Here is a 72,089-nt window from a genome sequence, read left to right on the forward strand (position 1 = left end):
GCCAGTTTTATTTTTCTTGGTGACGACATCCTCCTGAATAATCCATGCCGGGAGATCCAAATGGGGGACCATTTTATCTCAGGAATATTTTACCCAGGAGGATGCCATCATCATTTAATCGTACAGTAGAGCTACATGACCTAGGGAAAGTTATAGCTGTAGTTCCCCTTATCCTTCAGCCGTTCGCAGCACCAGCACAGCAAGGCCGTTTTAGTTGATGTTTCAAGACCAGATCAGTCAATCATCCAGACTGTTGCCCTGCAGCACTGCCCCTCCTCAGGAACCACACGTTTGTCTGGCATATCAACAGATAGCCCACCTACGGTATGGCTGTTCGTATCGCTGAGGCACGCAAGCCACCCCACCAACGGCAAGATCTATGCTTCATCCCTCTAAAACATATTATCGCCTTATCTGCAACTACAACTTAAAGGATAGCCAATTTCACGATAAGCTCCACGACAGACTGTTTCGCTTTCGGTTGAGTGCCAGCCATCACATTCTATCAGTTCTCATCAAACCGCTATACCAATATGATTCTCTATGTATTATTTGAGCGTGGATGCCTAGCTGAATGTCCTGTACAGTCTGTAACTCCCAAGAAGTTCACCTTCAATCTCGATGGTGCACGCCTTTGTAACATTGTGGCGCACCGTTTTTCATTCGGTATTCATGGTGCAAGTTAATGCTGTGTCTTGAACATTTCTTGAATGTCGACGATGTCCATTTTGTGAAGTGTCATAGATACATCCCATAGAAGATTTATTTTTGCACCTCCCGAACACATTTTCTCTCACCTGTCCTGAAGCACAAGATGAGTCATTAGCAGCTAATATTTTTCCTCTAATAACTGTTAACACTTTAAAATGAGCCTGACTAAAGATTGAACTTGCGACCTCTCCCTGGGCTTCCTTATTAGTGGAAGCAGTCACTTCCTTCACATATCTGGTGGCCTGCCTACGGAATGATTTGAACTGGAATGACCCAGTAAAGTTAGTCGTAGGAAAAGCGGAAGTCAGACTGAGATTCGAAGAATTCGTTCAGCACCAAGAATGCATCACACAAAACCTCGTTCGAGCATTACTTGAGTACTGTTCGTCAATGTGGGACGTATACCAGATAGTATTGATAGAGGAAACAGAGAAGATGCAAAGAAGAGCAGCGCGTTTCATTGAAAGTTTGTGGAAGTCTCAAGGGGATTCCCAGCCAACTCTAGTGGAAGATAGCGCGTTGTTTTGCAGTTAACATTTAGAGAGCGTGTGTTTGTAGAAGAGTCGACCAAAGTAGTCCTTTCTCCAAAGTACATCTCGCGAGAAGACTGAGGATAAAATTAGATTACACCTCACATGGACGCTTTCCAACATCGATCTTCCAGTACTGGAATAGAGTAGGTGGCTTGCGGAGTCTAGATGTAGGCACGGTTACTGGAACACATGCCAGTGGTCACGCGTGAGCACCAGTGTTCAAGAAGGGTAGTAGGAGTAATCCATTTAACTACAGACCTATATCATTGACGTCGGTTTGCAGTAGGGTTTTGGAGCATATACTGTATTCAAACATTATGAATCACCTCGAAGGGAACGATCTATTGACACGTAATCAGCATGGCTTCAGAAAACATCGCTCTTGTGCAACGCAGCTAGCTCTTTATTCGCACGAGGTAATGGCCGCTATCGACAGGGGATCTCAAGTTGATTCCGTATTTCTAGATTTCCGGAAAGCTTTTGACACCGTTCCTCACAAGCGACTTCTAATCAAGCTGCGGAGCTATGGGGTATCGTCTCAGTTGTGCGACTGGATTCGTGATTTCCTGTCAGGAAGGTCGCAGTTCGTAGTACTAGACGGCAAATCATCGAGTAAAACTGAAGTGATATCAGATGTTCCCCAGGGAAGCGTCCTCGGACCTCTACTGTTCCTGATCTATATAAATGACCTGGGTGACAATCTGAGCAGTTCTCTTAGATTGTACGCAGATGATGCTGTAATTTACCGTCTAGTAAGGTCATCCGAAGACCAGTATCAGTTGCAAAGCGATTTAGAAAAGATTTCTGTATGGTGTGTCAGGTGGCAGTTGACGCTAAATAACGAAAAGTGTGAGATGATCCACATGAGTTCCAAAAGAAATCCGTTGGAATTCGATTACTCGATAAATAGTACAATTCTCAACGCTGTCAATTCAACTAAGTACCTGGGTGTTAAAATTACGAACAACTTCAGTTGGAAGGACCACATAGATAATATTGTCGGGAAGGCGATCCAAAGGTTGCGTTTCATTGGCAGGACACTTAGAAGATGCAACAAGTCCACTAAAGAGACAGCTTACACTACACTCGTTCGTCCTCTGTTAGAATATTGCTGCGCGGTGTGGGATCCTTACCAGGTGGGATTGACGGAGGACATCGAAAGGGTGCAAAAAAGGGCAGCTCGTTTTGTATTATCACGTTATAGGGGAGAGAGTGTGGCAGATATGATACACGAGTTGGGATGGAAGTCATTACAGCATAGACGTTTTTCGTCGCGGCGAGACCTTTTTACGAAATTTCAGTCACCAACTTTCTCTTCCGAAAGCGATAATATTTTGTTGAGCCCAACCTACATAGGTAGGAATGATCATCAAAATAAAATAAGAGAAATCAGAGCTCGAACAGAAAGGTTTAGGTGTTCGTTTTTCCCGCTCGCTGTTCGCGAGTGGAATAGTAGAGAGATAGTATGATTGTGGTTCGATGAACCCTCTGCCAAGCACTTAAATGTGAATTGCAGAGTAGTCATGTAGATGTAGATTATTATTATTATTATTATTATTATTATTATTATTAAGCTTTATATTACTTAGACTACTTTTTTTCTGTGATGGGTGAAATTCTAGACTGAAGCCTCTGATGGACTTCAAGCTCTTTCAGCATCTCAGAGGGCATGGTTTATTTTCTGGGAAAAGAAGCGCACACAGTCTTAAACCACAAAGACCTGTAGTAATGAGAAACCGTTACAATGTCCTTTTAAATTCTTCAACTGCATTAATCTTTTCTACCTTGAACGGCTAGAGACAGGACGTTCATTTTCACAGGACATGTACATTACTATGTTCTGCAGAAATGTTTAGCATTTAAACCATGTCGGCCCTCGGGTTCAGGGTCAACATACATATCGCGACAAAACACATCATAACGGTAAGGTGTGCCTGCGGCTCTCGTTTTCGCTATAAACCGGAGGTGATGGACGAGTAGCACATTTGCAGGATACCCATAGACGTATGGGCGAACCTTACCGTCACATCAGGAAGTTTGAAAGAGGGCGCATTATTGGCACGAAATAACGTGATGCATCCATCAGGGAAACTGATGCTCGTGTGGGACGAAGTGTTTTGGCAGTGCAACGGGTGCGTCCAGAATGGTTCACGGAAGAACACAACGAGAAGAGTCAGATAGCACCAACCAGAATACCACCTGAAAAGATCCTCCTCGGCTCTGGCGCAGCACTGGAACTGTGTAACACATAGTACACTATCAGGGGTGACAGTCCATCGCCGTTTATTACGGCATGGGTTAAGTGCGCGTCGTTCACTCGTCCGTCTGCTTTACACGAACGTGCAGGAACTTGCTAGACAGCGTTGGTGCTTGGGACGACATGACTGGAGGCAGGAATGCCATCAAATAGTGTTTTCGGACGAATCCAGTTCCTGCTTGTTTGAAAATGACGCCAGGATTTTGGTTCGCCGCAGACAGGGCGAGTGGCATCACAGTGACTGCATTCGCACAAGACATACAGCGCCAACTCAAGGCCTTTTGGTGTGGAGTACTATTGGCTACGACCATAAATCACAGTTGGTGCGTCTCCAGGGCACAGTGACCAGTGTGACCTATGTGAATGACATCCTGCGACCCGTAACCATGCCATTTCTCCCCAACATCGCAGATCCCATTTTTCAGCAAGAAAATGTACAGCAACATGTTGCTGCACGAACACGTTCCTTCTTAGTTCACAGTATGTCAGCCTTCTGCCCTGGACCGCCAGATCACCAGACCTGTCCGAATCGAAAATCTGTGGGATATGGTGAAACGACGGGTGCAGTGATATGGTTCAAATGGCTCTGAGCACTATGGGACTTAACATCTGTGGTCATCAGTCCCCTAGAACTTAGAACTACTTAAACCTAACTAACCTAAGGACACCACACACACCCATGCCCGAGGCAGGATCCGAACCTGCGACCGTAGCTGTCACGCGGTTCCAGACTGAAGCGCCTTAAACCGCACGGCCACACGGGCCGTCTTGCAGTGCTATGATTCAATGCCAATCACAACAGATGAACTTTGGAACCAAGTGAACGCAGCGTCGCTGAATATACCACAGGATGCCATTCGCGATTTATACGCATCGATACCATCACACATGAAACAACTCGTCAGGGTCCATAGTGGACCTATGTTTAGTAGGCAACAGAGGCAACTGAAATGCTAATCGTTTCTGCAGAACATACTAATGTACATTTCCTGTGGATATGAACGTCCTATCTCTCGTCATTCAAGGTGTTTCACTTTTCTGAACATTTGTGTATTTTGGAAAATTATGTTACAACTTCTTTCGTTTTTTTCAGTTTTTGCCTTTCTCCCTCTCTCAGTTCGCCTACTACCTTCCTTGTTGATAGCGTTCATTTTGATGAAAGAGCACGTCCTTACGAAACTCATTACACCAAAGTTCTGGCAAAATAACGCTTTATAGCACAACGCAGAACCCTTGCAATATTTTCATATCACCAGTTAGTACCCGTACTTTTATACCATTTGTTGACAGAAAAAGAGCCCTGACTCACTTTTTGAACATCTTTAGCTTCAGTAACTTCCTCTATCAGTTTGCTTACTACCTTCGCATTTTTTTCCCTGCTGACCGTGTTCATTTTGATGAAAGAACGTGTCCTTACGAAACACATTACACGGAAGTTCTGAAAAAACAGCGCTTTATAGCTCGATGTAGAAGCCTGCCAATACTTTCAGATGACCAGTTAGTACCCGTACTTTCATAACAATTTGTTGTTGACAGAAAAAGAGTCCTGACTCACTTTTTGAACATGTTTAGCTTCAGTAACTCAACTCTGTGTCGGGAGATACGATCCTGTAAATATGCATTCTTTTCCCTAAGATCTTATATTTCTTTTTCCATAATTTCTAATCGTTCGCGTAAACACACTTTGTCACATTCACAGCTGTGTTTGTTTTCACGATTAACGCTTTGTCTAGTAGCAATTTATTCATTAGTCGGAGATGTATTTACCTGTAAAATTTCTACTTCTTTACGGTAGCTTTGTTATTGTGCCCGAATATTTTTCTCGTTATTAGGCTCATAACTACCCCCTAAATCAGCTCAGCACCGAACGATGGTAGATTTAGAACTGAAACACCATGAGTCGTCATCTTGATTTGGAAGGAATATTCAACAGTTCACTTTTCAAGCTCCTTTCATAAACCGATACGGTAAAATTTATTGAGCAGACAGGAGAATTTTCAATGAAAAAACTATACTTCTACAAGCATTCATCCATTTTCGTTTCGTCTCACTGTTTTTATAAAATTTATGAAACTTAATTCCTAACTTACTTATTTGTCGGCTGTGATTAGTGCAACTAGCGATCGGGCAGGAAACTATTTTATTCCACTTAAAAGCTTACTCTAACAAATTCCTCAGTTCACAGATAATTGCGGCATAGCTCTGCAGTCAATCGCCAGTATATAATAAAAATTCACACTGCCGTAAAAAACTTTGTTTTTTTTCTCGTGAAAACATAACAACACAATACGTTATGGAAAATGAGGGCCGCTGAGCGCTGGGTTGGTCACTTTAACGTCAGCGTCGCAGCTTGCTACTGAACATACACCTCGCGACGCCTTCTCTGTGATTTAGTATCCGTGCATGTAAGTGTAGAAGATATTTTAAGGTGGAGAGCTGCTTGCTAACTGATGACTACAACAACAATAACGACTGAGCACTACCGCAGGTGCAAGTGCAGCGGCAGTAGCGGGCACCTGCCGGGACAGAGGGCGTTTCCTGATGCGTGGGAGCCGCGGCGACCTCTGGTGGCAGCGGGTAGCGGAATGCCGCCGTCCGCGGATCAAGGTCCTGTGTGGACACGCCACGCCCTGAAGGCTACGCTGACTGCCGCCCTATATAAGAGCCTGCCGGCCGCTGGGAGTCATCAGTTGGCACCCTCCGCCCAACAGCGACAACAGACTCTCTCCTCACCTGCCCAACATGAAGTTTCTGGTGAGTATCCCATGTCCAGACCGAGTCCGTCTCTTGCACTTTGTGGTCTAGCTTCCTGTTTGGGTATAACGATAGACTCTCGGTTCTACCACAGCGAATTGCTGGTCAACCAGATAGGGTTTTCAGATAGTTATTAATTGAACACTAAAAGTACAAAACGAAGAGTTATAAGAAAAAATGGGCTTGAAAAGACCGCTGTGCAAACCTTTCCCTGAAGAATGGATAGCTCTGGGACTTACTCAGAAGCCTTAAGGAATAGGCAACTTGTCGATTCCCTGAGCGATAGATGGGGATTTTTTTTTTTTAGTCATCAGTCTTATGCGGCCCACCATCCCTTTTTCATCTTTTCATCTCAAAGCAGCAATTGCAACCTGTGCCATCAATTATTTACTGAGTGGGTTCCAACCTCTGTCTTCATCTACAGTTTTTACCCTCTACTGCTCCTTCTATCACATGGAAGATATTCTCTGACGTCTTAAGACATGTCCCATCAGCCTGTCCCTTCTTCTTGTCAGTGTTTTCCATATATTCCTTTCCTCCCCTATTCTGCAGAGAACCTCATCATTCCTTACGGTATCAGTCCACCCCAGTTTCAGCATTCTTCTGTAACACCACATCTCAGAATCTTCGATTCTCTTCTTTTCTGATTTTCCCACAGACCATGTTTCACTACCATGCAATGACGTCCTCCAAACGCGCATTCTCAGAGATTTAAACCTCAATTTAAGACCTATGTTTGATACTAGTGGAGTTGCCTTGTCTGAGAATGCCCTTTTTCCGGTGCTGGTCTGCTTTTTACGTCCTCCTTGCTCCATTCATTATGGGTTATTTTGCTCCCTAGGTAGCAGAATTCCGTAACTTCGTCTACTCCGTGATCACCAATTTTAATTGAGTTTCTCACTATTGTCATTTCTACTGCTTCTCATTCCCGTCTTTTATTTTCTGGTTTACTCACAGTCCTTATTCTATAGGCTACTCATTACACTGTTCATCCCATTGGAGAAGCCGGCCGGTGTGGCCGAGCGGTTCTAGGCCCTTCAGTTTGGAGCCGCGCGACCGCAACGGTCGCAGGTTCTATTCCTACCTCGGGTATAGATGTGTGTGATGTCCTTAGGTTAGTTAGGTTTAAGTAGTTCTAAGTTCTAGGGGACTGATGGCCTCAGATGTGAAGTCCCATAGTGCTCAGAGCCATTTGAACCATGTGAACCATTGGAGAAATCCCGTAAATCTTCTTCACTTTTACCGAGGACAACAATGTCATCAGCGATTCTAATTATTGATAGCCTTTCGCTCTGAACTTTAATCACATTTTCGAACCTTTCTTTTATTTCCGCCATTGCTTCTTCGACGTACGGATTGAACAGTAGGGGCGAAAGACTGCACCTTTTCAATACGAGCTCTTCGTTCTTGGTCTTTCAGGCTTATTAATCCCTCTTGTTTCTTATTCATATTGTATATGACCCTGTAAAATTATAGAGCATCAAAGTTTATTGAAGACTTTGGAAGTAGTGGGTTCAGAGAGGTGAAAAGTTGAGGACATTACATTGGTTCAAACAGTTCAAGTTAGCCTGTCACGCCCAGTCCAACACTACAGTCTTCGTGGATTACTCTCTTGGATTATGCAGGCTGTCTGTGACATAGAGTCCAGCTCATGACTCTTAACAGCGCCTGCTCTTGTAGCTGCTCACCGAGATGAGACTTTCAAAGTGTTAGGAATTAAGTGGATTCACAAAGAGCAGAACAAAATGTTATCAGAAAAAACTGGCTAGGAAAGAAATCAGTGAAACCTTCTCTTGAGGAATGGATTCTCGGGAAAACTGCCGAAGCATTCAGGAAAAGACAATCTGGCGTTCTGCCGCACAGTGGACGGGGAAATTGTAATGCTGAAAGGCATCGTAGGTTACTGACGGCTTTGGAGGTACGTAATGGAATACTCGATGAAGTTGAACGTAGCTTCAATATAATTGAAACATTTGTGGTGAGTATTCCATGTACTGTGCAACAAAAGTAGCCTATATTCGTTGGTTCCGTGGACCTGTGCTCTAAACTTGGGATCAAGCGAGGTTGCGCATTACACTCACATTCTAGGGACCGACTGTTCAAAACCCATCTGGCCATCAAGATTTAGGTTTTCCGTGATTTCCCTAAATCACTTAAGGCAAATACAAAGATGGTTCCTTTGCAAAGGGCTAGGTCGATTTCCTTCCCTATTCTTGTTAATCAGAGTTTGTCTTCCATCTCTGATGATCTTGTTGTCAATGGGACGTTAAAAACCAATCCTTCGTTACTCTTTCTGGACCAGTTGATCTTAGATGTGCCTTCTCTGCTGGTAAATAGGTGATTAAGCATTAAATACGAAACGAAGGGAAATTAGAATGGGTGAAAATTTTTCCTTGGAAAGTGGACAAGTTGTTAGATACTAGCTGCGACAGTAGAAAATAGGTAACCTGAAGATGCTCTGAGCAGTCGGGTAGAAAAATCATAGGGTAAACTGCAACTGGAATGTGGGTCATACGCTTTTGACGGCTTTAGGGGTTGCAGGTTCACAGTAGTGAAGAAGATGAAGTCAACAACAAACTGACTTATACATTTCAGGTGGTTATCTCAGGCCTAGACCAACAATAGAGCCTGTTAGGTTCTATCTGACTGTGCAGCTCTGTTCCAATTTTGTGTCCAGGCTGTGAAACTTAGCTGCGCCTTCTCCAACAGCTGGTCAGTCAAGTGGACACTCAAATTACTGACGAGGAAATATTAGCAAAATGGGCTGGAAAAAAAGTCAGCACTTACCGTCGCTCAAACATGAACAAGTGATGGGATAAGTGTTGAGGCATTAAGAAAGAGTTAACTTGGGGAGGCATTGAGAAGTAGAACGGGTGGCATTATTGAGCAGATAGAAACTTCGGGAATAGCAGTTCCACGGATGTGAAGAACTTATCACAGTACATGAAGACAACATCAAAATGGATGACACATTTACTTGATACACCGTGACGAGTCCAACAACAAAGCCTACATAGGTTAGTCTCTTGGACTTACAGGTGTATTCCGATTTCAGACACAGTAATGACGTCCTGGATTAACCTTTTCATATAGCTGGTTACTCAGTTGGGGTCGTCATATTGTCAGACTTTAAGTGGACGGTTAAAGTGCAAAACGAAAAGACGGGGAAAACGTAGGCTAGTATAGAAGTCTGTGTAAACTCTTCATTGAATTGTGGACCTTTAGTTATTTAGTTATATAATCCATTGGTCACGTATCGTAAGGAAGTGGAATGAATCTAATTTTAGGTCATTAATTTGTATTTATATACGTTTGTATACTGACCATTTAGAGATGACTTCACGAGAGAAAAAGTATCTTCAGCTTAACAGTGGAAATAAAGAGATAGATAGGAAAATATGGCTTTATCTAAAAGACTGATTTGGAGAATGTAGTGCTTTATGATGTGCGGTCCTATTAGATATGGTTCACTGTTGCCTTTAATTCGGGATAATTTGCGTTTGTAGCAGTTTCGGGCTACAAAGGGGTCCTCCTGTTTGAATGAGGTTATTGCATACTCCAGTCGCATAGATAACAAGGATTTGTGGCCAAAAGATGAAATATATTGAAAATTAACAGTAATATTACAGAGGAGAATGCTGGATAATTGCGAGAGAGACAGGTGCATGTTACGAAAGAGACAGAGGCAGACGAAAAATACAAAGATGCAGCAATAGGCGGCATCTACATCTACATGACTACTCTGCAATTCACATTTAAGTGCTTGGCAGAGGGTTCATCGAACCACAATCATACTATCTCTCTACTATTCCACTCCCGAACAGCGAGAGGGAAAAACGAACCCCTAAACCTTTCTGTTCGAGCTCTGATTTCTCTTATTTTATTTTGATGATCATTCCTACCTATGTAGGTTGGGCTCAACAAAATATTTTCGCATTCGGAAGAGAAAGTTGGTGACTGAAATTTCGTAAGAAGGTCTCGCCGCGACGAAAAACGTCTTTGCTGTAATGACTTCCATCCCAACTCGTGTATCATATCTGCCACACTCTCTCCCCTATAACGCGATAATACAAAACGAGCTGCCCTTTTTTGCACCCTTTCGATGTCCTCCGTCAATCCCACCTGGTAAGGATCCCACACCGCGCAGCAATATTCTAACAGAGGACGAACGAGTGTAGTGTAAGCTGTCTCTTTAGTGGACTTGTTGCATCTGCTAAGTGTCCTGCCAATGAAACGCAACCTTTGGCTCGCCTTCCCGACAATATTATCTATGTGGTCCTTCCAACTGAAGATGTTCGTAATTTTAACACCCAGGTACTTAGTTGAATTGACAGCCTTGAGAATTGTACTATTTATCGAGTAATCGAATTCCAACGGATTTCTTTTGGAACTCATGTGGATCATCTCACACTTTTCGTTATTTAGCGTCAACTGCCACCTGACACACCATACAGCAATCTTTTCTAAATCGCTTTGCAGCTGATACTGGTCTTCGGATGACCTTACTAGACGGTAAATTACAGCATCATCTGCGAACAGTCTAAGAGAACTGCTCAGATTGTCACCCAGGTCATTTATATAGATCAGGAACAGTAGAGGTCCCAGGACGCTTCCCTGGGGAACACCTGATATCACTTCAGTTTTACTCGATGATTTGCCGTCTATTACTACGAACTGCGACCTTCCTGACAGGAAATCACGAATCCAGTCGCACAACTGAGACGATACCTCATAGCTCCGCAGCTTGATTAGAAGTCGCTTGTGAGGAACGGTGTCAAAAGCTTTCCGGAAATCTAGAAATACGGAATCAACTTGAGATCCCCTGTCGATAGCGGCCATTACTTCGTGCGAATAAAGCTGTGTGCCCTGGAGCAGGTCTAATATATGAGGGAGCGTAATTCAGAAGCGTGTTTCGGTAAGCAGAAGCAGGAGGCAGTGACAGGGGCTCTCTCCCGCGCCTCGTGTTGGTTGTTAAAGGTAATCTGCGTTATGACGTATCTTAGTACGGTCAGTGTACTGTCCTTGGGCTATCGTCCATCGATACAGCATTCATGTAGTGACACGTATAATTGGCTGGAATGACTGCGCAATGAATATAAAATCTTAATGAGGTGAAAAGGCAATAAAATTATTTAATTATGAACGAGTAATCTTTGAACTAACTCACCTACGCATTCATTGAAGGCCCTACAGTTAAACATGAACTCAAAACCAGGCTGCAACTTCGATTTCTTTCGCAAATATAAATCATTGCCAGAGATGGACAACGAGAAATCTTCATCTCTTTTTCCGGCACTAAAGCCCACGAAAGGCCCGGGCATTATCGACCACCTGTCTCTGCCAATCCTCTCCTGACTTCGCCAGTTTTTTCTAGTTCCACACTCCTAAACTTCTCATATCCGTCTCTATATCATCCAGCCATCACAACCACGGTCTCCCCATTGAGCGGCTACCCTCTTGCTTTGCAGTTAGCACTTTCTTTGGCACTCTTTTTTCTTCTATTGTCTTCATATGCCCCAACCACTGACGATGTACGGTATTTGGTGGACTTTTATAGCATTCATACAATTTTTCATTGGTCCTAAATCTCCAAGCACCATTTTCACATACTGCCCAATATATCTTGCGCAGTACTTGCGTTCCTATCCATCCAAGGCATATCTAACCTGCTGTGTTATCGTCCACGTTTCGGAACCATCCATAACAACTGGTTTTGTAATCGTTTTGTAAACTGTCGCCTTCAGCTGTCTTGAAATGTTGTAGGATTGCAGCATGTTAAGAAAGCTGTAATAGCATCTGTTACCTGCAGCTGTACTTTCCTTTTTCTCTATAATACCTGGTTATCTTCCTTGACCATTCCTCCCAAATACTTAAACCGAATTCCTCTTTCAAACCATTCAAGCTACCTAACGTCTTTCCATCTTGTTTTGTTTCTTGTGTTCTGTCCTTGGGCTATTGCGTATCGATTCAGCGCTCATGTAGTAATTGGCTACAGTGACAGTGTAAAACCTTAACGAGATGGAACTAATTTCTCGGGGTCCACATTGTGAATGACAACTTCGAACTGTGTTACCCAGACATTTAGAGTAGGGGGCCAAAATTTGTTCACCTTAACATAAGCCCTGAAAGGCTATGGAAAAGGTCAAAAATTTGTATATACGTTCCTGAATTTCTTCTCCATCTCTATGCAAGTTACAATTAAATTCTTTAAACATACTACAGTCAATATTTGACGTAAACATTAAAGTTTGTCGGTAGAACTCTGGTTCATCTTGTGTACATACTGAGGTGAAAAAAGTCATGGAGTACCTCCTAATATTGCTTCGGACCTCCGCTTGTCCGGCGTAGAGCAGCAACTCGATTTGGCACGGACTCAACATGTCGTTGGAAATCCTCTGCACAAATACTGAGCTATGCTGCCTCAATAGCCGTCCATAGTTGCGGGAGTGTTACCCATGCAGGATTTTGTGCACGAAATGACCTCTCGATTATGTCCCACAACAGTTCGACGGGATACATGCCGGGTCATCTGGGTGGCCACATCATTCACTTGAATTGTCTAGAATGTTCTTCAAACAAGTCACCAACAACTGTGGTCCTGTGAAATGTTTGGGAACATGAATTCCATGAATGTTTGCAAATGAACTGGTAGAACATAAACATTACCAGTCAGTGATCTGTTCAGTTGGGCCAGAGGATCCAGCCCAAACCATTACAACCCAAACTATTATGAAAATAGCCCAAACCATTATGGAGTCACCAACAACTTGCACAGTATGTTATCAGCTCGGGTCCATGGCTTCGTGGGATCTGCGCCATACTCGAGCCCTACCATCAGCTCTTACCATTTCAAATCGGGACTCATCTATCCAGGCCACGGTTTTCCAGTCATATAGGTTCCAACCGATATGGTCAAGAGCTCAGGAGAAGTGCTGGAGACAATGTGCTGTTAGCTCGCGTCGGTCGTCTGCAGTCATAGCCCATTAACGCCAAATTCGCAGCACTGCCCTAACGGATACGTTCGTCGTACGAGCTCCATTGATTTCTGCGGTTATTTCAAGCAGTGTTCCTTGTCTGTTAGCACTGACAAATCAGTGCAAACGCCGCTGCTCTCGGTCGTTAAGTGAAGGCCGTCCGCCATTGCGTTGTCCATAGTGAAAGTTAATGTCAGACATTTGTTGTTCTCGGCACACTCCTGACACTGAGCATCTCGTAATAGTCATCATCTAATCGATTCCTAAATGGGATGTCGCATGCTTCCAGCTCCCGTCGCGCGGCTATAATATACCTTGTGTACGCGACACTACCGCCCTCTGTATATGTGCTCATCCCTATCCCCTGACTTTTGAGACCAGAGTAGTTCGTCTTCGCTTCTGTAAGGCACATCTCTTCCACTGAAGCACCACTGAAAGTTTGTCAGCGTAGTTGTGGTTCATCCTGCATGTAAGTGTGAAATATGTGTGATATATCGCCACGCAGGCGAAGTTGAGGGCAAAAAACTCGTAAACAATAAGGAAAACAGAAGCTCAGAATGTACAGTGTGGCGTGTCCACAGGTGGTGCTCTGCGTGGTGCTGGCCGCGGCGGCGGCGACCCCGCTGCCTGAGCCTGGCTACCTGGGTGCCGGCCTCGTCGCCCCCGCTATCGCCCCCGCCATCGCCGCCCCCGCCATCGCCGCCCCCGTGCTCGCCCCCCGCGTCGTCGGCATCGGTGGCGTCCTCGCCGCCCCGCAGCCGCTGGCTGTCGCCGCCGCCGTGCCTCACGCCAAGATCATCCTGGGCTAAGCAGCCCAGCAGCGCAAAGAACACATCACTCGACTACACCCTTATCCGGCCGGCAGGCGCACTGCTGACGACAGTGTTACCAACATAAAAGCCTGAAATAAATCATCTATTTTATTCGTCGCATTAAAAAACTGATCCATTTATTTTTAACTACCTCAACAGACATACTCCTCAATCCATTGTACTGGGTGTGATGGACAGCACTTTGCAGTATTGTAGTCATTCTCTTTCCTGGTTAGTTTTGCACAGTGTATGTTTCAACCTGTACAGCCGAGTCCTATCCAATAGGCCTACAACAGCCTGTAGGCCCACGAGAAATACGGACCCTGCAACGAACTTGTGACGTCACATTAGTCACCTTATCTGCCATACTTCGTGAACGCTCGGCTTCATGCAGAGCCCATGGGAAATCGATATCTCTTCATCTATATCTACATCTACGTGACTACTCTGCTATTCATAATAAAGTGCCTGGTAGAGGGTTCAATGAACCACCTTCAAGCTGTCTCTCTACCGTTCCACTCGCGAACGAAACGCGGGAAAAACGAGCACTTAAATTTTTCTATGAGAGCCCTGACTTCTCTTATTTTATCGTGATGATCATTTCTCCCTATGTAGGTGGGTGCCAACAGAATGTTTTCGCAATCGGAGGAGAAAACTGGCGATTGAAATTTCATGAGAAGATCCCGTCGCAACGAAAAACTCCTTTGTTTTAATGACTACCACTCCAATTCACGTATCATGTCTGTGACACTATCACCCTTATTTCGCGATAATACAAAACGAGCTGCCCTTCTTTGTACTTTTTCGATGTCATCCGTCAGTCCCACCTGATGCGGATCCCACACCGCGCAGCAATACTCCAGAATGTGGCGGAGAAGCGTGGTGTAAGCAGTCTCTTTAATAGACCTGTTGCACCTTCTAAGTGTTCTGCCAATGAATCGCAGTCTTTGGTTTGCTCAACCCACAGTATTATCTATGTGATCGTTCCAATTTATGTTATATGTAATTGTAATCCCTAAGTATTTAGTTGAATTTACAGCCTTCATATTTGTGTGAGTTATCTCGTAATCGCAATTTAGCTGATTCCTTTTGGTACTCATGTGAATAACTTCACACATACAGGTATCTTATCTAAATCATTTTGCAAGTCGTTTTGGTCACTGATGACATTTCAATGAAAAAGTTCCTACTAAAAGCCTTTATTTCGTCATGCGCTACGGTGAGCTTCCATGCATTTAAACCTGCACAATTATTAAACTGGTCTGAAATAAACTGCCAAAAAATATCGCAACACCAAAAACTAATTAATGTAGAGTAATGAAATTTGAGGAATACATTTGTCTAGGCAACATTGCAAGACGACAGGTTAACTTTAATGCGAGACAACCGACTGCAAACGTGAAATGCTGGTGCATTAATAACCGATGTAACCACCAGATTGCTGAATGCAAGCGTGCAAAGGTGCATTGTGTTAGACACGTGGGATGGCGTTTCATGCCTGTTGCACTTCGTCAGGCAATACGGGGACGGTTAATGCTGTTTGTGGATGACGCTGTGGAAGTCCTACGACGTCCCACTCGTGCTCGGTTGGTGGCAGATCTGGTGACTGAGCAGGCCGGAGCAACATGTCGACACTCTCCAGAGTACGTTGGGTTACAACAGCGCCATGTGACAGAGCGTTATCCAGTTGGAAAACACCCCCTGGAATGCTGTTCGTGCGTGGCACCAAAACATCTCGACTCACCAGGTGGACAAATTTGCAGCAAGGGTGCGTTCCATAGTCACGAGAGCGCCACTGCTGTCTAAGGAAATTTCACCCAGACGATAACTCCAGATGTAGGTCAACTGTGTCCAGCACCCAAATAGGTTGGTTGTACGCCCTCAGCTGACCTTGTTCTAAGCAATACACAACTATCACTGGTATCGAGGCAGAACCATCTTTCATCAGAAAACACAACAGGCCTCCACCCTATCCTCCAATGTGATCTAACTCGACAAGGCTGAAGTCGCAACGGTGGTGGTTTCGGGCATTGATATGCAACCTACAGGGCGCCTGTTCTTGCAGAAACCGATATGTAACAGTTCGTCGTGACACTGTGGTGCCAAATTCGGCTCAAATTGCTGCTGCAGCTGCTGTACGATGTGCCAGAGCCATACGCCGATGGTCTTCGCTCTCTGTACTGCTACATGGCCGTCCGGAGCCCGGTTTTCTTGTGACCGCTCATTCTCGTGACCATAGCTGCCAGCAGTCATGTACAGTGGTTACATTCCTGCCAAGACTTTGTGTGATGTTACAAAAGGAACATCTAGCTTTTCGTAGCCCTGTTACACGAGCTCGTTCAAACTGAGTGAGATGTTGATAATGGCGGCTTTGTCGCCTTTTAGGCATTCTTGACTAACATCAACTCATCAACTCCAATCTCAAAGGTAACTACTGTTCACCACAGGTTGTATTTCAAGCAAACCTAATTTGAATGCTGCTAGTGATGTTACGACTGACACTCTTATGCGACCGGCGCTAAATTTGGGTAGACATCGTCTTTCAAATGCAGAAACACGCATACCAAATTTCTTTTATGTACACATCCCCTTCTTAGTGTTGTGATATTTTTTCTCCAGTGTAGTTATTGGCTCCCTGCAGGACACAGCTGCTGGCGCTCGTAAAATCTGCTGTGTCACGTGCTGTGACGTACGTACTCTGTTTCTCCTAGGACTCGGACTACCTCTGTTGACGTCAAGTCCTGAATGCCACACACAGGCACAGAAGCAACAGAGATAGCACCTCACGGTGCGGTTTCCATTATGAGATTGTTAGTCAAACGGATATCGCGTCACATATTATCCATCACACGCAGGTCACACTACGCTGTAGAGGAACTAGAAGAAGAAATAAAAACTGTACACACTCTTCGTAATATAACTTTAAACACTGTTTGATATTCGATGAAGCTGAAGCTAGATCTAATGCCAGAAATATAGTATTTATATCAAGTAGAAGAGTGAAACGAAACATTCAAGGGAAAAAACTGGTAAACGAAATGTACACCACTGCTGTATTTTAAAAATGCAAGTAACTTAGGCCTGTTGTTTACCCAGTCGTTATTTCTTATTTTAAAATAACTGTTTGTGAAATTGCAGTCCCTAAAAGAAAAAGAAAGGGAAGGACAAAATAAAATGAAAGTTCATGGATGTAAAGTATGTGATGTTATTTCAGTGATTACAAAATCGCGTCAACTGTATAAAGAATTTGCGATTAGCCCACTTATCAGTAAGACGCTGCACCCTCTCTTACTAGGATGTAGGCATTGCTTCCGTTGGGAAGAGTTTCATAAAGGTCCTGCATTATCTTCTGAAATAAACCCTCTCACAGCTTTAGTAACTACTCGTTGGTATCCTGGATACCTGCATTGGGACGGAGTTGACACCCGAACTGGTTCCACTTATGTTCTGACGGATCAGATCAGGGCATCTTGCTAGGCACCGAGGTACCTCAATAGTGCACAATTCTTTGAGACACGTGACATGTGGGCGAGCATTGACCTGTTGAAAATGGAACCATAATAAGCAGATTCAGAAGGTTGTAGGTTGCAAGGCTACAGTAGTTACTCGGAGACGAAGAGGTTTGCACAGGATAGAGTATCATGGGTAGCTGCAAAAAGCCAGACTTCAGACTGAAGAGCACAACAATAACAACAACAACATATGGTATTAGTATCAGAAAAATTGAAAAGAACAGTGTCATATGTCTGTTTGATGTTAATTATTATTATCGTTAAATGATACACATATTTACATAATATGTGCAGACAGGGGCTGGAAGGAGACCAGATAACGATGTAACAAGAGAAGGAAGAAGGAAAAATTAAAAAAAAGTATTTCGCAGAGATATTTCCTCTGCTTAGCTTTCAACTCAGAGTAATCAGTGTTTCGAGTTCATATGTGAGTCTCCCACTTATCACAAAATAAAATGTTATGTTTGAGTAAACCAGTACAAATTCCCACGTAAAATAATGCATAAAAATTATTGTGTCTCTTGACTGCTCCCTTGATTGAGCCAGGCGATTGTTTACATTTACGTGGTTAAATCAAGTGTGGAAACAGTTTACTAAATTAAAATCTCCGTGTATCACAGATGTTTAGTATGGTAGACGGATCGCAAAATTTTCTTCATTACCAATGTTTATTCTTCCAGATTTCACTCGGAGACTTAATTGGCTACCGCCCCCCATCCGGTTGAAACCAGCAGAACAACGCCTAGAATAAAAATTGAGGCGGGACCTTCAGACCTTATTGGATTCATACAAATGTTTAACTGTGTGCTGAAACTAAGTCTTTTACTGTGTCCTTTGTTGAACCCATACATTCCATATATTTACTTAGATAAAAAGTTTTACGATAATTGGCTTCCAACTTACACAAATAGTTTTTAAACTTTCAAGACTTAACGTCAGTCACAAAACTACCACAACTGAAAGTTTTGCTAGCTGTTCCGTTCCTACGAAGACACATTACATGACACAAGCGTACAAATTACTTGATTTTTGTGTAACTTCTCTCCTCAAGAGATTTATAGATAACAGTGATACATTCCCTCACTGGTGTAGGTTCTAACGGATGTTACAGCTGGACTATACATCTTTAACCAGTCTCCTCCCACCCTCTGTACAGACGTATATAAATGTGTATGTCATTTAACGATAATAATAATTATCATCAAACAGACATATCACACTGTACTTTTCATTTTTTATGACACTAATACCATATGATGTTGTTGTGCTCTTCAGTCTGAAAAGTGGTTTCGTTCAGCTATCCGTGATACTCTATCCTGTGCAAGCCTCTTCGTCTCCGAGTAACTATTGCAACCTTGCAACCTACAACCATCTGAATCTGCTTACTATATCCATCTCTCGGTTTTCCTCTACGATTTGATTGCGTTGCTGACGCCGGACAGGTCATGAAGGACTACAGACACGTTTGCATGATGACCCAAGACCACCTAGGAAAGTTTTCAGGAATCAGTGAACACGATAAATCGAACCCGCTCAGGATAGGGTTCAGAAGGTTATTATGTTATAATGACGTCCACATTTGACGAATTACGTGAAAAAATACATAGGCGTGAATTAGAATAGCTGCACACACTAGATACATGCGAGTGCAGGACTAAAAGTTCACTCAAGGCTATAGTTAATTTGTTTCCTCTAATTAGTACCAATCAACATCATTTTACATAGAAACTCATTGAGAATTTTCTATAGTTCAGCGTGAGACTGGAATATCATTTTGTCACCATGACAGTTGTAACTTCAACACATCTTATTCACAGGAAACGTATAGACCGATTTAAATATTCTTTATTGGTTGATGACCAGTATAGACATAATTAACCACAGTCGAGGCATACAATGCCTCTATGTGTTATTTTGTCACTTTTAAAACATCCTTCATTTATTCATTGAACGTTAAAATTGCAGACGTTTGTGCAGTACGCAACAACATGGATGGCTTACATTTTAGGTTTCGCCACGCTGCCACACCGGCCAGAATGTGCATAGTTAATGTTGACCTTCTTAACAGTCCGGAGAAACGTGTGCGTTATAGTATCAGCAATTTCTCAACATTTGATCCTATCCACAGGAAGAAGTGAAGACCTTTTGTGACTTCAGTCACTGTCTGTCCTCGCAATATTCCATCACTAGTTAGTAATACACACTTTTCATTGTCAACTAGTTTTCCATCAGCGACACAGTTATTTCGCATCACTATCCGCCACCGTTTCACCTTTTATTCAATTTCACTAAGATTTCTGAACCTACACAGCACATCTAATTCCTTAGCCTAGGTCAGTTAAGTTTATTCTCCTCTTTGCCTTGCTTATAAAGTACTTTATACATTGTCAGGCCTCCCTCACGAGTAATTTGATTACTGATTTCTAGAATTTCATGTAGTGTCTTTCAAATTTCAATTATTTAGATATTTACAATTTTGTTTTCTTGTTATGTTATTTAAACGGGAACGCAGTTCAGCATGTATAGTGTCCTCGTCAACTATGTAGAGAAAGAAAATGCCACTCATCAATTTACTAAGGAGCAAGGCAACAGCTTTCAGAATGAAAAATACCACTTTACAAGCACCAATACGTGCAGATACTACTTTCGATCAAAGGAAAAAAAAATCTTCACCGCGAGATTTGTCGGGGAGACCCGTAATCGAAACCCTACAGTATTTATTTAGTTATTTGTTCATAGAAAATAAGTAGGAAATATTAATTCAAATATTTTAATTTCAGTTACCAACTAGTTTTTCAAAGCCACAACATTTTTCTTTCGCTAAGATAGCAAATGATAAATCAGTAACCGATCACATCTGTTAGTATTCACTTTATTTATATGTATGTACTGGAAAATCTAGGTTGGAATAATAACAGTATTATGAAAATCATAGTCGCTACTTACCATGTCCGCAACTGCTGCGGTCGCAGGTTCGAATCCTGTCTCGGGTATGGATGTGTGTGATGTCCTTAGGTTAGTTCGGTTTAAGTAGTTGTTAGTTCTAGGGGACTGATGACCTCAGATGTTAAGTCCTATAGTGCTCAGGGCCATTTGAACCTTACCATGTAGCAGAGATGCTAAATCTGAAAAACATATGCTTCTCCGATTTTGCACTTAATTTTAAATTTCTGGTCTATATTATCAGGACTTAGTTTATTACGTGAGTTCCAAATATTCCAGCTAGTAGACACATCAAAATAATGTTGACATTTGCTACCTAATATGAATAATAGCCTTATTAGCGATTATTTACAGGATTATGTGCTAGATAAGTCAGTCAGTGTAATTATTGCTCTGTCAAGTCATTACAGAGCTATGATTTTCTCTTAATATACTGTCACTTTAGGTTTCTACTACTTGCTTACAGTTTTCTTCCAATGAGTTGAGAGACTAGATCATTTACAGTGACACTGCAACTGAGATCCTTTTCACATTTTCGTTATATTACTTCCTCTATTAAAATGTACGTACAGATTTGACATCATAGTCAGTTCATGGTAGCACAAGGTAAATAATAATATATATTAGTCATTGCTAATTATAAATGCTTCCGTATTTTACATCGCATTACATGAGTTGGCCACCTCTATACCAAACAAGAAATCCCCAAACGATTTACCAGATTATAGGTCATCAGTTAGATCACTTCCACTAGACATAGTTTATTACTATCGTAATTATGAGTGTGAAGATTCCTTTCAATTATGTTGTATAAGAAGTATGCTTCCATATCACAGCTACAAATGACCAATATTTGAAGTTCTGCCTTCAAGGCTTCAAACCAAAGTACACATACTTATGTCAGCGTTCAGCACAGTTCTACTGCCATGTTTAATTCCCAAAACATTACTAATTATCGAGTTCTCTGAGAATGCTAACATTTAGCCTTAATTCATGTGAACAAATCACCTGCTTCTGCGTGAGACAGTATTTGTTTTATCACTTACATATTTTACAAAAATATCTTTTAAGTTTCATACACGGTGAAAGATCGATTCATTCGTCCTTCCCAGATTCCATTATCCCGGCCACACTGCATTGAACTACCTATTAGGGCAGAACCAATAGACTATGAATCCCTTTAGTAAAACTAACCCAATATTACGGCGATCGTAACAACTTTCTTAGCTCACAATAACAAGTGCATTCCTATTGATGCACAGGAACTAGTTACTAGTGTATCCTCGTACTTATTAACATTATTATATATATATTATTATACTTTTTATTTATATTATATTATTGATTTATATTATAATATATATATACATTATATCATATATTTATATTATATATTATTATATAACATTATTACTTATTAACATTATTACCATTCACACAGTAAAACAGAACAAAAAGATCTCATCTTCAGAAACAGGATTTACTAATTCCATAAAATCAAAGTACTAGTTGTTCCCTTTTACTTCATTCGTACTTCAGTTTTTGTCTTAAAGTATTTAGATGTACCGAGATGTATAATTAATCGTCAATACACCATGTAAAGAATGACAGTAAGTAGGAGCTGTGTCCTCCTTCCACCGCCATTAATTACTTGTATATATTAGTGAAAGTATTTTAATATCTCAGTAGGAATGCAATCCTTTGACCTTCTTACTTGTTTTTTTTTTTTTTTTTTTTTTTTTTTTGTGGTAACAGTTAATGTAACGAGGGTTGGTTCCTTCCCCATTTTACGCTAGAAGTACTACATTGTACTGAAATTCCGAGAAACTGTAATTTACATTTTGGTATGCGTTTATGCCATGATCAGAGAACTGATCTAGAAAAGGATGATGGCAAACGATGCGTTTCTCTCACATTTAATATTACTGACGTAAGAGAGGCCGTGTGTTCTACATATCTTGTGTAGACAACAGCAGTGTTACTGGTTACACCAACAAACTGATATTTTCGTCTTGTGACGGACCGCGACAACAAAGCGGCGAGAAGTGACCTACTCCTAGCTGTTTCTTTTTTGATTTTTCTCATTATTATTTATCATAGTTGTGAATATCTGAAACATTCTGCGTTTTAACATGCTTTCGTCTAACAAAACAGAGTGATTAGTGGGAGCTGCTCAAACAGTACTAGTAGTAAGATTTTGTGGTTATCTATTACTACTATGTTTCTTCGGTGTACCTGTTTTCTTGAGACTCAGGACTGTGACAGACATCGTTAGTCCTAACCTCGCAGGCTGCATAATTTCTTACTTGTTCCTTAACAGCATTCCATATCTTTTCTACGTTACCTATCTGTTTACTAAGCTCAGATTACACACTGCCTTGTCACTGAGGTAAATCTTACTTTAGTGTCTTGTGTTCTCCTAACTCGTTCCTAACCGTCTGCAATGAAGTTCCTCGTTCGCTATATACTTCTACAATTCTTTCCTGCATGCGAGCTAACATCCCAAAGATGTTCGGGCTCACATGCGGTTCCTCTTCTTCCTAAATTAGACACTTGTGACCCTTTGGTTAAATTGTCTGGCTGATGGCAAGTTTGAGAAATACAGGGTTAACATAACACATAATAAGACTAATAATAACATGGGGAACTGAATTAACGATCCATAAATGATGTATGCCTCTCACGCCTCTCAAGCTAACAACTTGGGTAGTATCTCGGACAGTGACTTGCCACTATCCCACAATGAATAATCTTCAACTGAGCAAGGAGGAAAATTTCGCTGTATGCGCTACCCCAGGTGGTAACCAATCCACAGTCACCCTAGGCAACGTTAGCGCTCCTTCGGATTCTGGGGAGTCCACACCAACATGCTTTAAGGATGAGTTGGAGTTTCCTGAAATCACCGGACGTAAACTCAGACCAAGACAGCAAAGCTTATTCGCAACATTTAATTCTAATTCACCTCTGAAACTGCTAAAAGTGGGTAACCGATTCACTAACACAGCACATCATAGTACTGACAGTAGTACAGGAAACCAGATTCACAAACGATAGTGCCTTCGAGTCCCAAGGCCACAGAATCCTCAAAAGAAAAGTTGGTCAGTGGGTAATGAAGGACCTACCCCACTTAGGTACAAGATCTATAATCAGTCACAAGATACTGGATTCAGTCATTGGCTTCACCTCCCCGAGCAGTCGTGTATCCATCCTGTCCCTCAAATGTGCTAACAATGGATACAGTGTAGACAATGTACATGCCCCAACCAACCAGGACAACAAACGCAATCCAGACAGAACGGAGAAATTCTGGGAAGACTTAGAAGATATTCTCTCTAAAATTTCAGAGACACACACCGTCATACTGCTTGGTGACTTCAGTGCCCAACTGGGAAGAGAAAAAAAGTACAGAAATATAGGCAACTATCCAACACGTATGAGAACTAACCACAATGGGGAACGTTTGGTGGATCTGTGTAGGGCTTTTGGGTTGATCATGAAGTCTTCAGCCTTCAAACACCTGCCACGGAAACAGAAGACTTGGATTTCACCTAACCCCAGCTTGAGTGAATTTCAGATAGATCATGTGACCATTTCAAGAAAATCTCAAAAGGAAATACAAAACGTGAAGGTACTGAGAAGTGCCAGTCTGGACTCATGCCACTACCTCTCAAAGATCAAAATGAAACTCCAGCCTAGAAACACAAGAGTACAGAAAACCCCCAAGATGGTGAGATTTGACATAGAGCGACTTAAGAACAGTCAAGAACTAAGCTGGAAACTGAACAGTACAGATTTCAACAGCTGGGACCAACTGAAGGAGACTCTTGTGAAGAGAACCAATGAACTCGCCCCCCTCACAAGAAGAAGGAAGCATCCATGGTTGAAGGAAGACTGTGTCAATGCAATAGCCCAAAGACAGACACTCTAGGAGAAGTGCAATTCTAAGAAAACGAAGATAAATTGGGAGAACGTATTGGGACAAAGAAGGCTAACAGCTAAGATAATTCGAGGAACCAAACGGACCTTCACACAAAACCAACTAACCCAAATCGAAGAGAACTTTGCTAAGTATAACTCCCGAGATTTCTATAGAACCTTCAAGCACACACTCAAAAAATACGATCCACCAAGCCTCCACTTCAGAGACTCACAGAGCAAACTGGTTTTTAACGACAAGGACAACTGCCACCTCTTAGCTTAGTAGTTCAATAACCTGCTCAACTGTGATTCAACTAAAACAAACCACTCCAAACCCGGACACACTGCCTCCTTCATTGGAAGAAGTTCGACAAATCATTCAGCTTCTCAAGAATAATAAGGTAGCTGGAGAGGACTCTATCATTGCTGAAATGTGTTGAAAGTAAGGCTGTGGGCGAGCTCCAGACATCTGGTAAACAGAGAAATTACCACCTGATTGGAACACGGCTCTGATCCACCCCCTTCACAAAAAGGGAGATGTTACTGATCGGAACAACTACTGTGGAATTTCTCTTGTCCCAGTAACATACAAGATACTCTCCAAGGCATTATTAACAAGTGCAGAAGATCAACTGGACAGTCAACTGGGAGAATATCAGGGAGGCTTCAGGAAAACCAGATCCTGCGCTGAACAGATCCTCAACCTTAAAATGGTACTGGCATACTCAAGAATGAGAAACCACAAAGTGGTTGTCACCTTTGTTGATTTCAAGAGGGTCTACAAATCTGTTGATAGAGAAACGCTTAACAAAATTCTCCAGGAATTACGACTAGACAACAAAACCCGCAGACTCATTCTAGAAAGCTTGACAAACCCCCATTCGAAGGCCAGATTTAGAGGGGAGATCTATCTCAAAATGCTTCGAGATAAAAACTGGAGGAAGACAAGGGGATGGACTCTCCCCTCTTCTCTTCAACTGTGTCCTCGAAAAGGTTGTGAGAGAATGACGCAAATTACTGACCAATTTGGGTGTCCAGAGTGGTGTATAGCTGGGGCGTAAGAACGAAGGACTGATTGTAGATTGCCTGGATTTTGCAGATGACATGGCACTGATTGATGATTCTCTTGAAATGGCAAAAATGCAGGTAAACTGCCTCAGAAAACAGACAGCCAAAGTGGGTCTTGAAGTGTCGCTGGAGAAAACAGAGTTCTTCACCAACATCAAAGAAGCTAACAAAGAGATGTCATTAGACCAAGGAAAGATCAAAAGGACTGAGAGATTTAAGTATCTCGGCGAATGGATTGAGGCCAAGTTATCAGAAAAAACGTCATTATTCATGAGAGTCAAAAGGTTGAAACTGGCCTGTCGACTGACTATAGACACCTACAACAAGAAATGCCTGTCATGCAACCTGAAACTTAAGCACTACACATCAGTTATACGACCAGAAGCCCTGTATGCCATGGAATGTCTTTCTATGAACCGTAGATGTATGATGGACAAATTGTAAGTCAGGGAGAGGAGAATTCTCAGGAAGATCCTAGGCCAGGTAGAAGAAGCTGGAGAATTCAGAAGGCGGCATAACTCGGAGCTCTACGAACATATCGAGAGGCTCTCTGACTGTGCAAGAAAAAGATGGGTAGCTTTCTATAGCCACGTGGCAAGATTGCTTCCAAAAAGGTTGACCAAACGTCTATTCACCTTCTGGCAAAAGAAGAAGGTTTGCACCGCTTGGCTGACAGAAACTGAGAAGGAAATTAAAGAACTGGGAATAACTAATCTACAGAACAGACAGTCTGTGAGACACACCCTGAAGGAAGTCCGAGGATTTCAGGAGAAGCCCCAAAGAAAAGGTATCCCCTGGACAGAAGAAAGGAAGGAGTTACACCGAATGAGGATGTGACAGTACTGGGCAAAGATCAAAGCCCAACAGTTGAACGAGCGTGGTCCAAAGCAGGCCCATTCGAAACAAGAAGAAATGATGTAGGCCACATACACTCCTGGAAATTGAAATAAGAACACCGTGAATTCATTGTCCCAGGAAGGGGAAACTTTATTGACACATTCCTGGGGTCACATACATCACATGATCACACTGACAGAACCACAGGCACATAGACACAGGCAAAAGAGCATGCACAATGTTGGCACTAGTTCAGTGTATATCCACCTTTCGCAGTAATGCAGGCAGCTATTCTCCCATGGAGACGATCGTAGAGATGCTGGATGTAGTCCTGTGGAACGGCTTGCCATGCCATTTCCACCTGGCGTCTCAGTTCGACCAGCGTTCGTGCTGGACGTGCAGACCGCGTGAGACGACGCTTCATCCAGTCCCAAACATGCTCAATGGGGGACAGATCCGGAGATCTTGCTGGCCAGGGTAGTTGACTTACACCTTCTAGAGCACGTTGGGTGGCACGGGATACTTGCGGACGTGCATTGTCCTGTTGGAACAGCAACTTTCCTTGCCGCTCTAGGAATGGTAGAACGATGGGTTCGATGACGGTTTGGATGTACCGTGCACTATTCAGTGTCCCCTCGACGATCACCAGAGGTGTACGGCCAGTGTATGAGATCGCTCCCCACACCATGATGCCGGGTGTTGGCCCTGTGTGCCTCGGTCGTATGCAGTCCTGATTGTGGCGCTCACCTGCACGGCGCCAAACACGCATACGACCATCATTGGCACCAAGGCAGAAGCGACTCTCATCGCTGAAGACGACACGTCTCCATTCGTCCCTCCATTCACGCCTGTCGCGACACCACTGGAGGCGGGCTGCACGATGTTGCGGCGTGAGCGGAAGACGGCCTAACGGTGTGCGGGACCGTAGCCCAGCTTCATGGAGACGGTTGCGAATGGTCCTCGCCGATACCCCAGGAGCAACAGTGTCCCTAATTTGCTGGGAAGTGGCGGTGCGGTCCCCTACGGCACTGCGTAGGATCCTACGGTCTTGGCGTGCATCCGTGTGTCGCTGCGGTCCGGTCCCAGGTCGACGGGCACGTGCACCTTCCACCGACCACTGGCGACAACATCGATGTACTGTGGAGACCTCACGCCCCACGTGTTGAGCAATTCGGCGGTACGTCCACCCGGCCTCCCGCATGCCCACTATACGCCCTCGCTCAAAGTCCGTCAACTGCACATACGGTTCACGTCCACGCTGTCGTGGCATGCTACCAGTGTTAAAGACTGCGATGGAGCTCCGTATGCCACGGCAAACTGGCTGACACTGACGGCGGCGGTGCACAAATGCTGCGCAGCTAGCGCCATTCGACGGCCAACACCGCGGTTCCTGGTGTGTCCGCTATGCCGTGCGTGTGATCATTGCTTGTACAGCCCTCTCGCAGTGTCCGGAGCAAGTATGGTGGGTCTGACACACCGGTGTCAATGTGTTCTTTTTTCCATTTCCAGGAGTGTATTTGCGATTTGGTAAGCGAAAGTGGTCGTATTTAGAGTTACTGTTACACTCGAGGGCACGTAATTCGATCATTCACCATCTCATTGCGAAATACAAGTTGTCTACGCGAAAATTCAGAGTTCACACCAGCCGCGCGGTTGCTCACCGCTCAGAGATTACGTCCCGCGATACCACACAACGCGAAATTTTCTAAGTCGTTTCATTTCCTAGGTGACTAAAGACAGACTGTCCGCTTTCGCGTCTCAATCCGAATTGTACCCTTTGGTGTCTCCAGCCCAACTGTCCCTCTTCCCGTCCCCTGCCGCGTTTCCCGCGCGTCGAATGTCCTCGCTTAACTGACTAAGGCAGTTCCATTTCCTGAAGCCGTCCATCTGATTGGCTACAACTTATTCTACATTTTACATTTTAACATATTTGAATAATCAAAGCTTGACCACTTTCACGTTCTAAATGCAGTAACAATAATATCCATTCACAATAACGTTAAAGTCTTTTACATAAAACCTATACAATTTCCTTCTTAACTTTGAATGTCACAGCACCTTGTCAAGACACCTTGCACCGTTGTGCTTTCTGATACATAAATAAAGAACAAAAGTTACTACTATGCCCTAAACTTTACAACAAATATTCTATTACCTAATGATTCAATAAGGTGTCATGATGTCATCGTTCAATGTGTTTTGTATGGAGGCGATGATGATCTCATGCTAAACTTTAAATACTGATAATTTAAATTTACTATATCTTTTAAACAAACAAAGTCACAGAGTTGATATTTACAATATTTGTCGTTATAATGATGCGCTTCTATATGAAATGTCGGTCGTTAAGATCGGACAATGCGTTCAAATTTTAGCATTTAGGTCTTTGTTACAAAAAATGTTCAAATGTGTGTGAAATCCTATGGGTCTTAACTGCTAAGGTCAACAGTTCCTAAGCTTATACACTACTTAACCTAAATTAACCTAAGGACAAACACACACACCCATGCCCGAGGGAGAACTTGAAACTCCGCCGGGACCAGCCGCACAGTCCATGACTGCAGGGCCTTAGACCCCTCGGCTAATCCCGCGCGGCTTTTGTTACAAATCCTAAACTATTACAGATGAGATCAATATTCAAGTTTTATTGGGATCACCGTGAAAATTTATGAAGGATGGCAGATTAAAATTACTGTGGCTTCATTCCCTGCATTACTACAGAATTAAATAGTTTTCGTAAATGTTTCCCTGTATATATATATTGGGTCCACCATATTTAACACTGCTACGGTTCCTTGGCCACAAAGGGCTTCTACTGGGTTTCCATATGATGTAGTTTCTTGTCTGTCTCACTCTCACACTACAGCACTTAGGCCTCAATAGACAATAGACGCCTGAGAGTTTCCCCATCTCATGGTGAACCTGCGCCCATTATGGCACGTGGTCCTGGACGATAGGGTTGGTTTCATAATTCCTGTAGGCTGACTCTTTCGGTCTTATATTTAAATGAGAGCGCAATGCTCGTTAACTCACATGCACCACCTTTTGTAATTCTGATCCTACCCTTTCTGTATTCTGATTATCTTTTTCTCTTAAAAACCCATCTACCTTCTTTTCGTGTTCGGTAGAAAGATCTTCCGATAGCGCGTTAGTACTTGCTAAAGTGTTGATTTTAAAGTGTTTTGTTCTAATTTTACAGTATTAATGTTATCAGTTAATTCTGTTACCGACTGATGTTACCCTTAGCAGCTTTTCGTAATCCTGAAATTTCGGTTGTCATATTTTCAACATCTTCACGTAACAGCTCTGTTGCGTGATCGGCATCCTCTGATTTCAACTCTTCGGTTTGATTTTTTAACTTGCTCGGCGTTTTGTGCAACCTCACTAGCCGGAACATAGCCATACTATCTACGTGTTTTGATGCGTTTTGTTATTCATTCCTCAAACCATTTATCATAGTTTCTAATCCTTGGCGCATTTGCATAATATGTACCAGTATTCTCTACAATATCTTCGTTCCCAACAGGTGACGTGAAGTCATTGCTGAACCGGTAAGGTGATCTACATTTTCACTGGCGTATTTCCATTTTGGCACGTAATCTGTTAGTGTCTATTCCAGCATGGTAGCCTATCGTCTAGTTTTTATCGCACTCATGTACAAAGATAACTGGATGAAGCAACAGCTGATAGCATTGCGAATAACACGTAAATAAATCACAGATGGTATTCGTGTGCAGCACAACATTATTAATGTAAAACATTTCTTTGGAAACAACAGAACATCGCTCCAACAAAATGCGCGCGCTTAGTTATGTATATGCGCCGTCGTGTGGCTTTCTTATGAAATGTAAAAATAATTCCTTCATTTGTGTGGCCATAGTGTCCGTAGTTCCTTTATAATTCGTGAGGGTATTTTTATTCTGTCGTTGCAACTACAAAAAATGCGCGATTTTTTTCACCAAACTCGTTTTGCTTTACTGAGGTAGAGCATCATCAGTGGTCTGTAATTAAGTTATTTACATTTTGATTTGCTTTTAGCTCGGGAAACAGTTCGTTAACAGTAGGTTGATTTCTCGCTTACATCGGGAAACGCGGTCTACTAGCACATTGTTGTTTTCTTGTGTTAGACACTGATAATTATGGTCTAATTTTCAGATGTCCTACAGCACTATTCATTTCTCACAACACACTTTTATGCACACCACTATGTTCTGTTTGTTTTTGTACTTCAAGTACGTGTTGTTGTTTGTGTTTTGTAGCGTTGTCAACATAACCTTTCCACGCCTTTGTCTCTGACCTACAATTTTTAAAAAAAAATTAGATTACTGTATGTGTGTAATTCTATTTAAGTGTGTTTCTGTGTATTTATGTACTGTGTAAGAACGGAGAAGCAATGGCGATGGAGATTTTTATTTAATGCCAAAAGATCTTATCACTACTCACTACTACACTAACAGTTATTAGCCGTGAGGTCTTGGGCGTCGTGCCACGGTTTGCGCGGCTCCCCCCGTCAGAGGTTCGAGCCCTCCCTCGGGCATGGGTGTGTGTCTTGTCCTTAGCGTAAGTTAGTTTAAGTTAGATTAAGTACTGTGTATGCCTAGGGACCGATGACGTCAGCAGTTTGGTCCTATAGTAACTTAACACTAAACCATTTATGATTGAACTATTGTAGGCTAAGAATGCCTTACTCTTGTGCTGTTTCGGTAGAAACTACTGTATTTGTACGATTTGCTTTATTGTTCATTTTACTAGTTACAACCGCTACATTGTATTTTGTTACTTGACAAAGCACTTATTGAACATTGTTATAATATTTTCTTCATACAGTTAACATTTATCTTGAGTGACAATCAAATGGTATGATAACATGAAAGAAAAACAGTTGGTCATGAAACATCCACATTTCTGAACAGTACATTTTTACATTTACAGTCCTTTTTAGGGTCGCCAATGTAACGCGTTTTTTTATGAAACACGTTACACTGAGAGTTCAAACAAAATATTGAGAACACGAAATATTACGATTTAGAAGTAGCTGGCTCTGTTAACTATTCTGTGACCGGGAGTTTTAAATATCTCGAACGCTCCAATATTGTTTGCCCTAGCAGTTGGCGTAACGAGATAGCCGTAACGGCGGCTAAACAGATCAGCGCAAGCCGGCTAATTCTGATCATGAAACAAAACTCGTCGATGCTTCCAAAGAGGATAAGCTTCAGATTACCAGTTCTTTGGATATAGGGCAGGCTGTAAATATATGACTCACAGCTCAGACCTACCATTAATCAAACCGCTATTCTGTTCCCATGTTACTTACTTTATAAAATAAACTTTATTTAATAGGCATGTACTTGCACATCGCAAAACGCTGTTGGATCCGTCCTATGGCTCAAAGATTGAGATATATGGCATGAATTACTATCAGTAAAAGTGAGATTCAATTTTATTAGTACCTAACATTTATTTTATCATAAACAAATAGAAAAACCGTATACATTTATATAAAACCTTATGATTATTGATGCCTGTCTGATCACGAGAATGCACCGCATAAACTGATTCATTGCTTTCTGGGCTTATAAATCCTTAGGGCATCTTAAAACAGGAATAACGTTAAGATAAGGAATTACACAAGCATTTCGCATTCTCAGTAACACCACGCAGAAGATAAGAAAGAAACTGGAAGAACTGCAACATGCGCACCAAAACACGTGTATTCGGCAAAATGTTTGCTCCAACAGCTTAATACATAACACAGGAAACTCAAGCCGTAGAATGGAACGAGAATTACGACCCGAAATGCAAATCAGGTCAGGAACGTACATAAGACACAACACACAAGCACAAGCAATGTCATCTAAGGCCTGTCAATATAGAACGAGAACTTGGAACAGACGAGCTGTAGGCCTCTTCATCTTTAAAACAAGTGTTCCAAGCCACACAAAGCCACATCGAAAAAGAAAAAAGTCCCAAAATGTCTGTTACTCCTTGGAAGGAGTTACCCACATAACTAAATTGCTGTGGAATAATTGTAAGATGAAACAGATTCCATAAACTGATGGCTCGCCGAAACTAACGACGAACAAATTTGATTGAACAAACAGAGGCACATGTACTAACGGATAAAAACTACGGAATACAGAAGAATAAATAAAAACTACAAGCACACACATTCACACTGGGAAACAAGAATTCTGAGACTACACATAGCTTGCGCACCATGTTCCCTCATTCATAAGTTCTGGGTGAACAAAGTAACTACTAGTAAAACTGAATAATTACAGAAACTGCACCACCTTCTATTCTGAATGAAAGCAGAAGTCTGAAGCAGAAAATGAACGTCTAAAGACCTCAACCACGCTGAAACTTACACAAGTTGCATTACCGCACTCACTACCGTAAAGGAGCTCCCAGATATCAGGCACCAGTGAACAATACCCTAATCAATTCGGGCTCCCCACCAGTAGCCGGGGTCGTCAGAGAAATCCTTTTTGCACCATGCCAACTTAAGCACAAAAGCTCTTCGACCAGGAGGAACGAAAGCCTCTTTGCCTCTCTCCAGGCCTACACAAAAGCTGGCTAAACTACCACAGCACCAGATAAGAAATTTACCCGCCACCAGAGGCATTCACTCACTCTCTCATTCTGTGAGGGAATGAGTGGGAAAAAGGTGCATCAGTACAATATAAAAACATCATTGTTAATGAGGGGGAGGAACCATAGGGATTTAGCAAAACGTCATTTGTGCTTGTAGAGCGGATACAGAACAAATATGAACTCAGAGAATGTACGGAATTATGGTCGATAATGAAACATTCAGCTACTGAATCCTTCTCCCGGCATGATATATTAAATGCACTGGAAGATGTGGAAAATGAACTTCAATTTTAGAAAAACATAATAGAGACCTTACAAATGTACCAGTTGGCCGCAAATAGACGTGGTGTGAACACGACAGTTCATCATCTCAGTCCGCTACTAATACCAGCACAAGATACAATCATTTTTGGAATTGAACAGGAGAACCTGTTCAGTAGCAAGTGCAATTACATCTCACTCCTGTAAAAAAAAATTCTATGAGATTCTTTGGTATATGAAACACAGTAGAAATAGAGACAAAACTGTTTGGTATCGTCTCAGCTGCTTGCCTCATTCACTAATGAACAACAGGTATTTTTGAGACAATGTGGAAAAAATGTGGGTCGTTGTACTGCATGCTTTGAGGCTGGTAGGCAACATTTTGAACCGTTGCTAAGGACTGAAGTTTTTGCTATAAAACTGTAAGTTGTTTATGACAATAAACTTAATATTCCTTTTCAGCAATGCTTCCTGTTCTCAAACTACTTATTTAGTATCCTCTACTGTCAGTTTGATTTTGACCCTAAAGTTTTGGGACAGCTTGCATGTGTTAGAAACTACTAAACATCACTGTATAATATAACCACACTTTCGATGGTGAAACATATGATTATTATCAGTGTGTGACTCATCCTCATAGATGCTCATTAATAATCTTAATTCATCATGTAGTTTCAATATGTGAGTAAAATGGACTTAACTCTAAACCATAGCAAAGTGAACGTCTCGTTGCTTTACCATCACTCCTAGAGTAAGTTAGTGCCAAATAACTTCCATCTTGCAATTACTTTTTGGACAATTACTTAATCAATAGGAAATTACTTCACTAGCTATGTTTTCTGTATCCTTATTATGCAGTCAGTAATTTCTGGTTTGCTGCTTCCTAAGGTGTAGTTAATTTTACTAAAGAATTTTTATTTTGCTGAAGAATTTTATATTTGAAATTTTGTAGTTCTATGTACTGTAAAAATATCAACCTCGCTAATATACCTTTCTGGATCTTTGACCTGTACTACATTAAACTACTCAGTCTCCTGATTATAGACATGTGTTGGTTTTATGTGATGGAAGCAGTTTTAATTTCATTGTGTATAAATGTAATAATGAATACTGTTGAAATTCAGCTCAAGAAAACAAGAATGTGATTAATTAATATTTAAGAACGCATATGCACTGCTGTGAGGTACTAGTGACTTTTTGTTAATTATGTTCTTGATGAAAATTAAAGTAAAATGAATTGTATGAAAAAGGCATATTTAAATATCAATACATTACAGTGTAGATTACATATACAAGTATGAGACAAGATGGAGTGACAGCTGTTTAATAGTATTGTTAGCAGTATCAAGTAAAGTATTTAGCGATTTGGACCATTAATAACACTTGCCATACAGTGACTGTAAATTGTTAAGAGCTGGTAAAAGCCTTCTTTATGTCTCTGGCGTGATTTTTTAATAAGTATTGTATGGCAACAAATCTTAAATTGTGTTACAGATCAGATAATCATCCACCAATATGCAGATTATTCAATATATGCCAGTAAAAGACAAATGCTGTAGCATATGGGATATTTTACCAGTAGAAACTTTTATTAGGAAATGCGGATTTATTGAAATGATGTAATTCCAGCAGTAATTGAATAGTGAACATCAGAATATTATTACAACTCCCTCCACAAAACACACCTCCTCATGATAGTCTATTAAATACCTAGGCACTACACTGCAAATATTATTACAGCTCCCTACACACAACGCACCTCCTCATGGTAGTCTATATACTGAGTAGAGTTTCGTAACTACCCTCGCCGCAACCCTTCCAAAATGAGGTAGTAGAAATTATGTCCACTTAATGATTCATGTCCATGTTAGGTAATGCATAGGTTGGTAGAATAATTGTAAAAATGGATTTTCAGATTGCACCAGGAACGTTACCCAGGTTGATGGCATGAGGTGGAAGAATGCTGCACCTCATCATATAGTGTTGATAACAGAGAAACGTTTTATGTCTTTTACAACCTGTAAGAATTCATATGGCTGTGCTGGGGCGACAATTTTTCATATCACTGAAGCTGACTCGCACTTACATATTGATGTGAGTCTGTAATGGAATATATTGCTACAATGTATGTGTCAGTTCTCATGAAAATAAGAAATAAATAAACTGGTTCACCGGTGGTGCTGTAGGTGGTACTGTATGAAAACATTGACAAAAATGGTCATTGATTTCGTTCCAGTATTTGAACAAATTATAAACACTTCCAATGACTGAAGATCAAAGTGATTATCCACCCAGATCGCAGTTTTGAACTTATGAAAGTCTCATCCAGATGCAATAGGGAGGCCTCAAAAGAGAAAATCAACATTTTATAGAGAAAACGAGAATTTTTATTATGATATTACAATGAAATACAAAAACTGTATGATGATATTGGTGACGAAATATTGAACATCTCAGTAGTCTGTGGTGGTGCGCACGTAGTTGTTTCCGGAGGGCATGGAGACGCGCTCGACGCCGCCGGGGAAGAGCTTGGGCAGGTCTTGGTCGGGCACGTGGGGCAGGATCATCACCTTGGTGCCGGGCGTCCAGTTGGCGGGGGTGGCCACCACCTTCAGCCGGTCCGTCAGCTGCAGGGAGTCGATCACGCGCAGCAGCTCACTGAAACACCAGGAAATACATAGAGGGAGACACTCTTCACATTGACAGCTAAGATACAAACCTTGTGAGAAAGAATAAAAGTATGATGGTCATAGAGTAACTACGCGTGAAGTTTAAATGGATTGTAAATCGTGATCTGGAGAAGTATGTGCAAAGTAAGTGGATTAGGAACAGAAGGACCACCGTGGTTGGCAAAGAAATTCCGTAAAAGCTGAGGAAGTAAAGGCTGTTGCACTCTCGGTTCGAAAGAGAACGCGTCAAAGGCGACAGGCAAAGTAAGTAGTAATTTGTGCGGCTGTAAGAAGGTCCACGTCCGCAGCATATACCTGCCACCGTCATACCTTCGCAAAAGATCTTGCCAAAAACCCGAGAAAATTCTGATCCTGCGTAAAACTGATATGTAGGTCCAAGGATCCTATCCAGTCACTCGTTGATCAGTTTGGTGGTAGAGTAGAAGTTAGCAATGGGAAAGTTGGAAGTTTAAATTTCACATTTAGGAAAGCGTCACGCCGGAGGATCGTACTAAATACCTTTGTCTGGTGATCACACGGACTCACATATGGAGAACACAGTAAAAACATCCCTGGAAAAGAGAAACAACTGAAAGAGTTGAAAGCAAATAAGTCTACAGGTCCAGATGGAATCACAGTTCGGTTTTACAGAGAGTACTCTACAGCACTAGCCCCTTAAGCAACATTTATCGCGAATCTCTCTCTCAGTTCAAAGACACAACCGACTGGAAAAAGTGCAGATGACTCCTGTATACAAGAAGAGCAAAAGAAATACCAGAAAAAATTGCGAACCCTTATCTTTAACATCCCATTGCTGCAGAATTCTTGACCACATTTTCAGTTTGAATAAAATAAATTTCCTGGAGATGGAAAAGCTTCTGTCGACAAATCAGCAAGGTTTTAGAAATTATCGCTCATGCGAAACTCAGCTTACGCTTTTGTCACATGTTATCCTACGAACCACGGATGAAGGTCAACTGGCAGATTCCATATTCCTGGATTTCTGAAAAGCACTTGTCACGGTGCCCCGCTACAGACTGTTAATGAAGGTACACTCTTTTGACACAAAACCTGGCTGGCGGCCGGTCACCGCGGAGTTTAGGGACAAAAAAACTGACCACGCTGATAATACTTAAAGTCTGGCTATCTCCACAACCTGGCAACACTGTAGGCTACGGTAGTTCCTGGAGGAAATCTTCTGTTCGAGTTGTTACGCTATGTCTACGCCCGTGGCTGCCGCTTATATTTTATATCAAAGAATATCTCGGAAGCCTAAGTAACAGAACGCAGTTGGTTGTCCTCGACAGCGAGTGTTCAGCAGAGACGAAGATGTCTTCCGGAGTGCCCCAGGGTAGTGTGATAGGGCTGTTGTTATTTTCTATATACGTAAATGACCTGTGGATGGGGTAAGAGCAATTTGCGATTGTTTCCTGATGACGCTCTGGTGTACGGAAAGGTGTCGTCATTGAAAGACTATAGGTGGATACAAGATAATATAGACAAAATTCCTAGTCGATGTGACGAATGGCAGCTGGCTCTAAATGTAGAAAAATGTCAGTTAATGAAAATGAGAAGAAAAAACAAACCCACAACGTTCGAGTACACCATTAGTAGTGTCCTGCTTAAGACACTTGCAAAGATAATGGAATGAGCTCGTAAGGATTGCAGTAGGGAAGGATAGTGGTTGAAGGCGGTTTACTGGGAGAATTTTAGGGAAGTTTGCTTCATCTGTAAAGGAGACCGAAAATAGGACACTAGTGCGACCCATTCTTCAGTATTGCTCGAATAATTGGGATTTATACCAGGTGGGATTGAAAGAAGATATCGAAGCAGTTCTGAGGCGGTCTGTTAGATTAGTGACCAGTAGGTCTGAACAACGCGCAGGCATCATGGAGGTGCTTCGGCAACTCAAACGAGAGTCCCTGCAGGGAAGGCTATGTTCTTTCCCAGGGAAGATGGGTGACCATCCGGGCCGCCATGCGCTGTTGCCATTTTTCGGCGTGCACTCAGCCTCGTGATACCAATTGAGGAACTACTCGCCCAAATAATAGCTGCTCCGGTCAAAGCAAAGAATCCCGATGGGCCACTTGTGACCTGAAGACGGAGTGCTTTCAACGAACATTTCGCGTAAGAACCAGGAAGATAATAGAAATTAGGGCTTATACAGAGCAATGAAGATGGTCGCTTTTCCCTGCTCTGTATGCGAGTGGAACAGGTAAGGAATTAAGTTATGGTACTGGATACCCTTCCCCATGCACCGTATGGTAGCTTGCAGAGAACGTGTGTGGATGTGGACATTTCTATAAATGCAGTTTAGGTATCATTTGAAATGTATTATCAACTACTGACTGCACTTTCACTTTAGTTAAAGTTTTGGGGTAGCAGTACTGCATGTATCATACATTCTATTAAAGTGAGAAAGGAAGTCTCCAGTTGAGCAGTAGACAACTATTTCAACTGGAGATACCCTCACATGGCTACAGGAGTGAACACATAACGCATTCAGGACCATTTCCGAACATACTCGTTTTAGTGATCCAGCCACAACATTGCATGGTTATACTGACTTCGAAATGGTGCATTCACAGGTCAACGTTGATGTGTCCCTGTACTCCTTCACCATGTGCGTCTTTTTATGAGTGCATTCGCCCCAGACTTCATTTTTATGTATGTCCGTTCGAACCGTGCAGGCTTTTGGAACGAGGGGATATTCGGCGAATGGACTGACCTGCCCCATCCTTCGACTTAAATGCCGTCGAGCACATGTGAAATGCTCTGGGGGTAAGTATTTCAGCATGTCCACCCTCACCAATGAGCATCCAAAAGTTGTCAACCACATTGATGGAGGACTGGAACATCGTACTTCAAGGACTCCTTACCAACATTGTGGCCGGCATGCGAGCACGTTACAGAGCATGTATTGCTGTCCATGGTGAACACGCACCCTGTTAAGAACAACGTTCCGCCTTCTGTAATGTCCAGAGGATCAACATGGAGTGCAGTGACTTCTGTGTAATTATTGACTTTTAATGAAAAGTGTCATTTCTACTTGCATCATCGAGTATTTCTTACTATTACCTTCTGCACTATACTGTAACAGGTGTTTCTGTCTGTGGTCCAAGTTTCCCCGAGATATGTTATTTGTCAGTGACACATCATGCGAAAGTTACATTCTACGTTAAGGTCTGCAAAACAGTCTGTAATTCTCACAAAAATAAATTGTTATTTTACTAGTGTAATTACCTGAGTCACATACACGCAATTAAAATTAAATTTAACTGACAAAAAGATCACTTCCTGTCTTATATACATTGAAATATTTTGATTTTGGTATATCATAAATTTCTTGAGGGTATAATGTGTCTTGAACAACTACTTCTGGTCATCTGGAACCATTCTAAAACATATAGGTGCACAAGTGTGATAGTACCATCATGAAAACTATATATTTCCAATAAGTTCAAACAATAAATACTCACTGAATTTTTTTCAGTAATCAAAATTTTCGGACTATAATAGTGTTGTACATTATTCAACTTTCAAATGTTAGTAGCAGGATACGTCATTTTGCACCTACATATGTGCTTTTGATATAATATATTCCATGTCAACTTGACAATGCTCATGTGGTCAAAGGGAGCTCTTAAATGAAAGTCATATACTCTAGCAATGCATTGTGGTCCAATATAAAACTATTTTTCCAGTATTCTGGAACTTAGAATACTTTTCTTAGAAACATTTTCAGTAATATCACCTTTTCATCTACGATAAGAAAAAAATGTGAATCAATAACACTGTAGTGCAAGATGTTGCTGTAGTTTAAAATGAACAGGCACATCTTCCTTTCATTCCTTTATGTTAAGTTTCAATTATTTGTGTATGAGATAATTAGATAATTATATAAGAAAAATTATTTTTTTTAATAAAGCAGTTTCTTATATTATGAAATCTACAATTTCTAGCATGTATCTCTCCATTTCTCTTGGAGAAAATCTTAATTTTGAATAGTTTTCACATTTAAAATCCAAGCTGTGTTATCGTATGTTGTAGGTGGCAATGCACACAGTGAACTTTATTCTTTACACAAAGCTCCGCATGAATAACTTGAATGTCCTACATGGTTCACCAAAGTCTATTTTTACTCTTCTATTTATTTCCTTGTCCATCCAGTCCTGCTTCACTGCAATAATTATAGCAGCTGATCAACTGGTTGTACCATTCCAGTATTAATTTGTGTTATTTTATCTCCAGTGTGTTAATTGTACATTATTTGAGCCATAATGTGATTAGTTTTCTGGCATACTTCCAAGTTAACTTATTAAGTTCTGTTCATTGTTGAAGCTCTAGCAAACAGTTGAATGTCATCATCGAATCAAAGGTCGGTCAATTATGTTCCAGTGACCGATATTTTTCTTAGTTTCGTCAGTTTAAGGATCTGAAAGCTGCTTCTACTGCTACTGAGATTAGTGTGGGGTCATGGACTCCTCTTGTCTTACTTCTCTTTCAGTTCTAAATTTCCACTAGCCTGATAACGTGTGGTGAAATCTGCAGAGTTTATGCACACTTATTATTCTGTATACTAGTGTTGTTTGAATTAATTATTTGCTTCTAAATGACTATAAGTACAAATACAACTGAAAATGACTCAAAAGCTTTTTCAAAACTCTATGGATGACAGGCCAAGTGGTAATTTTTACTCAATCATACAGTTTATTATTTCGTTAGGAACTCGCTAGTGATCTTTTGCGTTCTGTGCACTTCTGAAGCCAGCATATTGATTTGATTCACTAAACTCCAATGTTTTTCCTATACTATAATTACATTTAAAGAATTCTAAATGGCGACTAGTTAAGACTAAGTGTCAGCTGATCATGATATCATGTATGTGGCAAATGAGTCTGTAATGTACATATGTAATCAGAATGATACGCAGGCCCACACTAAAGTTATTACTGCTTTCATTATTTGGTAACTTGCATGGCCTTTTGCCAATGGAGGTACAACATCTGACGAAATTAGTATCAATGTCCTCATGGATACATCCCATACATAACAAAAACCTATACATTTTTTAACATGATCAGATAATGACCTTAAAAAAGGCACTTTTTTATTGAGGCAGTGCTTTACGCGTGCAAGACATTTTTACATCACATTTAAACAATCATAAATGGAAGTAGCAATTAAAGGAACATAAAACTAACTTGTGTGTGTGTGTGTGTGTGTGTGTGTGAGAGAGAGAGAGAGAGAGAGAGAGAGAGAGAGAGAGATTGTGTCTGTGTGTGATGTCAGTTTAGGAATAACTAACTGAAATAATAGTAACCGTAATAGGAATGCTGCCATCACCACCGCTAACAATAACAATAATTCCAGTAGATTCCAATGTATTTAAGGGTGTACAAAAGTGAGATACTGTGATAAAGAGAGAGAAAATCAGGTAGACTGCACCAGCTAGAGATTTCAGCAGGAAATGAGAAAGGTTGATGGGAGATAATGATACTTTGTGGTGATGCAATGGCTACATGCAAAAACAAAGGCAGACGTTATTTGTTGTTTTGTAGATAGGTCATTAACTTTCGCTTGAAGCTGGAAATGTTCATTTATGAGATAACGACGAAACTCATTCTAAAACCAGGTTCCTGCTGCTGAAAAGGCGTTGCAGAAGACAGCTGCCTATTGTTGTGTGTCAGAAAGGATATAACTTTGACTGGAATGGATTTCTGTGTTTTGTTTCCAGATAAGAGCGTTAGGATCGAGTAGGGAGACGATCGTCTATATGAGTGACCACACGGTAACCGCTACAGAGCGTAAGGAAATTTTTGGGCTTGTCTGCACGAGAACTGTGCATAATATGGTAAAATATGGTAAAGATGACAAACATCACAACTATATCGTTGCAGATGCTTATTCCCAACTCTAAAGCGTCGTAATATCACATGAGAAAAATCTTGCAGGATAAAATTGTTGTACATTAAACAGAAAGCAAAGCATTTATAGATGTTTCATTTTAAGTTCCAAGTTCTTTTTAAATTTTTTAAGGCGTGGAGATATGCTGATGCCTTCTCTCAAACTGCAGATGTGTGTTCAGCTCTGTATAGGTTTTCATCGATTATCAATCCTGAATCCTTCACTCAGGGACAAAAATGTGTGTTTATCCCCTTCACAATAAAAGACGGCATATATTCCTGAATGTAGGGCTGATGAGCCCAGAATAGCTTACCACGACTGTTTGGATTTATTGAGTGTTAACGCATATTCTCTGACGTTTTGGATAATGTGCATAGGTCAGCAATGACATTCTCAAGAGCTGTCGTCGAGATAATTAATTTACAGTTAAATATCATTGGGAGCTATCAGCATACACTTTGTATTTACAGTGGAACAGAACTGATGACAATAATTTGGCATACAATCAGAAGAATATCACACCTAATACTGAGCCCTGTGGGACACCTTGCACTAGCAGTCCAACGCAACTTCATGGTCCCAAACATGCCTTTATTTGCGACGACAGTTAATAACGAAACGAGAAAAAGACTTAGGCTGCTAAGTTAGGCAAGTAACATTTGGAAGTGAACAGTGTCTGAAGCTTTGTTAAAATCTAAATCATGATAGTCGTCTCATGCCTTTAGGCTAATCACATGACTTGTACTGTTCATTATAAAGCTTTGCGCAGCCACAGGTGAAAACATCTCACTCACTCTTACTGATGAATGTACCCCGTAATGCATGTAGGTTACGTAAATAGATGAGTAGCGACACTCACTCGACGTTGCGGCCGCAGGACGCTGGGTACACCATGGAGAGGCGCAGCCGGTTGTCCGGCCCGATGACGTACATGGCCCTCACCGTCATCGCCTTCTCCACGTTGTCCTTGTCGCGCTCGTCGATCATGTCCAGCTTGACGGCCAGCTCGCGCGTCTCGTCGGACACGATGGGGTACGGGAAGTCGCCGGGAATGTCCTTGCAGTACGACTTGATGTCCTGTGGACAGATTCGTCATATTTTTTTTTACATTTCTTATTAGCTATATTCTCAAATAGACAATAGTTGAAAACTCAGCTGTTCAAAAAAACGTATTTATATAGTCGGGTGATTATATGTCGAAACAGATGTGTAATCCACTCTCTCTGTAACAAACTTCTGAGTGAGTAATGTTCATCACTTTTTCTTTTTCAACCGCAGCAGTATTTCCGAAAACCTCCATTAGTCTCAAATCATAATCAGTTATCTGAACTACTCACATAAATAAATAAAGATTAATTCAACAAACTAATACCTAAAACATGAATGTATATAAAACCTCATACGGAATTTTAGTTATTTTATTTCAAGTAATGAACACTGGTTTCCCAAAAACATTTCTCTTACGATTCCAGTGAATGAAATAATGCAAAATATAGTAACTACTTGAGTTAGCTATTTTTCTTATAACAATCTGACGTTACCAATACATTCTAGCATACCCATTAAATGGCACTTCTATTTTAAATTTCCTGCAATATATCCACCCATATCTTCAAAATTTCTCTGTGTTTACAGTGTCTTGCTGATAGAACATATTCACAGTTAGCATTACATTTCTACCAATAAAAATTGGAAATGCTTTTTTTTATTTTAGATCTTGAAAGCATGGACGTTTATGAAGAATAAACAATTACTTTTCAACATTATGTGTTATTTGCATCGTCGTTACTACTATGCTCGTCTTGGCAACCCTACTTGTATCATCTGCAAAAAGAACTAATTCTGGTTCTAATTCATACAAAATTAATAATTCACATCGATCAAGAACAACAGTGAATCTACAAAAAAATCCGGCGGACGATAAGATAACCACCTGTTAATTACTTCAACTGTAAAATGTACCTCTCCGCATATTTTTGATAGAATATAACTAAACATGGTGTGTGGTGTACCACGTATTTATAAAAACGTTGTTTGTCTAGAGCAATAAGATTATTGAGAACTGTGTCACTGAAAGAGACATCTTAGAAGCCCCTCAATCTGCTATTCGTTTACAACCAGAAAAAAAATCATTTGGCTGACTCACGTTGACCCAGTCGACGTGGTCCTTGAGCTTGTCGCAGGAGAGCGCCAGCAGCTTGACTCCTCGCTTCTGGAACTCCGGGTTGTGGACGGCGATGCGGCCCAGCTCTGTGGTACACACTGGCGTGAAGTCTGCCGGGTGGGAGAACAGAACGCACCATCTGCGGAACGAGAATCACGTCAGCAATAAGTCGCAAAACATGACGACCAATTCCATCGGTCTGGGATCGAAAATCAAAAATGCGAAGAAAACAGTAAATATTATTCTTCAGTACGAGAATTACACATACGAATTTCACAGAGCCTTCGAAGTAAACAAACAAAGTAGTTTAGTTTTATTTATTATTATGTGATTACCCAGCATTTCTTGGTCACTCATTTATCTGACACTTACGTTGGCTGGTAGAAAGGAATCGGTAGTGTCTATGGTGTAAAAATTAACTTTAAACTGTAGAAGTCAGAAAAAGTTATTTTTTTACGAATCAATCGAAATATTAATACTCTCTAAGACCAAAAATACGATGCAGTACGAGTATATGATCAAACTGGGACGAAAGGTATAATGTGCATGTAAAGCCTAAGAAATGATTACATTTTCAGAAAAACTGGACGAGATAAAGTGCTTAACAAATTGACCAAGACAATAACGCGATGGTCCACCTCCAGCCCTTGTAGAAGCAGTTATTCTGTTTGGCTGTCCTCCTGACGGAAATCCTGGCAAACTCTGGCCAAATCGTAAGAATGCCGAGCTAATTGGAGGGCCATACCCATAATGCTCTAATGTTCTAATCGTCTGTAATTGGGTAGAGATTCGGCAACCTTGTTGGCCAAGGTAGCGTTTTGCAAGCACGAAGAGAAAGCAGTAGAAACTCTCGCCGCATGCGGACGGGCATCATCTTGCTGAAATGTAAGCCCAGAATAGGTTGCCATGAAGCGCTAGCAAACGAGGCCTAAAATACCGTGACGAACCTCTGTCCTGTAAGGGTGTCGCAGATGACTACCAGAGGCGTCTCCAGACATATCTTCACTGGTCAGCATGGCTCTACACCAGTCAATGAGATTCCAGGCCGAAGATATGTACGCAGACGCCCGGGACAGCTGAGGGATATCAACCTGACTGCGCCCAACATACAGCCCAAAAACCAGGAATGATGGTCCGGGTTGCCATTTCTTTTCAGAGCAGGAACCCTCTAGTTGTCATCCGTGGCACCTCTACAGCACAGCGGTACCTCGACAATATTCTACTCCCCGTTTTGCTGCCCTTCATGGACAGCCATCTCGGGCTTACATTTCAGCACGATAATGGCCGCCCGCACACGGCGAAAGTTTCTACTAGCGATCTTCGTGCTTGCCAACCCTACATTGACCAGAAAGGTTGCTGGATGTCTTCCCGTTGAAAACGTTTGAAGCTTTATGGGCAGGCCCAGATCGGGATTTTGACGATCTAACGCGCGAATTAGACATAATTTGACACTCTCTTCCTAGGGAGGGAGGACCTCCAACAACTCTGCAATCATTACCAAGCTGAATAACGGCTTGCACAAGGGGCCGAGGTGGGCCAAAGCATTATTGACTTGCTCAATTTGTGAGCGTCTTTCTGCTGAATAAATCATCCAATTTTGCTGACATTGTAATCATTTGTTTGTCTATATATATAATCCCATTCGGACAATTCATTTGTGTTGCGTCGTTTATTTTTGTCTTAGAGTGTGTAACAATAACGGGAATATATAGGGTCGTGAAAGAGGAATAGTGACTTGCTCAATTTGTAAGAGTCTTTCTGCTTAATAAATCATCCAATTTTGCTGACATTGTAATCATTTGTTTGTCTATATATATATATATATATATATATATATATATATATATAGACAAACAAATGATTACAATGTCAGCAAATTTGTCTATATATATATATATATATATATATATATATATATATATATATATATATATATATATATATATAGACAAACAAATGATTACAATGTCAGCAAAATTGGATGATTTATTAAGCAGAAAGACTCTTACAAATTGAGCAAGTCACTATTCCTCTTTCACGACCCTATATATTCCCGTTATTGTTACACACTCTAAGACAAAAATAAACGACGCAACACAAATGAATTGTCCGAATGGGATTATATATATATATAGTGAATATTTTAGGAAGTGATAGCGGGAGACTAACTCGAATAACATATTCCATATAACAAGAACAACATTTTTATTAGTTACAGATACACAGCTGGTTACAGAGATAAGTTTTCATTTCGCGTGTTGGGATTTCATTTTCTTGGGTTTGTTTGCCGATTGCCATTTTCCTTTTTAAACTGAAGATATAAAGCAGTGTTTCAGTGTACACTACTACTCTTTTTAGATTTTGATTGTGATTTATTGGCCAACGCTACTGTACGAGTAAAATGTTCTTAGGTTTACAGCCGCGTCAAGTGGTTAAAATGTCACCAACTTTCGAACAAGCACTTTTTAGCAATTGTCAAGCAGAATGACTGCTGATGGGCTGCTGGTACCCCTCCAAATGCCGGCTGTGACATCACCGGTGCTCACGGCATCGTCATACATACGCAGACTCTGGGTGTGCTGCATCCGCATCAAAATCGCGATGGCTGGATCCCGAGCTCTGCTGACCTGCAGACCGTATCCTTTGCTAAGCATGCTATCAGTGATTGTTATTTCTGTGGCTTCTTTAATCACACAATCCCAAAAGCCTTTAATGCTAGCCACGACGAAGTTTACGTCAAATCTGACGAAACGTGTTACGTGACACTCACTAAAAAAGTTTCTAGGTGACATTCCCCCCCCCCCCTCCAAAAAAAAAACTAACGTTATCCACTAGTCCTACCTAGTAATGTTCCCGCACTGCGCAGTAGTACTCCAGAAGAATACGGATAACTGCAGTGCACGCAGTTTCTCTGGTAGATTTGTTGCATCTTCTAAGTGTTCTTGCCAAGGAAAAGTAGTCTCTGATTCGCCTTCCTCACAACATTTTTTATGTGGTCGTTCCAAATTAAGTTGTTTGTTATTGTAATTCCTAGGTATACAGTGGAATCGACAAACTTTAAACTTCAGTGTTTCATCATGTAACCGAAATTTAACAGATTCCTTTTAGTACTCATGTGGAGGACCTAACACTTTGCAGTGTTTAGAGCCGATATCTTGCCTAAATGATTTTGCAACTGGTTTTGATCTTTACTGCACGGTAGGCGACAGCATCATCTCCGAACAGTCCATAAGAACCCATCAAAAAGTTTCCGTTTGAGGTCGTTGCTACACGCAACGTGGCGCGTATAGGATGCAGGTATATAAACAGCAAAACGTAGGGAAGTGATAACTGTGGCAGAGTCTCTCCGGCATGCGTGCAATGCAAGCGGGAATATCAACTATGACGACATTATTAAAATGGTTCAAATGGCTCTGAGCACTATGGGACTTAACTTCTGAGGTCATCAGTCCCCTAGAACTTAGAACTATTTAAACCTAACTAACCTAAGGACATCACACACATCCATGCCCGAGGCAGGATTCGAACCCGCGACCGTAGCAGCAGCGCGGTTCCGGACTGAAGCGCCTAGAACAGCACGGCCACTCCGGCCGGCGACGACATTATTACCCAATGCGTCCAAGCAGGACCAACGTGCTGTTATTCTTTCCTCGGTTGCCGTAGACGAAACACCGATAGATATCCATCGGAGAATGGAGAATGTGTATGGGGCAGCACGTTTATCGAAAGCCACCGTTGTGGAATGTTGCGCCAAGGGGTGCAACTCTTTCATGGGAAAGCAGAAGTTACGCCAACTCAAGCGCTGGACACCCGACCTTTAGTCCTTATCTCTCCACATGCGTTTATCACGCTTGCTGTACTGTAAAACAAGGCCTTGAGGAGCCGACGATTCTGTCGGTTAATGAAATGCAACAAGCAGCTACGAGCTTCTCCACACAGCAGGACACCGTGTTCCACCAAACGGGTGCCTTTAAACCTGGTGCGTCCGTGAGATGGCTGCCCCAACGCTCACGGCGATTTTTCCTGATTGGTATTCCGATCCTGGACTGTACGGCCTTCCAACGGGAACTGTTCGATTGTCTCTTATAAGAGGACCGCTCAGGTTATCTCTTAAATTGCTTATATAGATTCGTAACAGCAGAGAACCTATAATACTTACCAGAAGAACGCCGGAAATCGCTTCTATCTCTGTCAATGACATCCCGTCAATTACTACGAACTGTCACATTTGACTGGAAAACACGAATCCAGTCACACAACTCTGAGACGATACTCCGTACGCACGCAGTCTGATTAGAAGCCGCTTTCAGTAAGGATATCAAAAGCCATTGTGCAAATATAGAAATGTGGAATCAATTTAAGATCCCCTGTCTATAGCACTCATTACTTCGTGCGAATAAAGAGCCAGTTGTGTTTTGCCAACAACGATATTTTCTGAATCCGCTTATTAGCAACCTCAAGGAGCTTCCGACGCTATTCACTCACGATTTATATATATATTCTGAGGACTAACGGCATTGTAGCAGTCCAAAAGCAACTCTTAAAGGTCGATTTTGTCCCATAGTCATCAGGTCTGCTTTTCTTGTTTTTTCCCTCTTAGATAAGTCCATATCGTCTTCTACGCTCTTGGCACCTGTTAGGCGTTACATCGTGATGCGCAAAGATAAACACGTGCAGGCTGAGTACACAAGGAGGGGACGCTCTCCAGTGAAGCTGGCGAACCGGTTACGTAAGAGGTCGACCACGAGCACACCGTCCAAGGCCGCGTCGTATCGCTGTTGTCAGGCGCATTGGCGGGCGTGGCTTAGTAATATTAGGGAGGCGCTCCGTGGCGCTTTTTTATGTAATTTTTCTATGGCTGCTCACTCCCTGCGCTGCCAGCCTCTGCTCCCACTCCACCGCACTAATTTTATACCACTCCATGTCAAAACGAGTTGTGTAAAGAGGGAAAGGAAATCGCCTCAGCCTCCGAAATCGGAAAATTCAGTTAAAATGATAAATGACTTCTTAACTTCAGCCAGTCAGATTGCTTATCTCGGTCTGCATGACTGAATTCTATGTCACTACGCGGAACACAATGGTCAGATGACGTGACGGTACCACAACGCAGATGCAGAGCACACAGCGAGCCAGTCCGTTCCTTTTTACCGTTCAACCTGGATCACACTATTTGTCTTTCATGTACAGAAGAAGCCTGTGGTTGCAGCAAATGAAGTGTTTAGTCTTCCTTCATGGGAAATAATATATTTGATCGGATATTACACTCTTGAGATAAATGGAAGTTCAATGCCACCAATCAATGGTTTTCTCTTGCTTCTTGTTAATGTGTAAATTAACTGTTATGTCATTTTTCACACTGACTGTACGGAAAGCGATGGTTAATTGGGAAACAGCACTATTTCCGGCACAGGAGGAGAGAAACCGCACACCATAATTTTGTATCAACAATGGAGGCAACTACAAAAACATGCTGGAGCACAGTTAGTTCATAAACGAAAAGACTGAGAAATCTTGTTTAAAGACGCGAAGACGTAGCACATGGTACTTCTCTGAAGATAACTAATATTGAAGAATGTAGTTTTTGGTCAATGAACGGCTGAAAGGTCAACAGCCGGCCGCTGTGGCCGAGCGGTTCTAGGCGCTGCAATCTGGAACCGCGCTGCTGCTGCTACGGTCGCAGGTTCGAATCCTGCGTCGGGCATGGATGTGTGTGATGTCCTTAGATTAGTTACGTTTAAGTAGTTCTAAGTTCTAGGGGACTGATGTTAAGTCCCATAGAGCTCAGAGCCATTTGAGCCAAAGGTCAACACATTACGCATGGAATCGATCACCAGTTATTTTCGAAAGAGAAAAGACCTGCTGAACGATCAGTTGTAGTAATAAAAAAGGCGAGAGTGAAACGAGTGTTAAATTTAACAGTTCACTAGTTTGCATATTTTGTACTCATCAATTTTCTAGAAAAGGGAATTTGTAAATAAAAGAGAAATCCACCACTCATTCAGTGTTTGGTAATTTTAATTCTATTTCACTAGCTTCATTTACTATAGAAAAAAGTAGACAAATGTTGTCTATGAGCAATCGCTGAATGAAATATCCACTCCAACCGTATGTTCCAGCTTTTTGACACAAGAGCACAACATACGCATACTTTTACGAATTCGTTTCTTGTATTCAGCTTGCAATTATCAGGGAAATGAAATTATTCTCAGACATGTTTTTGAGGAAAAAAACGACATGCAGGAAACCACGCGTGAAACTGTGTTTTCTCTGCGATATTTCCTTCGAAGAAATATATCCCTGCAATCAACGAGTTAGCAAAGGCTGAAGAAAAAATTTCGGCAACATGTTGGAATTCATCAAGCTCTGCTTTATGTACGAGTAAATAGTACCAGTCCAAACCTCAAATTCTTCTCTTTCTACTTGAAGTAACTGATTTAGGTTATCATAAGCATCATCTGATTAAGATTAATTTAGTCTTAGAACATGAGTCGGTGACGGCTACCTTCGGTAGAACCCGACGACTCCGGACACCGGCACCTCATGTGCTCGTGGCAAATTCGTCTTTGTCAGGTGAAGCTTATGATAACCGAAACCGGCCACCATCACTGGAAAGAAAAGACTCTGCGATTTAGTTTGCTACTGTTGATTTTTATATAGACGTTGAAGATTGGGAACTGCATCATGAAATACGCAGCTGTACTTACTGTGTTGTTTTGACAGCCGATTTAGATCACTGTATGATCATCTTTGAATCATGTTTGCGACAGAGGAACATTATACGAGGATTGGAACTTAAATAGTGGCAACTATTTACTCACAACTGATACAAAAGAGTTACATGTATGCACCTGTTGCTGTCCTTCAAAGTAATCACCAGCGTTGCGTAGAAGCCGTTGCCAGCTTTATGGAAGGCGCAGTATACCGTTAGCAGAGCCTGTTCTGTTGATGGTGTGAATAGAGCGGTCTAAAGTTACGATGATTCTCGTGTACGACTGTAATGATGTTATCCTAACACATTACGTTCCTCCATGGCAGACCGTCAACGCACTTTTCGTTTTTGGAGCATCACCTGCGACCAGCTTTGCGAAAGAAACGGCGACACTTTCTGCCCCAACCATCATTTTGCACAACAATGCGAGGGCGCATACAGCGCAAGCTGTGGCTGCTCTGCTCAGTCGATGGGACTGGAAACTACTATACCATCCACCATGCTCTCCGGACTTAAGTCCTTGTGACTTTTATTTGATTCCCAAGATGAACGACCCACTTCGTGGCATTCGCTTCAGAACTGTTCCACAGATTCGACAGGCAGCAGACCGCTCCATTCGCATCATCAACAGAACAGACTCTGCTAACGGTATACTACGCCTTCCACATCGCTGGCAACGGATTCTACACAACGCTGGTGACTGCTTTGAAATACAGTAACAGGGGCAAACGTGTCACTCTTTTGTATCGGTTGTATAGGTTCCAGTCCTCGTATGTCAAGCGTAGACGATAATAGTACGCAGTGCCGCAAAAAAACATTTTTAAGAAGACATGCATTACGCACAGAACGTTTTTAAGTATACAACCAATATATGGTAATTATAAAACACGCATTTCATTGTCATTTCAGAACTGTTAACAATTAATCAAAATCTTAAAATGCTCCATTTTGGTAAGACCTTTAACTGCAGTTGTCAAATGCACAGTTAAATACGTCTTTGTAAGCATATTCTTTGTATACATGAGTGACAACATGTGTTATGCAGTTATAGACACTGTGTAGAATTATTGTTGCACTTGATACATAGTTGAAGAGTGCAAATTTCAAACGTTTTAAGCTCTATTTTTTCATAAAGCGCGGTTTTATTACTTTCGTGTTCCCAGTGCCACGAATATTTCTAACTTTAATGAACGCACGCGGTTAATGCGTTAAAGATTCTAACACGATGCCACTGAACTTACACAAACACAACAGCCTTATAAAGCATAGTAAACGATAAAAAGTGATGCACAGCTGCTACAGCATTTCTGTCCGAGACGAAGTTGATTCGTGCAACTCGTCTTCTCGTATTCAGCAGCTACATTTGAATAAAGAAATGCTTCCGAATTGGATCTGAGACGCAGATAGACTCTATTACGTATCCTGGACGCAACTGGACGCAAAGATGTTCTTTTTTTGGGGGGGGGGGGCGTTCATTGGCAAAATTAAAGCCCGATTAGAGTTTATGATCGCGTTAGGTGAAAATGGCTCTAATATGCACGCAAGTTCCGTTCTTTCCACTTTTCAATGCCTTGTCTTAGAGGACCAAAGCGAGCAAGTAATGGAAACAATTGGTGTTTTTAGGTCACTAGCTTGGCTCTCAATGCAAACACAAAGGCCAAATTTCATATTGCTTGGACTAATATAAGTATGCTAATTTGCGGGTATTCCAGGCTGAAAAAGTTAAAAATGTTCCTACAAATTCAAATTAAGGAAAAGAAACGACTAAACAGATTTACAACTTCTGGTTTTTTTGTTTATTTAGGAAATGCACAAATGAGGGATTCATGTTTAAACCAGAAATGCAAATATACCTCAGACATAGGTTCTATCACGTTGAGGACGGCCATATAAATGTTTTGAAGAACAAAACTGTAACAAAAACATGTAAAAACAGTAACAGAAAGCGCATATTATTCAGCAGGAAGTACAGCAAAGTCGCAGCCACTTCGGGGGCCAGTTCATAAACCAATGGTGAAAAAAACAGTGTTGGGAATAATTTTACACATAACCTCTACTTACTTACGGCAACTGTATCTCAAAAACTGGTCAAGAAATATACGTAACCTCTTTTATTTGTGTTTCGTGACAGGTTTTCGGTTAAATAACTATCTTCATACCAAATTATTCACGGTGAAGTTACAGAGTTGGCAGTATTGATGATGATATCTGGAGATAGCCAGCGGCATCTGGTCACCAAGAATATATAAGAAGCTATTTGGTCTGTCTACAGATCAATTTTCAATTGCCATAGGCCGACAAGACGAGAATACATTAGACGACCATGTGTGAATGCTTGGGTTAAACAAAGCGTCTCTGGGTTAAACTCAGTGCCTCACGAAATAACGAGGTGTGACACATGGATGATAATTTGTTCATGACGACACTACACACGACACACCAGTCGGTGCTGTTCGACAAGAGCGGCCTATGTGCCGGCACCGGGTTACACCCACTCCCTTTCTCTCTCTCTCTCTCTCTCTCTCTCTCACACACACACACACACACACACACACACACATACACACATATACGCAAATCATATCAAATCAGAGTCATTTACAGTTAAGACACGACACATTCGCATGTCAAGAAGGGAAGCTACCTATATATTTGCACAAGGAAGTCTTTGCACAACAAGTGCCTCAAAACCACCTCGGCTTCTCCCTGTCTACAATGGCCTACAGAAACGTTTAGGCGAGGTTATTGACCTTGTCACAGACTGGAAGGAACATTTTGTAACACTAAAAGACAAGCAGGAGGTTATCATCATAATGTTACAAACAAAACGAAGAGTGGATTCACCACAAAGGGTAGGTAAATAAATACTCACGAGTCCCCTTTCCACTTGTAGAAGTCCAGCGGCCCCTGCGTGGAGGGCGCCGTGAAGTTTGGTACGATACTCTCGAGCTTCATGTTGTAGCTGCGGCAACTGTTGTGCGTCTCTGAACAAGTGACTGGCGGCTGCCGGGCCACCGCGTACTTATATAAGTAGGCGGAGAGGAGTTGGGTGGGAGGAGCGAGAGAGAGGGACAGAGAGAGAGAAGTTTGCAAAGTCAGCAGCGCTCAGCTTTGCTCTCTCACTCGCACAGTCCCGGTCGCTCTCTGTCTCACACCGTGACTCGGCAGCTGCCCAAGTCTGGCCGATAACCAGCAATGTTGGAAGCCGTTATCTGCACTCCAAATACACGCCCACTGCCAGCGTGGAATTCGACGTCCATGCAGTGACGTCTTTCTTTACGACTGGCGTGAATGTAATGTGTAATGATGTCTGTTGTAGTGCAACGTAGATTCAGCAGGTTGTAGCACAGTGAGTAATAAACAGTGTATACACGGTACCCGTCCCCAACATCCGATAAATGTTTCGAAACAAGACTTTTGGCCTGTATTACTGTCCAAAATTCCGAGGAGTCTTCTTTGGATTAATACTATGCAAGATTACACAGAATGAAACTAATCTCCACGGATAAAACTTCGACGTGAGACCTGAGTTTCTTCCGGCGTATAACATTTTCAAATAACTTGGGGGAATGCAGCCGGGTGACGTCGTCGATAAACGCTGATATTCCGAAACATGACCACCCAGTCATTTTCAAGGGGAAACTTCAGCAAGTAAGTCTTGTGCGCCGGCCGGGGTGGTCGAGTGGTTCTAGGCGCTTCAGTCTGGAACCGTTCGACCGCTACGGTCGCAGATTCGATTCTTGCCTCGGACATGGGTGTGTGTTTTGTCCTTAGGTTAGTTAGGTTTCAGTAGTTCTAAGTTCTAGGGGACTGATGACCTCAGATGTTAAGTTACATAGTGCTTAGAGCCATTTGAACCATTTGAAGCCTTGTTCAAGAAAATTAATGACCTCGGTTTGTAGAGCAACACACACTTACACACACACGCACACACAATGTTCGCCGGGTATAGCTAGTGTAACAAAAAAAAAAAAATCACTGTTGTATCTATTTCGCCACTATTCGGAGGTTGGAAAGATAGTTCTCGTATCTATGCTCCAACGTGCCACTGATCCGTTTGCATACCTTCCAGTATTTCATGCTGACACAGAATTCTCAACTTCGTTTAAAGAACTCTACTGCGGGAAAAGATTCTGTATCAAAATTTTACTTTATTTGGGTGAACTTCCTGACAGAATGTCACTGCTCCTCAGTCTACCACTATGAAATTATCAAATGTCAGGGGAACATGACATCAGTTTAAGTAGGAGCTTTACTGGTGAGCTTAGTTGCGAGTATCTTATCACAGAAATCCTTTTCACACTAAATCCAGTCGTTTTGTCATGAACGAGAATACGCCATTAGAGTGCCCTCGAAGCAGAAGCGCTCGCGGCGCCGATAAGCAGTATCTGTATCTGCGCCAAACAAGAGCGCTCTCTGTCCGCCAGTGATAACCTGTTTCGTTACGTAAGTAACCCACACAAGAGAGGAAGCCGCCCAGTTACCATCGTCCCTATGCTGTCTGGAATTGTACAAAATTCACACGTCCCAAAAGACGATCGATGAGTGAAAATTACGAGTTGGTATCCCAGTAACACAACCACTGTTTCATTTTGGAGAAACCGTCATCATCATCATCATCATAATCATTGACAGCACCAGCAGCAAGCAGCAGCTCTTAAACATTCACTACTGAATAAATGATAGATTACAGACTCCAGTTGTATAAACGATGTTAGTCGTACGTTTTTCCTAAAATTGTCCACTCACCTTCAGTCAACTTGTTGGCGCTATCGATTTTATTCCTTGAATTAAAGCAAGCTTATCCATTGTCGATACCGCGCGAATGCATGTGAGTAATTCTATTTTTTTTTTTTTTTTTTTTTTTTTTTTTTTAGGCTTCTGTGCGCTGACTGATTCCATACGGTCCGCCACGAATTTCTCTCCTGTGCCAACCTCTTCTTCATAGAGTAGCTCTTGCAAGATACATCCTCAATTATTTGTTCGATGTACTCATATCTGTGTCTTCCCCTGCAGTCTTTATCCTCTACAGCTCTCTCCAGTACCATAGAAGTTATTCCTTAATGTCTTAACAGAAGTCCTATCATCCTGTCCGTTCTTCTTTTCAGTGTTATCCCTATATTCCTTTCCTTGCTTGTTCTACGGAGAACCTCATTACTTACCTTACCAGCCCACCTAATTTTCAACATTCTTCAGTAGCAGCCATCTGAAATGCTTCGATTCTCTACTGTTCCGATTTTTTCCACAGTCCTTGACTAACTGCCATACCAAGTTGTGTTTCAGATGTACATTCTCAGGAATTTCCTCCTCAGATTTGGACCTATGTTTGATATAGGCCAGGGATGCCCTTTTTGCCAGTATTAATCTGTTTTTTATGTCTTCTTTGTTACGTCCGTCATACAGTTTTTGCTGCCGAGATAGTAGAATTCCTTAACTTCATCTACTTCGTTATCACCAATTCTGATGGTGATCACTAAGTTTTTCGCTGTTCTCATTTATGCGTTTTCTCATTATTTTCGTTATTCTTCGATTTACTTTCTGCACCCGTTATACTGTTCATTCCATTTAACAGAGTCTCTAATTGTTCATTTTCACTCAGAATAACAATGTCGTCAGGGAATCTCTTTACGTCTTATTTTAATGCCGGTCTTGAGTTTTTTTTTTTTTAGTTCTGTCATCGCATCTTCGATGAATAGATTGAACAATAGGAGCGAAAGACTTCACTCCGGCCTTATACCCATTCTAATCAGAGCACTTAGCTCTTGGTTTTCCAGTATTATTTTTCCCTCTTGGTTCTTGTACATGCTATATACTAACGGCCTTTCGCTACATCTTACTCTATTTTTCTCAGAATACCGCAAATCTTGCATCATTTTACATTGCCGAATGCTTATTCCAGGTCGACAACTCATATGAACGTGTCTCGATTTTTTTTCAATCTTGCTTTCATTATCAACTGCGATGTCAGAACCGCCTCTCTGGTGCCTTTATCTTTCCTAAAGCCAAACTGATCGTCATCTAACAGCGCCGCAATTTTCTTTTCAATTCATCTGTATGTTATTCTTGTCAACAATTTGGATGCAAGATTTTTTTTTTACTCGTCTGGGCCCGCTGCGTCACGTATGTTATATAAGGACAGTATTATGTTATGAGACCAAACACGCTGCTGTATTTGAGTATATTAAGGATGACAATCACACCGTAATTGGCCTATTGTAATAAACGATATAATCAAACACACCAGCGACTTTGGTCTCATAACGTAATGTAATAATGTCCTTGGATGCAAGAGCTGCTAAGCTGATTGTGCGATAATTCTCGCACTTGGGACTGATTGTATATCAAATTAAATATAACTGCAGATTGCTTCGCCCAGTCACGTATGAAATATTTCTTTATTATCGCGAACTACACTCACAGAATTGTAGTATTCAATGAGGACCCTGAACGCTCGCAAACTGATATTACAGTATTCTCACGTGAAATGCGTAGACGAAAACTTCATACTTATGCGAGCTTATTTTCAGTGTTTTCAGTACAGGAAAAAGCCATTCCTATTGATTACGAATACCGTCAGTACACGATGGTTGTTGGATGTGTCCACCATTACTGGAGGTTTCCAGGTGAAGGTACTCAAAAATGGTTCAAATGGCTCTGAGCACTATGGGACTTAACATCTGTGGTCGTCAGTCCCCTAGAACTTAGAACTAATTAAACCTAACTAACCTAAGGACATCACACAACATCCAGTCATCACGAGGCAGAGAAAATCCCTGACCCCGCCGGGAATCGAACCCGGGAACCCGGGCGCGGGAAGAGAGAACGCTACCACACGACCACGAGCTACGGACTAAAGGTACTCCAGAGCATGCTCAGAGGACGTGCCCGAGCAGCTTATCACCACCTTTCCGAGTTCGAGAAAGGTCGAACCATTGCCGTGAGCAACATTGGATTCATAAGCACAGACAGAACAGGAAACAAGTGTCACACGCCTTGTCTATGACTATGACACAAATTGCTGCCCGAATGTAAATGAAGGTCCATCACAACCAGTTTCTAACTTTGCGAAGACAATTGGATACAATGGACTTTGAAGTCGACTGCCTCGCGAAAGGATTGTTTAAGGCATATAAAGTCATGCGTCATCATTGTTTTATGCCCTCCTTGCCTCGGCCGTAACAAGTGACTTTGCTTCCAAGATGGCAGAATTCCTTAACTTTGTCTGCTTTTTGACCACCCATTTTAATATTAAGTTTCTCGCTATTCTCGTTTCTGCTAAGTCACATAATCTTTGTCTTTTTCCGGTATAATCTCAGTCCATGTTCTGTACTCATTAGCATGTTCATTCTGTTCAACAGATCCTGTAATTCTTCTTCACTTTCACTGAGCAGTGTCGTCAGCGAATCATAATCTTGGTATCCTCTCATCCCCAATCTTAATTCCACTCTTGAACTTTCATTTATTTCCGTCATTGCTTCTTCGACGTATAGTTTCCACAGTAAAGACCAAAGGCTACATTCGTGTCTTATACCATTTTTAATCCTTTTAATCCGAAGTATTTTTAGTGCCCCCCCCCCCCCCCCCTCTCATTGTTCCCTCTTATATATGCCGTTTTTCCCTATGCCTTACCCCAATTTTTCTCAGAATTTCGGACATCTTCCACCATTTTACATTGTCGAAAGCTTTTTGTAGGTCGACGAATCCTATGATCGTATCTTGATTTTTCTTTAGTCTTGTTCCATTATCAGGCGCAACGTCAGAACAGCCGGTATGGTGCTTTTACCTTCCCTAAGGCCAAACTGATAGTCATCTAACAGAATCTCAGTTTTCTTTCCGTTCGGCTGTATATTATTCGTGTCAGCAGTTTGGATACCTGAGCTCTTAAGCTGATTGTCCGATAGTTTTCGTAATTATTTGCCCTTGTTGCCTTCGGAAAAGTATGAATGATATATTCTCGAACGACTGATGGCACGTCGCCAATCCAATAATTCAACATACTCACCTGAATAATAGTTCGTTTGCCATATCCTCCAATAACTTGATAAATACCGATGGAAGTATTTGATGTCAAGCCTTCAAGAGCTCTTTTCAATTCCATCTGTAACACTGAAACGGCTATCTCTTCCATATCGACTACAATTTCACCTTCTATCACGTCGTCACCAAGTCCTTCTCTGTTCAAATAATAGAAGCCGTCGAGACCATTGATGGTCCAACAGGGCTTTCATGCGACTGTGTAGAGGGTGTCTTATTGCGGGTATTTGAATGGCCGCCCGTAAGTCTACGCCACTTTCCAAAGAAACTCGAGCAGTCACGTGTGAGTGCTAGACGTTACAAATTGTTAAATATTTTTTTGTAACAAGCAAAATGTTAAATGATTGAAAGTATTCAGCATGATTTACAGGCCGCAGAGGCATCCCTTATCTCGACGTAGACTTTCGTTGAAAGTGAAAATCAGGTATGTGACCACTGACACCAGAATCGTTGTACTACTGACGCGGCACGTCCAGCTTGCGTGTAAATTCTCTGAAAGAACCGTCCCTCCGGTGGTCACAATTTGACCCCTTTCAAACTCGCTCAGTTGACTGAGTGCGTCTTCGTGGCGTGGTTGCCTGATTGATACAAACGTTTGCACCACACCGTGACTTCTGGCTGCGAGCAATCTCTATTAAAGTATACCAATACCAATACGCTGTCGAGGATGGAGTACGACGTACAAACTTATATGAGTACATCTACTATCCCCCTGGCGGCGTATGACATAATCGGGTCAAAATCGACGTCGTCTTTCCAGGAGCACTAATTTTTCTTTCCAGCAGAGCAGGAAAAATGCAAGTTAATACAGATGAGTAGGAAAAAAAAACCCGTAATGCTCGAATATAGCTTCAGTGTGCTGATAGACACAGTCAAATCAAATACGTACCTAGGTGTACCACTGGAAAGCAGTATGACATGCAACGAGCATTTAAGGATTGAGTAGGGAAAGCGAATAGCTGATTTCGATTTATTGGGAAAATGTTAGGAAAGTGCGATTCATCTACGAAGAAGACGGCATGAAGGACGCTAGTGTGGCCCTTTAGTGGGTATTGTTCATATATTTTGGGATCTGCACCAGGCCAGACTGAAGGACGACATCGAAGCAGTTCTACATCTACATCTACATTTATACTCCGCAAGCCACCCAACGGTGTGTGGCGGAGGGCACTTTACCTGCCACTGACATTACCTCCCTTTCCTGTTCCAGACGCGTATGGTTCCCGGGAAGAACGACTGTCTGATAGCCTTCATGCGCGCTCTAATCTCTCTAATTTTACATTCGTGATCTCCTCGGGAGGTTTAAGTAGGGGAAAGCAATATATTCGATACCTCATCCAGAAACGCACCCTCTCGAAACCTGGCGAGCAAGCTACACCGCGATGCAGAGCGCCTCTCTTGCAGAGTCTGCCGCTTGAGTTTTCTAAACATCTCCGTAACGCTATCACGGTTACCAAATAACTCTGTGACGAAACGCGCCGCTCTTCTTTGGATGTTCTCTATCTCCTCCGTCAACCCGATCTGGTACGGATCCCACACTGATGAGCAATACTCAAGTATACGTGGAACGAGTGTTTTGTAACTCACCTCCTTTGTTGAGAGACTACATTTTCTAAGCACTCTCCCAATGAATCTCAACCTGGTACCCGCCTTACCAACAAATAATTTTATATGGTCATTCCACTTCAAATCGTTCCGCACTCATACTCCCAGATATTTAACAAAAGTAACTGCTACCAGTGTTTGTTCCGCTGTCATATAATCATACAATAAAGGATCCTTCTTTCTATGTATTCGCAATACATTGCATTTGTCTATGTTAAGGGTCAGTTGCCACTCCCTGCACCAAGTGCCTATCCGCTGCAGATCTTCCTGCATTTCGCTACAATTTTCTAATGCTCCAACTTCTCTGTATACTACAGCATCATCCGCGAAAAGCCGCATGGAGCTTCCGACACTATCTACTAGGTCATTTATATATATTGTAAAAAGCAGTGCTCCCATAACACTCCCCTGTGGCACACCAGAGGTTACTTTAACGTCTGTAGACGTCTCACCATTGATAACAACATGCTATGTTCTGTTTGGTAAAAACTCTTCAATCCAGCCACACAGCTGGTCTGATATTCCGTAGGCTCTTACTTTGTTTATCAGGCGACAGCGTGGAACCGTATCGAACGCCTTCCGGAAGTCAAGGAAAATAGCATCTACCTGGGAGCCTGTATCTAATATTTTCTGGGTCTCATGAACAAATAATGCGAGTTGGGTCTCATACGATCGCTGTTCCGGAATCCATGCTGATTCCTACAGAGTAGATACCGGGTTTCCAAAAACGACATGATACTCGAGCAAAAAACATGTTCTAAAATTCTACAAAAGATCGGCATCAGAGATATAGGTCTATAGTGTCTGAAACGGTCTGCTCAAGTAGGTTTGAATAACATGTTAGTAGCTTACGGAGACTTTTCGGGAACTCAAACGGGAATCGCTATAAGGAAGGCGACGTTCTTTTCCAGCAAATTTATCGAGAAAATTTAGAGAACAGGCATTTGAAGGTGAATGCAGAACGATTATGCAGCCACCAACGTGCCATTCGCCTAATGACTACAAAGATAATAGAAATTAGGGCTCGTACGGAAGCATATAGAGTGGGAAGAATACGACTAGAAGCTGTACAGGATACCCCTGCCACACACTATATGGTGGCTTGCGGAGATTTATGTAGATGTAGATGAAACTGTAACTTGTAACATGATAAAGTGTTATTGTACTTCTTGTTAAGATAGCCCTTTGATGAAAGTTGGTCCTAACTGGATTGGCACACTTCCTATACAACTGCACTAACTAGAACACTACTGTACTACGTGGCAGCTCGTACCTGAGCATTCACATTTATCATAAGTGAACCTACATTAACTAGAGTGTTTCTAGTGTAATTACATTCACCAGCGTCAGTTTCGCTATTAAGAAAGGTAACCCTTTTATGGATTACGAAAGACTGACAGTCTCACTTCGTAATAATGAAGCCATTGGAAGAGCTCATGTAAATACACAAGCATTAAAGTGGACAGCAAACAGTGAACCGAATATTTTTATTCGGCAGCAGAACCGCTTCATGTCCAGTATGAAAATTAGTTCCCTAAATTCTGTTTTCGTCTTCCGCAAAAATGTTTCATACCTAAAAGTATTTGAGCATCAGAAAAGGAAGGAAGATTAGAGCTTATAGACTCGTCGACAACGAGTCAGTAGAGCAGGAGTAAAGGAAGGGACTTGAAAAAAAATTGGCCAAGTGCGAATAGGAATGGCGCACTGAGGGTTCCGTACAAATTTAGTGGAAAATTCAAATGGTTCAAATGGCTCTGAGCTCTATGGTACTTAACGTCTAAGGTCATCAGTCCCCTGTAACTTAGAACTACTTAAACCTAATTAAACCCAAGAACATCACACACATCCATGCCCGAGGCAGGATTCGAACCTGCGGCTGTAGCGGTCGCGCGGTTCCAGACTGTAGCGCCTAGAACCACTCGATTTCCCCCCCCCCCCCCCTCCGGCCAGCACAAATTTAGTAACAGGTAGATATTGTACATACATCCCATACATCCAGAGAACCGAGAATCTCGATGATTTTTGCCTATTGTCGATGCCAATACGGAAATTCTCTAAATAAGTACTGAGACTAGCCCGGACATACAAAAAGAAGCGAGCAGGGAACTTCAGTTTATGTATGTAGAGAGAGAGAAGAAATAATAAAATATCTTTTTTCTTTGCTTACTAAAACATGACTACAAGTTACATGTCACGCTTGCATGCAGCAAAATTTTTCTGTTATGGCTTTGACGGATAATACAAGCAAAGTAAGTGGTAATGGCGAAAAGATATTTTTTATATGATACTATTTCACACTTCTGATTTTTTCCTTTACTTGTACTGTGAAACCTTGGTTATTACTAAATTTTATAGTTCTAGCTCAACCGGAAGTATCCTATAGCTTTTGATGGGTGACTTTGCTAGTATCAAAATATACCACATAAATGGCATTATCTTCTGTTTGCATTGACTTAGAAGCTTCAAATTTTTAAATCGCCAAGAGACCATGCGACATAAATTTCAACTTGAAACGTCCACCCGTCCCTAAGGAGAAGGTTTCTTAACAGTCGGAGAGATAGACAGAGAAGTAGATAGACAACAACGCGATCCTATAATGGCTCCGTTTTCATCGACTGAGGTACAGAACCTTAAAAAGAGGAAGAAAATCGGCCATATCCCTTTTCAGAGGCCTAATCTCAAATTTCATCATAAGCGATTTAGTGCAAACATGGGAAACCTAAATCTGGATGGCAGGACAGGGTATGGACCTGCGCGCTGCAGAATTCCAGTGTCCCACCGCTGCGACGCTCCGCTCGTTACATCCGAGAATCAGGCGGGCAGCTTCGTCAGCGGACGGAAGGCACGCTCATTGGTTGGCTCCGAGACAACCAGCGGCGTGCCAGGTCACTGCAAGGGGAAGGCGTCCTTGTTTAGAGACGAGCGCCGGTTCGTAAACACGGCGAGTCACAGGCAGCGTGGAGGGGGGGACGTGAACGGAACGCGGCCGCAATGACGCGGTATCTCTGCTAGAGGGAGAGCGGGGGACCAGACAGAGAGAGACAGAAGTGCAGAGCTGTGGCCGCGTGCTCGCACAGGCGACGTGTGCTCGCTGTGGAGGGGGCCAGTGACTAGGCGGTCCTATAGGAGGCTCGGCTGAGCTGCGGGCGAACAACAGCGGAAGTGTCTGCCAGCGAATGGGTCAAGGGCCAGACCGTGTCTGCTCGAAATACACACTTAGACACTGAAACGGCAATATCGCGAAGGGCAGCAAGTAAGGAAATTTTACGATTGGTTCAAATGGCTCTGAGCACTATGGGACTCAACTGCTGTGGTCATCAGTCCCCTACAACTTAGAACTACTTAAACCTAACTAACCTAAGGACATCACACACATCCATGCCCGAGGCAGGATTCGAACCTGCGACCGTAGCGGTCACGCGGTTCCATACTGCGCGCCTAGAACCGCACTGCAACTCCAGGCGGCCAAAATTTTACGAATATTGCATTAAATTTTTAGTTGATTTGTGCGAAAATAGGATGAGAGGCTACGTACAGAGAGTAGCCACCTATTCCAGCAACAATCGCTACAACTTTAGTGCCATTACGTCCAATGCTGGGGTGGGTGCCAATATCGGAGAACCCTGGCAGTAGTGACAATATGTAAGGGAAAAATGAAGTATGTGTTGCGGAGGCACTCAGCTTAGGTAGTTCGTGCAGCAATGTTGACCATCGTACAGCGGTGGTGTAATGGTTAGCTTTTTCTACCTAGCAAGAAGACCAAGGTTCGTGTCCCTGCCGCAGCACAAATTTTAATTCATTTCGTCTGCATACCATCGTTCGACAAGACGTTTAAAGTCTGCAGAATAGTCTATTGTGGCAACGTTAGCATCTGACGAGTGACTCTCGGGATGTAAAAAGTATTTTTTTTTTGGTTCCTTATATTGCTGCAACCCACAAGACCGATGTGTCCTAGGGGTAGCGAAATACCCATAGACGGGGAAAAAATACGCAATATTTGGATAACTAGGGCGGCCAGGACGCTCCTTGTTTGTGGCTTTTTCTTGTTCTTTCCTGGAATCCTGTAGCCAGTTGAACACAAATTTCCATGAAAAACAGTTCTAACCACATACGGGTGGAATTTCGGTATGGACGTCAGCTCATAAAAATCGCACTGTTCTAGTCAGGATACACATGCATAGCACACCTACCACCTTGGTCTGACTGCAGATCATTAACCACTGGCCACGGAAGATTGTGTACAGCTATTTTCCACGCGACGTGTGCTGCCATCTTCTAGATACGTATAGGCGCGAAATTTAACACGATATGTGGTATTCTGGCGTTTGCTACTTATTTATTGACTCACCCTCGAAAGAGATTCTTCTTTTCTGTTAAAATTATTATGACGTTCGTGAATTTCTAATATCCCTCTATACATGTACGCGTACTAATGCGTTGTTTTTGCACGCTCCTCTGACTGAATTTTATTTCGTAGTCTCCGTTTCAGAACGTTCTGTTACGACCGATTTGTCAGTAAGTCCCAGGCGGCAGTTCTTTTTGTGTTTCGCTTTTAAGTAGGTACCAACATACATTTTTTTATTGTTCTAATGTATGCTTGCCCACAACTACACGGGATTTTATACATCCCAGGTGTCGCTACTGCACAAAAAGACGTGTCAACATCCGCGTAGCCGAACACAAAAGGAATTGCCGCCTGGTACATTCTGACAAATCGGCTGTAGCACAACATTGTTCCGCAACCTGAAACATCGGTTAGTATCAACGCCGTCTTCACAACAAAAGATTCGATAACTTAGAGAATCACCATAGAACTTTTTATTACGAAGCGTATTCGGAAAGAAAGGTCCGATTAGGCGCGAAGTGGAAACCACTACAAAAATCTGGTGGAACTTTACACAGATGTGTTGGGCAGCATCTTTAGTTTGGCCGTCGATCGCTTCACGTCGCTCTTTTCGGTCCAGAGTGCAAAGTGATCACGTAGAAATCCCTAAAACAACAGTGCCTCCCGCCAAGTATGTGGATCTGATGAGACATTTCGCTGAAGCTGTACAGCCCACACAACACAAATGTCATGTGTTTCTGTCTTCAACACAATTTTCAGCCGAATCGTGTAGGGGCAATGAAGAAGCTCCTGCAGCGGTTTCTATGGGAAGTGTTTGATCGCCCACAATACAGCCCTTAATTGGCTCCCTCCGTTGTTCAACTCTGCCCACATAAACCGCTGACTACAAAGACACATTTTGGCACAAACAACGGAAGGCAGATCAGCGTAGCGAAAATCGGAAAGCACAGGCGGCTGCTTTCTGTGACGAGGGTATTGGAAAGTTTGTTCAACGCCTCGACAAATGTCTAAGCCGAAGCGACGACTATTGAGAGACGTAGCTGGAAGGTGTGGCTAACTGTTGCAAATAAAAAAGATTTGATTTTCACTGTGGTTTACATTTCGCACCAGTCGGATCTTACTTTCCGAACACGCCTCCTGCAAATTTTCATCGTCTTGGTAGCAGTAGAATGTAGTAACAAATAATTGATACTGGTTACGGTTAGTTAGCGAACAGTTTCAAATCTTCAGAAACAAACAGAGAAATTGCCTTACAGTTAATGTGAAAACCACATAACAACATATAAAAAAACCTTATTTCTTATAAAAATATTGAAATATTGACAATATTTAGAAACCTACCATGCTTAATTGTAATCGATACTTAAATACAGTGTTAACCACCATGACATCATTACTAAGCGTAGCTTCTCAGTACCCAAACGCTGGTCAGAGCATGTTAGCACATGAAATCGGTAGAAGACTAATTCCTGTGCGTGATTGACCGTGACCGCTGTGGTCTGCGTTTCACATTTATAATTCACAGGTTGCGCAAAAGAACGTCTAGTTACAATTTTCAGAAACAAACAGAAAGAAAGAACTAATGTTATGATGGCTCTCACGCACCGAGGTGACAAAAGCTGTGGCGTAGCGCACATATACAGATGGCGGTAGTATCATTTAGTCAGATATCAAGAGACACTGCATTGACGGAACTGTCATCTGTACTCATGTGATTCAAGTGAAAAGTTTTCCGACGTCATTACGGCCCCAGGACAGGAATTATCAGACTCAGAACGCGGTATGGTAGTTGAAGCTAGACGCTGGGACATTGCATTTCAGAAATCGTTACGGAATCCAATATTCCTAGATCCATAGTGTCAAGAGTATGACGAGAATACCCAATTGCAAGCATTACCTGTCACTACGGACAACGCAGTGGCCGACGGCCTAAACTCAACGCCGGCCGAGGTGGCCGAGCGGTTCTGGGCGCTAAAGTTTGGAACCGCGTGACCGCTACGGTCGCAGGTTCGAATCCTGCCTCGGGCATGGATGTGTGTGATGTCCTTAGGTTAGTTAGGTTTAGATAGTTCTAAGTTCTAGGGGACTGATGACCACAGCAGTTGAGTCCCATAGTGCTCAGAGCCATTTGAACCTTAGCTTACCGAACGAGAGCAGAGGCGTCTGCGTAGAGTTTTCAGTGCTAACATGCAAGCAACGCTGCGTGAAATAACCGAAGAAATCAATGTGAGACGTACGACGAACGTATACGTCGAGAAAGTTCGACGAAATTTGGCCTTAATGGGTTGCGGCAGTAAACGACCAACGCGAGTGCCTTTGCAGACAGCACGACATCGCCTGCAGCGCCTCTCTTGGGCTTGTGTCCATATCTGTTGAACACGAGACGAGTGGAAAATCGTGATCTCGTCAGCTGAGTCCCGACTGCAGTTGATAAGAGCTTATGGTAGTGTCCGAGTGTGGTGCAGACCCAACGAAGTCATCGACCGACTCCATAATGGTTTGGACTGTGATTACACGGAATGGACTGACTCCTCTGTTCCAAATGAACCGATCATTGACTGGAAGTGGTTATGTTCGGCTACTTGGAAACCCTTTGCAGCCATTCATGGATTTCATGTTCACAAACAACGATGGAATTTTTATGGGTGACAATGCTCCACATTGCAAGATCACAAGTTTTCGCGATTGGTTTGAAGAACATTCTGGACAATTTGAGCGAATGATTTTCCCGTCCATATCGCCCGACGTGTAATTGACAGGTCATTTCGCGCACAAAATCCTGCACCGGTAACACTTTCGCTATTGTGGTCGGATTTAGAGGCAGCATGGCTCAATATTTCTGCAGGGAACTTCCAGCGACTTGTTGAGTCCATGGCACGCCGAGTTGCTGTATTACAGCGGGCAAAAGGAGGTCCGACACCCTATTAGAAGGTACGCCACGAATTGTGTCACCACAGTGTAAAGCTCCATATTGCAAGATCACAAGTTTTCGCGATTGGTTTGAAGAACATTCTGGACAATTTGAGCGAATGATTTTCCCGTCCATATCGCCCGACGTGTAATTGACAGGTCATTTCGCGCACAAAATCCTGCACCGGTAACACTTTCGCTATTGTGGTCGGATTTAGAGGCAGCATGGCTCAATATTTCTGCAGGGAACTTCCAGCGACTTGTTGAGTCCATGGCACGCCGAGTTGCTGTATTACAGCGGGCAAAAGGAGGTCCGACACCCTATTAGAAGGTACGCCACGAATTGTGTCACCACAGTGTAAAGCTTTGAAGATATGTACAAAAAAGTACGTAGGAGCAGAACTAATTACCAGACATTAATCTTTTTTAAACGAAGTATGTCCAAGAAATTATAGTTCTATGTGATTGTTTCCGTAGATTTGAGACGGTTGTTAATCGACCGAAAGCGGATATCATCTAGTTCTTCTTACATTATATTGTAATTAAGACCATAAACGCTGACAATGTAGATCTCTTTGTCTCCATCACTCTACAACGTCAGATCTTACAAATAGACATTTTATCCTAGATTTTAATCTGCTCGTACACAGTGTCCCAGAAGGATGGTCAAGTTTCAGGGATATGATAGGAACGATCATTAGAAGCAAAAAAAATCTAGTGAACATGTTCTCTGGGAAGCATTCCTTAAGAGCACTTCACCAGCTTCGGTACCATAAAACAAAACGCTTTTACTTCAAACTCTTTGCTTTCCATATTTTGAGAGAAGATAGTATGGACCACAACAAGAAAAACAGCCTAGTAAACATAGGCTTTAAAATGCATACCTTAAAAGCTATGAGCACTTGTTCAGCAGAAGAGATTTTTTTTACTGTATCGAAGATGAAGAAGTGCTCATAGTACCTAAGGTAAACATCTTAAATCCCATGTTTACTAGACTTTTTCTCTTCTACTAATAGTTCTGTCATATCCCTGAATCTTAACCATTCCTTCTGGAACATCTTGCGTAATTATGTCTGTTTCACTGAGAGGAGAGGTTTTTTTTGTCTCTTACGTGAAAAGGCCCTATCTACGTATTGTTTAATCTTCATCTAATGGAATACATAATATAAACAGAAGATTACTTAACAATTTCATTTCAGAACAAATTATTGTTTTATACTATTCTTCACCCTTTTCTCTCCTAAAAATATAAAAGAATGATATTCTTCGCCAGTTAACATGATATGTTGTTATCGCCTATTATCCGCTATGTGCTATGTATGCCGTTATACAACATTTTTTAAACATCAAACGTCTCAGTAATAACGTTCTACTTGCCTGGTATCTAGATGAAACGCTAAGAAGAAACTAAAGAAAAAAAGGTTGCACACTTGGTCACAGCGCTGTTAGTCACTAACAGGGAGGATGGGGCTAGAACTGCGCATCAGGCAAATTACTGTAGGGGAAGAGACAATTTGCTGATCGAGACAATGAGGGGGACTGCTGAAGTGTCTGATTCAATTGCTCTTGAGCACTGGGACAATCACGCCACCAGAACGTGTGTCGGCAAGTGGCCTCCTCACGGATTCGTTTCTTTTGTTTTTCTTTTTAGTGAGACAGTATACGCTTCTCGAATATAACTAAAATTTTTATACTGTGGAACTCTGTTTCTATAAAAGATGACTTCTCGCATGTGATTGTATTTCAATTTTTGGTAGTAATTACGTCGTCGATCCCTCATAATTTTCATAGCTGTTTACGATATTTGTCCCTGATGTGGAGCAATATACTGAACGAATATTTGTCTGTTATGTACTAAAGGTTTTCGGAATTTACTTTGTAGTTTTAGTTTGTATAGGGAAAATAAGTCGCGAACATAGATATTGGGCTGGGCTACGGATCAGTGGGTTACCACAACCTTCATTTCGCTTTTATATTCGCTGCCTTTGTCAATTCACAATCATATTCCCACCTTTCAACCTAATCTAGTTCTTGATCTACGCTGAACATCAGTCTGTCACCACAACCAAGATTTTGGAAGGGGGGTGACACTTTTTACATCTACAAAACTACTCCACAATTTCCACCTAAGTGTTTGCCTGACAGTTCATCGAACTTCTTCCAGACTATCGAATAGTAAGCAGGAAAAACGAACACTGAAATCTCCCCGTGCAAGCTCTGATTTCACTTATACCATTATGATGGTCATTTCTACCTACGTGGTGGACGTCAATAAAATATTTTCGCATTCGGAAGAGAAATTTGGGCTTGAAATGTCGTGAGAAGATCTCGCCGTAACGATTTATGTCTTTGTTTTAATGTTTGCCACCCCAAACGGAAGAGAATGTTGAGGACTGAAAGCTAGTGAGAAGGTCTTACCGCAACGAAGAACGCCTTTCTTTTAATGTTTGCCTAACCAACTCGCGTATCATATCCGTGGCACTCTCTCCCCTGTTTCACGATAATACAAAGCGAGCTGCCCTTCTCTCAACTTCTTCGATGTCACCCTACAATCATAAATGGTAACGTTCCCATACCACGTAGCAGTACTCTAGAACAGGACGGACAAGTGTAGCATAAGCAGTCTCTGTACCGGATGTGTTGCATTTTCTGAGTGTTCTGCCAGTAAAATACAGCCTTTGGTTCGCCTTACCTACAAAATTTTCTATGTGATGTTTCGAACTTAAATTGTGCATAATTGTAATTTCTAAGTATTTATTTGAATCAACAATATTTAACTTTGTTTGATTTATCGTGTAACCGAAATTTAACGAGTTTTTCTTAGCACTTATGTGTATTGCTTCACACTGTTGATTATTTAAAGTTGATCGCTACTTTACGCACCGCACAGGTCTCTTATTTCAATCATTTTCAATTGGTTTTATTTTGATGACTTCACTAGATGGTGAACGATTGCATCATCTGCAAAAGATCTAAGAGGGGTGCTCAGACTGTCTGCTAAATCGTTTATACAGAATAAGAACAGCAGAGGGTCTATAACAACCACTTGTGGAACGCCAGATATCACTTCTGTTTTACTCGATGACTTTTCGACAATTGCTCCGAACTGTGACTTTTCTGACAGGAAATCACGAATCCAGTAGCACAACTGATACGATAGTCCGTAGGCACATAATTTGATTACAAGTTTCTTTCGAGGGACAATGATAAAAGCCTTACGAAAATCCAGAAATATGGAGTCAATTTGAAGTCCCCTCCTGATAGCCACATTACTTCGTGTGAGTGATGAACGTGTTGAGCCTCGCAAGAATGATATTATCTGAATACGTGCTGACTATTTGTGCATTTGTCGTTTTCTTCGCGATGATCATGAAGTTCGAACACAATTTATGTTCCAAAATCCTACAGCTAACAGATGCCAGTGGTATGGGCCTATAATTCAGCGTATTACTTCTGTTTCCTTTCTTGTGTATTGGTGTGATCTGTGTAACTTTATATTCCTTAGGTACACCGAGAGAGCAGCTTTATATGATTGCTAAGCGTGGAGCAATTAGATCAGCGTACGCCTAATGAACCAAATTCGTTCGCCGTCTGGAACGGAATGCTTTCCCATAGCAAATGAACTAAGTTGCTTCGCTACACCGCGGGTATCTGGTAGTAAGTTGCTCATATTGGCAGCTGTTCTTGATTTGGATTCTTGAATAGTTACTGAGTCTTGTTGGTGAAACAGTTTTGAAAAACTGTTTTTAGTAACTCCGCTTTAGTGGTGCTGTCATCGGTAACACGAATATTGTTACCTGCACTGCAACTGTTGATTGTGTGTTGCCACTGCTGTGTTTCACATACGATCAGAATGTCTTTGGATTTTCTGTCAGGACTGGAGACAGAGTTTCACTGTGCAAGCCACTATAAGCATCCCGCACTGAAGTAAGCGCTATATTTCGAGCTTCTCCAAATATCACCGATTTTCGAATAGCACTGCTGCATGACTGTACAGCGCGATACAGGGCAGCACACAAGTCGTTACTGATTATTCCCCCCGTTTTACTGTCCTTTTTAATATATATCGATAAAACGAAAATCGCACTAGATTAATCAGGAAATGCTCTATCGAGAAAAATGGCTCTGAGTACTATGCGACTTAACTTCTGAGGTCATCAGTCGCCTATAACTTAGAACTAATTAAACCTAACTAACGTAAGGACATCACACACGTCCATGCCCGAGGCAGGATTTGAACCTGCGACCGTAGCGGTCGCTCGGTTCCAGACCGTAGCGCCTAGAACCGCACGGCCACTCCGGCCGGCCGCTCTATCGAGTGTGCACATAAAACGAAATAGAAAACAGAGACCACCAACATTCAAGGATAGCGAGCATTTCAAATGTTGGCCGGCCGCTGTGGCCGAGCAAGTTCTAGGCGCTTCAGCCTGGAACCGCGCTTCTGCTACGGTAGCAGGTTCGAATCCTGCCACTGGCATGGTTGTGTGTGATGTCCGTAGGTTAGTTGGCTTTAATTAGTTGAAAGTCTAAGGGAATGATGACCTCAGATGTTAAGCCCCATAGTGCTTAGAG

At 42.0% G+C, this 72,089-nt stretch overlaps 2 protein-coding genes across 2 annotated transcripts; one reads left to right on the forward strand and one right to left on the reverse strand.

Moving 5' to 3' along the window:
* Positions 1-6,183: 6,183 nt before the first annotated feature.
* On the forward strand, positions 6,184-14,169 carry LOC126272125 (neuropeptide-like 3). The gene is made up of 2 exons (XM_049974725.1): positions 6,184-6,255; positions 13,811-14,169. The coding sequence occupies exons 1-2, from the start codon at positions 6,244-6,246 to the stop codon at positions 14,036-14,038; spliced, it is 240 nt and encodes a 79-aa protein (XP_049830682.1). The 5' UTR covers positions 6,184-6,243; the 3' UTR covers positions 14,039-14,169.
* A 21,369-nt stretch (positions 14,170-35,538) lies between these two features.
* LOC126272126 (peroxiredoxin-6-like) lies at positions 35,539-53,635 on the reverse strand. The gene is made up of 4 exons (XM_049974727.1): positions 53,496-53,635; positions 43,897-44,053; positions 42,610-42,827; positions 35,539-35,832 (listed from the first exon to the last, which is right to left on the reverse strand). The coding sequence occupies exons 1-4, from the start codon at positions 53,576-53,578 to the stop codon at positions 35,628-35,630; spliced, it is 663 nt and encodes a 220-aa protein (XP_049830684.1). The 5' UTR covers positions 53,579-53,635; the 3' UTR covers positions 35,539-35,627.
* Positions 53,636-72,089: the final 18,454 nt, after the last annotated feature.

This window comes from Schistocerca gregaria, chromosome 5 (genome assembly GCF_023897955.1).
Source record: "Schistocerca gregaria isolate iqSchGreg1 chromosome 5, iqSchGreg1.2, whole genome shotgun sequence".
In the NCBI taxonomy this organism is placed as follows: Eukaryota; Metazoa; Arthropoda; class Insecta; order Orthoptera; family Acrididae; genus Schistocerca; species Schistocerca gregaria.

Bases quoted from the DNA above. Each gene is read 5' to 3' on its own strand.
- LOC126272126 (XM_049974727.1), bottom strand. From the start codon at position 53,578: ATGAAGCTCGAGAGTATCGTACCAAACTTCACGGCGCCCTCCACGCAG. The intron at 44,054-53,495 runs GTGAGTATTTAT...CTCGTTCCGCAG, and splicing joins TACAAGTGGAAAGGGGACTC to ATGGTGCGTTCTGTTCTCCC. The intron at 35,833-42,609 runs GTGAGTGTCGCT...CTGGTGTTTCAG, and splicing joins TCCTGCGGCCGCAACGTCGA to TGAGCTGCTGCGCGTGATCG.